Here is a 72,089-nt window from a genome sequence, read left to right on the forward strand (position 1 = left end):
CGGGATGCAACCCGGGTGAAATTACATTCATGACCCTCAACGTTATCTACAGACGACCTGGATTACTAAGGTCCATCTGGTCTTTTCTTCTTCTGCTTGAGTTGAACTGAAGCTGATGATAGCTTCGGCATTCTGCATCGTTGCTTCTACGCAAGGTCTTCGTCTTGAGAACCTTCGGCAGAAGAAGGGTCGACCTCTATTTCATTTTGCGGTAGGTGTTTTTGTCTTGAGGACCTTTGGCGGAGAAGAAGACCCCCAACAGTAGCCCCTTCACGGTGCTAGATCATTTTTTCATAACGAGCTCGGTCCGCGAAAAACACAAAGGCTTCGGAATTCCGAAGGTCCAAAAAACACCTTCCCTAAGCTTGTTATCAAAAAACGATTAAAATATTATGAGCACTGGCCAGTCCACCGTTCAGCTAGTGTGCGCGCTGTGGCGGTTCGCCTTCTTCTCTTGTAGGACTATATAAACAGACAGGTTGGTGACAAGTTACCACAACATTCATTGCCATTGCATTGTTGTGCTGTTGAAAATTTTAACCGAAGTCAAAGCTCTCTGCATTGTGCTTTCAACAAGCGCTTCATCACTTAAGATTAGCTTCGTCTGAAGGAAACTGAAAACTGAAATGGCCAGAGTAAGGTCTACTGCCATGGTGTCCTGTGAGGGAGACGAAACTAAAATGACTGAAACAGCGCCCATATCAAAAATGATGAGGCGCTCAGGTCTAGTTGTGCAAGAGGGACCTACTACCAAAGATACCCCTAATGTCGAAGCTGAACAGACTGAGGCTGAGGTCGGGAGTGACAATGAGAGTGAAGAGGACAACAATATTCTGAGCCCAACCAAACCTAGTCACATTGAATTTGGAAGATCCACCGTAACAGTAGAGGACTTGGTTGTGATGAAGAAGCTAGGGTACTTTGGAGAAAATGAAGATGGATTGATTCACTTTGCTGGGGAAGAAGTAATTTCGGAGCCAAAAGATGATGAGGTTGTTGTGTTCAAGAGCTTCTTCAGGGCGGGGCTTCGGTTCCCCTGTACGATATGATAGGGGAAGTTTTGAAAAGATTTGAGATATATCTCCACCAGCTGACCCCAAATGCTATTGTTAGGCTTAGCATTTACATATGGGCTCTCCAAAGCCAAGGTAAAAGTGCCAATGCCGAAGGGTTCTATCGAGTGCACGAACTTCACTATCAGACAAAGGCCAGAGCCGATGGTCTGCACAAAAAACTTTGGGTGCTATAATTTTGCATATCAAAAATATACGAAGGCCCCTGTGATTGGATACCGCACCAAATGGCCTACTGGCTAGACTAATGAGTGGTTTTATGTGAAAGATGACGAGAAGAAAAGAGAGAAGCTTATGATATGGTGATGAGCTCTTTGAAATTAAGCTTCAGCATGACGAGACCACTATGCAACATGCAACTCGGCTCCCCATGCCAACTAGCCGAAGTAGAATTCAGGGTGGTGGCTGGGCATATTGGCACTAGGGATTTAGTGCAGGAATACTTGGCAAACAGAACTTTCCCAACCTCTAGCGGATGGGGAATGCCAAAGAAGAAGGAAGAAGGGAAAAAGTACGAACTTGTCTGACTCCCTTACCGCTTCAAATTTCAGAAGACATTTAAAGAGCCATGCACTGAATGGCTAGAATTGATAGAAAAAATGTGCAACGAGATTCTTGGGAACTATACGAAGAAGGAAGACCAGTTGATGACTGCTGCCTTCGGCTCCCGGCCAAAACAAAGGTTGAACCGTGTTATGGATGCTCTTAACTTTGAGTATCCTGACTATGAAAGGCTTGACGAAGGGGCCAGAGGGGTCAAAAGAAAAAGGGTTGTCAGTATTCTAGGTAGGCAAGCTACCTGATCTATCAAGGAGGACCAGAAAGCTTCGAAGAAAAAGAAGACTCTCTCGGAGCCGTAGGATTCGACTCCCAAGAAGCGTAAACTCGTCAGGATATCTTCCGCGGATACGAAGGTACAAGATGTGCCAGAGAAGACTATAGGTCCTCCTTCACCCTCTACTACTGAAGTTTCGGAAATTCTGAAGGTAATGAATGAATCCATACCATTTGCACTGCTAAGTCCTCTAAGGTTAGATCTGACTAGCCTCTTGCAATCAAAGGAAACCGCTCCATCTACGGAGGAGAAGGCCGGGGGCAGAAAAAACGGCGGATGATAAATGTGATGCAAGCTATTGAGCAGATGTCGCCCCCAACTTTGGCGGCAAAAACAGCTATGCCTATCGATGCCGAAGATACCACTGGAGCCGAAGCTGACGAACTCGCAACCACAATGTCGGAAATTGATGGACTCATATCAAATGTGGTTGCTGAAGAGAACGTAGCCACAACGCCTTCTGACAAGGGGAAAAGGATTGAAGATGCCTCTTTGGAAGATAAGGATTTCGACCTTCGTCACCTGGGTGGCCAACTACTTTCCGAAGAGGACAGATTAGAATTGAAAGAGTTTGCTATATCCTGCGGTTACCGTCCCGGATCCATACTCTTCGGTGGGGTCGACGAAGAGATATTGGGATGTATTCGCGACTGTGAGAGCACCTAGAGGGGGGTGAATAGGTGATCCTGTGAAACTTGAAAACTTAAGCCACAAAACTTGGTTAATCGTTAGCACAATAATTGCCAAGTGGCTAGAGAGGAATCCTCAACAAAACACAATAACCAACAAGGATCAATCACAGAGATGGCACGGTGGTTATCCCGTGGTTCGGCCAAGACCAACGCTTGCCTACTCCACGTTGTGGCGTCCCAACGGACGAGGGTTGCAATCAACCCCTCTCAAGCGGTCCAAAGACCCACTTGAATACCACAGTGTTTTGCTTGCTTTTTCTCAATCCCGTTTGCGAGGAATCTCCACAACTTGGAGCCTCTCGCCCTTACACTTGAAATTCACAAAGAACACGAAGCAAGGGAGGGATTAGCAACTCACACAAGACACAAAGATCACAGCAAATACGCACACACAATACTCAGACTTGAGCTCAAAAGACTAGCACACTAGAACGGGGCTCAAATCACTAGAATGGCAACCAAGTGCGCAAGAATGATGTGTGAGTGATCAATAGTGCTCAAAGGATGCTTGGTTTTCTCCTCCATGCGCCTAGGGGTCCCTTTTATAGCCCCAAGGCAGCTAGGAGCCGTTGAGAGCAATCTAGGAAGGCTGATCTTGCCTTCTGTCGACTGGCGCACCGGACAGTCCGGTGCACACCGGACACTGTCCGGTGCCCGATTTCTTTCCATAACCAGCGCAGTCGACCGTTGGCAGCCTAAGAGCCGTTGGCGCACCGGACATGTCCGGTGCACACCGGACAGTCCGGTGCCCCCTTCTAGTCGTTGGGACGACCACGTGTCCCGCGCAGATCGCGCGGCCGACCGTTGGCCCACCGGACAGTCCGGTGAATTATAGCCGTACGTCACCGGTGAAATCCCGAGAGCAGCAACTTTTCTCGAGCCAGCCTGGCGCACCGGACACTGTCCGGTGCACCACCGGACAGTCCGGTGCACCCAGACTGAGCAGACTTTGGCTGCTCGAGCCATCTCTTCTCCAACTCGATTTTTTCTGTTTCCAGCACTTAGACACAATACATTAGTCCATAAAACAATGTACTAAGTCTGAGAAACATACCTTTATCCTTGATTTGTACTTTGTCCACCTTTTTACAATTAGGCACTTGTGTTGGACACTAAATCACCAAAATACTTAGAAATGGCCCAAGGGCACATTTCCCTTTCAATCTCCCCCTTTTTGGTGATTTATGCCAACACAACATAAAGCAAGTAGAACAAGTACAAAATCACCTCAAATAAGAACTCAAATTAATTTGATTCAAATTTGACATATATGGATCACTCTATGCCACCACTTGGTTTGTTTTTGCAAATCAAACTCAAATTCCTATCTCTAAGTCAAAACCACTTGTAGAGACATAAAGAGAGGTTTTCCAAAGAAATTTGATTAAGGATTTCAAAAACTCCCCCTTTTTCCCATAATCAACACTTCTCCCCACAAGAGGCCAACTTTTGACATAAGAGACAATAAAAGAGTTTTGACAAACCAAAAGCTCTAATCTACTATTTTCAAAATTTCTCAAGTGGTAGCTGATCCATCTATTGCTTTGGCCTTTATTTTCTCCCCCTTTGGCATCAAGCACCAAAACGGAATCAATCTTGGCCTGTAAACCCCATTGCCTCACCAAAATCTTCAAATAAGAGTGCAAAGGCAATCAGGTCATAAAGATGAACTTGGAATAAGTTACCCTCTTATCGGAGTGCAGTGGAAGTCTTGCATGGTCCAAGTCCACCTTTTCCCTTTCAATCTTCCTTTGAGACTAAATCAAGCAAACTCAAGCACATGGTTAGTCTCAAAGTGTCAAGTTGTAACACATCTCCCCCTAAACGTGTGCATCACTTTGCAATGGACTTGTGAGGTCCTAGGAGTGTTTATACAACTTGAGCACCATTATTGAGCAACAAAATGCATAAGGAACATGATCAAAGGCATAAACACATGTATGCTATGAATCAATCCAAGTTCCGCGAATCTAGGACATTTAGCTCACTACGCAACCTGCAAAAGGTCTTCTCATCTAGAGGCTTGGTAAAGATATCGGCTAGCTGGTTTTCGGTGCTAACATGAAACACTTCGATATCTCCCTTTTGCTGGTGGTCTCTCAAAAAGTGATGCCGGATGTCTATGTGCTTTGTGCGGCTGTGTTCAACAGGATTTTCCGCCATGCGGATAGCACTCTCATTATCACATAGGAGTGGGACTTTGCTCAGATTGTAGCCAAAGTCCCTGAGGGTTTGCCTCATCCAAAGTAGTTGCGTGCAACACTGTCCTGCGGCAACATACTCGGCCTCAGCGGTGGATAGGGCAACGGAAGTTTGTTTCTTAGAGTTCCATGACACCAGGGACCTTCCTAAGAATTGGCACGTCCCCGATGTACTCTTCCTATCGACCTTACATCCAGCATAGTCGGAATCTGAATATCCGATTAAGTCAAAGGTAGACTCCTTTGGATACCAGATCCCGAAGCAAGGCGTAGCAACTAAATATCTAAGAATTCGCTTTACCGCCACTAAGTGACACTCCTTAGGATCGGATTGAAATCTAGCACACATGCATACGCTAAGCATAATATCCGGTCTACTAGCACATAAGTAAAGTAACGATCCTATCATTGACCGGTATGCCTTTTGATCAACGGACTTACCTCCTTTGTTGAGGTCGGTGTGTCCGTCGGTCCCCATCGGAGTCTTTGCGGGCTTGGCGTCCTTCATCCCAAACCGCTTCAGCAAGTCTTGCGTGTACTTCATTTGGGAGATGAAGGTGCCGTCCTTGAGTTGCTTCACTTGGAACCCAAGGAAATAGTTCAACTCGCCCATCATCGACATCTCGAATTTCTGCGTCATCACCCTGCTAAACTCTTCACAAGACTTTTTATTAGTAGAACCAAATATTATGTCATCGACATAAATTTGGCACACAAAAAGATCACCGTCACAAGTCTTAGTGAAAAGAGTTGGATCGGCTTTCCCAACCTTGAAAGCGTTAGCAATTAAGAAATCTCTAAGGCATTCATACCATGCTCTTGGGGCTTGCTTAAGTCCATAGAGCGCCTTAGAGAGCTTACATACGTGGTCGGGGTACCGTTCATCCTCGAAGCCAGGGGGTTGTTCTACGTACACCTCCTCCTTGATTGGCCCGTTGAGGAAAGCGCTCTTCACATCCATTTGGAACAACCTGAAAGAATGGTGAGCGGCATATGCTAGCAAAATACAAATGGACTCTAGCCTAGCCACAGGAGCAAAAGTCTCCTCAAAGTCCAAACCTGCGACTTGGGCATAACCTTTTGCCACAAGTCGAGCCTTGTTTCTTGTCACCACTCCGTGCTCGTCTTGTTTGTTGCGGAACACCCACTTGGTTCCCACAACATTTTGCTTAGGACGAGGCACCAGCGTCCAAACTTCATTTCTCTTGAAGTTGTTGAGCTCCTCTTGCATGGCCAACACCCAGTCCGGATCTAGCAAGGCCTCTTCTACCCTGAAAGGCTCAATAGAAGAGACAAAGGAGTAATGCTCACAAAAATTAACTAATCGAGATCGAGTAGTTACTCCCTTGCTAATATCACCCAGAATTTGATCGACGGGATGATCCCTTTGAATCATCGCTCGAACTTGGGTTGGAGGTGTCGGTTGCGCTTCTTCCTCCATCACATGATCATCTTGTGCTCCCCCTTGATCACACGCCTCCTGTTGATGAACCTGTTCATCGTCTTGAGTTGGGGGATGCACCATAGTTGAGGAAGAAGGTTGATCTTGCTCCTTTTGTTCCTGTGGTCGTACATCACCAATCGCCATGGTTCGTATAGCGGCCGTCAGAACATCTTCTTCATCTACATCATCAAGATCAAAAACTTGCTCTCTTGGAGAGCCATTAGTATCATCAAATACAACGTTGCTAGAGACTTCAACCAAACCCGATGATTTGTTGAAGACCCTATACGATTTTGTATTTGAGTCATAACCTAACAAAAACCCTTCTACAGCTTTGGGAGCAAACTTAGAATTTCTACCCTTCTTCACAAGAATGTAGCATTTGCTCCCAAATACACGAAAGTAAGATACATTGGGTTTGTTACCGGTTAGAAGCTCATATGACGTCTTCTTGAGGAGGCGATGAAGGTAGACCCTGTTGATGGCGTGGCAAGCCGTGTTTACGGCTTCCGACCAAAAGCACTCGGGGGTCTTGAACTCTCCAAGCATCGTCCTCGCCATATCGATGAGCGTCCTGTTCTTCCTCTCTACCACACCATTTTGTTGTGGTGTGTAGGGGCGGAGAACTCGTGCTTGATCCCTTCCTCCTCAAGAAACTCTTCCACTTGAAGGTTCTTTAACTCGGACCCGTTGTCGCTCCTTATCTTCTTCACCTTGAGCTCAAACTCATTTTGAGCTCTCCTTAGGAAGCGCTTGAGGGTCCCTTGGGTTTCAGACTTATCCTGCAAAAAGAACACCCAAGTGAAGCGGGAAAAGTCATCAACAATAACTAGACCATACTTACTTCCTCCTATGCTTAGATAGGCGACGGGTCCGAAGAGGTCCATATGTAGCAGCTCCAGGGGTCTTGATGTGGTCATCACATTCTTGCTGTGATGTGCTCCTCCCACTTGTTTACCTGCTTGACAAGCTGCACAAGGTCTATCTTTTCGAAAGTAGCATTGGTTAGACCTATCACGTGTTCTCCCTTTAGAAGCTTGTGTAAGTTCTTCATCCCCGCATGAGCTAAGCGGCGATGCCACAACCAGCCCATGCAAGTCTTAGCCATTAAGCATGCATCTAGACCGGCCTCTTCTTTTGCAAAATCAACCAAATAAAGTTTGTCGTCTAGTACACCCTTAAAAGCTAGTGAACCATCACATCTTCTAAAGACAGACACATCTACATTTGTAAATAAACAATTATATCCCATATTACATAACTGACTAACAGATAGTAAATTATACCCAAGACTCTCAACTAAAAACACATTAGAGATAGAATGCTCATTTGATATTGCAATCTTGCCTAAACCTTTCACCTTGCCTTGGTTCCCATCACCGAATATGATTGAATCTTGGGAATCCTTATTCTTGACGTAGGAGGTGAACATCTTCTTCTCCCCCGTCATATGGTTTGTGCATCCGCTGTCGATAATCCAGCTTGAACCCCCGGATGCATAAACCTGCAAGGCAAATTTAGGCTTGGGTCTTAGGTACCCAACTCTTGTTGGGTCCTACAAGGTTAGTCACAATTTCCTTAGGGTCCCAAATGCAAGTTTTATCACCCTTGCATTTTGCCCCTAATTTCCTAGCAACTATCTTCCTATCCTTTCTACAAATAGCAAAGGAAGCATCCAAAGCATGATAAATTGTAGAGGGACCATTCATAACTTTCCTAGGAGCATGAACAAAATTCTTTCTAGGCACATGATGCATACTTTTCCTAGGCATATCTCTATCATGCATATAGGAAGAACTAGAAGCATACATGGCATAAGAATCATAGGCATGTGAATCAAAAGCATTACAACTCCTATGAGACTGTCTTCTATCATTGTACATAAAAGCATGGTTCTTTTTAGTACTACTTGCCATAGGGGCCTTCCCTTTCTCCTTGGCGGAGATGGGAGCCTTATGGCTTGTTAAGTTCTTGGCTTCCCTCTTGAAGCCAAGCCCATCCTTAATTGAGGGGTGTCTACCAATCGTGTAGGCATCCCTAGCAAATTTTAGTTTATCAAAATCACTTTTGCTAGCCTTAAGTTGGGCATTAAGACTAGCCAATTCATCGTTTAACTTTGCAATAGAAGCTATGTGTTCACTACAAGCATCAATATCAAAATCTTTACATCTATTGCAAATAACAACATTTTCTACACAAGTTGTTGATTTACTAGCTATTTCTAACTTAGCATTCAAATCATCATTAATGCTCCTTAAGCTAGAAATTGTCTCATGGCACGAAGATAATTCACATGAAAGCATTTCATTTCTTTTAACTTCTAAAGCATGAGATTTTTGTGCTTCTATAAATTTGTCATGTTCTTCATACAACAAATCTTCTTGTTTTTCTAGAAGCCTATTCTTATCATTCAAGGCATCAATTAATTCATTAATTTTATCTACCTTGGTTCTATCTAGGCCCTTAAATAGACATGAATAATCTATTTCATCCTCATCACTAGATTCATCCTCACTTGAAGAAGCATAAGTAGAGTCTCGAGTACATACCTTCTTCTCCCTTGCCATAAGGCATGTGTGACGTTCGTTGGGGAAGAGGGATGACTTGTTGAAGGCGGTGGCGGCGAGTCCTTCATTGTCGGAGTCGGACGAGGAGCAATCTGAATCCCACTCCTTGCCAAGATGAGCCTCGCCCTTTGCCTTCTTATAGTTTTTCTTCTTCTCCCTCTTGTTCCCTTGATCCTGATCACTATCATTGTCGGGACAGTTAGCAATAAAATGACCAAGCTTACCGCATTTGAAGCATGAGCACTTCCCCTTGGCTTTGGTCTTGCTTGGCTGTCCCTTGCGACCTTTAAGCGTCGTCTTGAATCTCTTGATGATGAGGGCCATCTCTTCATCATTAAGTCCAGCCGCCTCGATTTGTGCCACCTTGCTAGGTAGCGCCTCCTTGCTTCTTGTTGCCTTTAGAGCAAGGGGTTGCAGCTCGTTGATCGGACCATTCAAAGCGTCGTCCACGTACCTCGCCTCCTTGATCATCATTCGCCCGCTCACGAATTTTCCAAGGACTTCTTCGGGCGACATTTTGGTGTACCTGGGATTCTCACGAATATTATTCACCAAATGAGGATCAAGAACGGTAAAAGACCTTAGCATCAGTCGGACGACGTCGTGGTCCGTCCATCGCGTGCTTCCGTAGCTCCTTATTTTGTTGATAAGGGTCTTGAGCCGGTTGTATGTTTGAGTTGGCTCCTCGCCCCTTATCATCGCGAACCGTCCAAGCTCGCCCTCCACCAACTCCATTTTGGTGAGCAAGGTGACGTCGTTCCCCTCATGAGAAATCTTGAGGGTGTCCCAGATCTGCTTGGCGTTATCCAAGCCGCTCACTTTGTGATATTCATCCCTGCACAATGAAGCTAGAAGAACAGTAGTAGCTTGTGCATTCTTATGAATTTGCTCATTAATGAACATGGGACTATCCGAACTATCAAAGTGCATTCCACTCTCTACAATCTCCCATATACTAGGATGGAGAGAGAATAGGTGACTACGCATTTTGTGGCTCCAAAATCCGTAGTCCTCTCCATCAAAATGAGGAGGTTTACCAAGTGGAATAGATAATAAATGAGCATTTGCACTTTGAGGAATACGTGAATAATCGAAAGAAAAGTTCGAGTTAACCGTCTTTCGTTTGTCGTAGTCGTTGTCGTCGTTGTCCTTGTGGGAAGAAGTGGACTCATCGCTGTCGTCGTAGTAGATGATCTCCTTGATGCGCCTCGTCTTCTTCTTCTTCCCTTCTTTCTGTCTATGGCCCGAGCCAAAGTCGGTAGGCTTGTCATCCTTCGACTCGTTGACGAAGGATTCCTTCTCTTTATCGTTGATCACGATACCCTTCCCCTTAGGATCCATCTCTTCGGGCGGTTAGTCCCTTTGTGAAGAGAACGGCTCTGATACCAATTGAGAGCACCTAGAGGGGGGTGAATAGGTGATCCTGTGAAACTTGAAAACTTAAGCCACAAAACTTGGTTAATCGTTAGCACAATAATTGCCAAGTGGCTAGAGAGGAATCCTCAACAAAACACAATAACCAACAAGGATCAATCACAGAGATGGCACGGTGGTTATCCCGTGGTTCGGCCAAGACCAACGCTTGCCTACTCCACGTTGTGGCGTCCCAACGGACGAGGGTTGCAATCAACCCCTCTCAAGCGGTCCAAAGACCCACTTGAATACCACGGTGTTTTGCTTGCTTTTTCTCAATCCCGTTTGCGAGGAATCTCCACAACTTGGAGCCTCTCGCCCTTACACTTGAAATTCACAAAGAACACGGAGCAAGGGAGGGATTAGCAACTCACACAAGACACAAAGATCACAGCAAATACGCACACACAATACCCAGACTTGAGCTCAAAAGACTAGCACACTAGAACGGGGCTCAAATCACTAGAATGGCAACCAAGTGCGCAAGAATGATGTGTGAGTGATCAATAGTGCTCAAAGGATGCTTGGTGGTCTCCTCCATGCGCCTAGGGGTCCCTTTTATAGCCCCAAGGCAGCTAGGAGCCGTTGAGAGCAATCTAGGAAGGCTGATCTTGCCTTCTGTCGACTGGCGCACCGGACAGTCTGGTGCACACCGGACACTGTCCGGTGCCCGATTTCTTTCCAAAACCAGCGCAGTCGACCATTGGCAGCCTAAGAGCCGTTGGCGCACCGGACATGTCCGGTGCACACCGGACAGTCCGGTGCCCCCTTCTAGCCGTTGGCTCGGCCACGTGTCCCGCGCAGATCGCGCGGCCGACCGTTGGTCCGGCCGACCGTTGGCTCACCGGACAGTCCAGTGCACACCAGACAGTCCGGTGAATTATAGCCGTACGTCGCCGGTAAAATCCCGAGAGCGACGAGTTCGCCTGTGAACGGCCCACCGGACAGTCTGGTGCACCACCGGACAGTCCGGTGAATTATAGCCGTACACCGCCGTCGAAGTCCAGAGAGCAGCAACTTTTCTCGAGCCAGCCTGGCGCACCGGACACTGTCCGGTGCACCACCGGACAGTCCGGTGCACCCAGACTGAGCAGACTTTGGCTGCTCGAGCCATCTCTTCTCCAACTCGATTTTTTCTGTTTCCAGCACTTAGACACAATACATTAGTCCACAAAACAATGTACTAATTCTGAGAAACATACCTTTATCCTTGATTTGTACTTTGTCCACCTTTTTACAATTAGGCACTTGTGTTGGACACTAAATCACCAAAATACTTAGAAATGGCCCAAGGGCACATTTCCCTTTCAAGGGCGTCTCCCACTATAAAGCATACTATGAGCAAATTTAAATTTTTCATTTTCAATTTCATGCTCGGCAATTTTAGCATCTAGTTTTGCTATATGATCATTTTGTTGTTTAATTAAAGCCATGTGATCATGTATAGCATTAACATCAACATCTCTACATCTAGTACAAATAGAAGTGTGCTCAACGGTAGATGTAGAGAGTTTGCAAGATTTTAATTCTACAACCTTAGCATGCAATATATCATTTTTAGTTCTAAGGTCGGAAATTGTAACATTGCAAACATCTAATTCTTTAGCCTTAGCAAGCAATTTTTCATTTTCAAACCTAAGGCTAGCAAGAGACATATTCAACTCTTCAATCTTAGCAAGCAAATCATCATTATTATTTCTAAGATTGGGAATTGAAACATCACAAACATTTGAATCAACCTTAGCTAATAAATTAGCATTTTCATTTCTAAGGTTGTCGATCGTCTCAAGGCAAGTGCTTAGCTCACTAGATAATTTTTCACATTTTTCAACTTCTAGAGCATAAGCATTTTTAACTTTAACATGCTTTTTGTTTTCCTTGATTAGGAAGTCCTCTTGGGAGTCCAAGAGATCATCCTTCTCATGGATGGCACTAATTAATTCATTTAGTTTCTCCTTTTGTTGCATGTTTAAGTTGGCAAAAAGAGTGCGCAAGTTATCTTCCTCATCACTAGCATTTTCATCACTAGAGGATTCATATCTAGTGGAGGATTTAGATTTAAGTTTCTTCTTTTTGCCGTCCTTTGCCATGAGGCACTTGTGGCCGACGTTGGGGAAGAGAAGTCCCTTGGTGACGGCAATGTTGGCGGCATCCTCGTCGGAGGAGGAGTCGCTAGAGCTTTCGTCGGAGACCCACTCACGACAAACATGGGCATCGCCGCCCTTCTTCTTGTAGTACCTCTTCTTCTCCTTTCTTCTCGCCTTCTTGTCGTCACCCCTGTCACAGTCGCTAGAAATAGGACATTTTGCAATAAAGTGACCGGGCTTACCACACTTGTAGCAAACCTTCTTGGAGCGGGGCTTGTAATCTTTCCCCCTCCTTTGCTTGAGGATTTGGCGAAAGCTTTTGATGACAAGCGCCATTTCCTCATTGTCGAGCTTGGAGGCGTCGATTGGTTGTCTACTTGGCGTAGATTCCTCCTCCTTCTCCTCCGTCGCCTTGAATGCAACCGGTTGAGCTTCGGACGTGGAGGGACCGTCAAGCTCGTTGATCTTCCGTGAGCCCTTGATCATAAATTCAAAGCTCACAAAATTCCCGATTACTTCCTCGGGAGTCATTAGTGTATATCTTGGATTGCCACGAATTAATTGTACTTGAGTAGGGTTAAGGAAAATAAGAGATCTTAGAATAACCTTAACCACTTCGTGGTCATCCCATTTTTTGCTCCCGAGGTTGCGCACTTGATTCACCAAGGTCTTGAGCCGGTTGTACATATCTTGTGGCTTCTCCCCTTGGCGAAGACGGAAGCGACCGAGCTCCCCCTCGATCGTTTCCCTCTTGGTGATCTTGGTGAGTTCATCACCCTCGTGCGCGGTCTTGAGCACGTCCCAAACTTCCTTGGCGCTCTTTAATCCTTGCACCTTGTTGTACTCCTCCCTACTTAGAGAGGCGAGAAGTATGGTTGTGGCTTGGGAGTTGAAGTGCTCGATTTGGGCCACTTCATCAATATCATAATCTTCATCCCCTACGGATGGTACATGTACACCAAACTCAACAACATCCCATATACTTTTGTGGAGTGAGGTTAGATGAAATCGCATTAAATCACTCCACCTAGCATAATCTTCACCATCAAAAGTTGGTGGTTTGCCTAATGGGACGGAAAGTAAAGGTGTATGTTTAGGAATGCGAGGGTAGCGTAGGGGGATCTTACTAAACTTCTTGCGCTCATGGCGCTTAGAAGTTATGGAGGGCGCGTCGGAGCCGGAGGTGGAAGGTGATGAAGTGTCGGTTTCGTAGTAGACCACCTTCCTCATCTTCTTTATCTTGTCGCCACTCCGATGCGACTTGTGGGAAGAAGCTTTCTTCTCCTTCCCCTTTCCCTTCTTGCGGGACTCTTCCGATGAAGCCTTCCCGTGGCTTGTAGTGGGCTTTTCGCCGGTCTCCATCTCCTTCTTGGCGTGTTCTCCCGACATCACTTCGAGCGGTTAGGCTCTAATGAAGCACCGGGCTCTGATACCAATTGAAAGTCGCCTAGAGGGGGGTGAATAGGGCGAAACTAAAATTTACAAAGTTAATCACAACTACAAGTCGGGTTAGCGTTAGAAATATAATCAAGTCCGCGAGAGAGGGTGCAAAACAAATCGCAAGCGAATAAAGAGTGTGACACGCGGATTTGTTTTACCGAGGTTCGGTTCTCACAAACCTACTCCCCGTTGAGGAGGCCACAAAGGCCGGGTCTTTTTCAACCCCTTCCCTCTCTCAAACGGTCCCTCGGACCGAGTGAGCTTTCTCTTCTCAAATCAACCGGGAACAAAACTTCCCCGCAAGGACCACCACACAATTGGTGTTTCTTGCCTCGGTTACAAGTGAGTATTGATCTCAAGAAAGAATGAGAAAGAAGAAAGCGATCCAAGCGCAAGAGCTCAAAAGAACACAACAAATCACTTTCACTTAACACTAAAGCTTTTGTGGAATTGGGAGAGGATTTGATCACTTGGGTGTGTCTTGTATTGAACCAAGATCAATGTTGTTAATTATGTCTCCCCTAGAAGTTGGTTAGCGACCTCCCATTTTGTTCTAGGATTCTTCTTTTTTGTGGGCCATTTGTGGCATGCAGGAAGAGCCCGAGCTGCTGCGCCTAGCTCTTGTAAGTGGTTGTAAGTTGGAAAACTTGGATGACTTGAATGTGGGGTGGTTGGGGGTATTTATAGCCCCAACCACCAAACTAGCCGTTTGGTGGGGCTGTCTGTCGCATGGTGCACCGGATAGTCCGGTGCACACCGGACATGTCCGGTGCGCCAGCCACGTCACCAGGCCATTGGGATTCGACCGTTGGAGCTTCTGACTTCTGGGCCCGCCTGGCTGTCCGGTGTACACCGGACAAGCACTGTAGATTGTCTGGTGCACCGTCTCGCGCGTGCCTGACTTCTGCGCGCTTCTGGCGCGCATTAAATGCGCCTGCAGGTGACCGTTGGCGCGAAGTAGTCGTTGCTCCGCTGGCTCACCGGACAGTCCGGTGTACACCGGACATGTCCGGTGAATTATAGCGGAGCAAATTCCCGAGGCTGGCGAGTTCCAGAGCCGCTCTTCCTTGGAGCACCGGACACTGTCCGGTGTACACCGGACAGTCCGGTGAATTATAGCGGAGCGCCTCTGGACTTTCCCGAAGGTGAGAAGTTCAGCATGAAGTCTCCTGGTGCACCGGACACTGTCCAGTGGCACACCAGACAGTCCGGTGCGCCAGACCAGGGTACACTTCTGTTATCCCTTGCTCTCTTTGTTGAACCCAATACTTGGTCTTTTCATTGGCTAAGTGTGAACCTTTGGCACCTGTATAACTTATACACTAGAGCAAACTAGTTAGTCCAATTATTTGTGTTGGGCAATTCAACCACCAAAATCATTTAGGAAATAGGTGTAAGCCTAATTCCCTTTCAACAAGAAATTAAAACTAAGTTTTCATTGCTTGTTCCTTATTCAAAAAGCGAAATGGCATAGAAGATAAGAGTATTTTAGAAGTAGGATATTGCTCAGTATATGTGCTTTGATTCTGGTACAGTGTTGTTGACTGTACGAGCTTTGGACTCCTCCCTGAAGTCACATTGTTGTTGGGAGTGCTGGCGCCCTTCTGGCTGCTGGCTTCGGGTGTAAGTGGGTTGCAATGGTGGTGGCGGTGGGAGCTGGGGCCAGGAAGCTTGTGAGTGGCTTGCTGAAGCAACAGAAGCTACAGGTTGGTTGCCCATATATTTTGGTATGTAGGGAGAGTGGCACGAAGCAGTATGTAGGACCTGATTCGGCTGATTCTGCCGAGCTTCTACTTCGGCGATCTCTTTTTGCTTTTGAATGGTAATCTGGCATGTTCTTATCATGTGGCCCTTATCTTCACCACAGAACAAGCAATAGATTTTTCTGGGCTGATCCCCATATCTGCCTCCGAAGCTCCTGCCGCCTCTGCCCCTTGGAGCTGGTGGCCTGAAGGAGCTTTGCTGCTGTCTCGAAGACTGTGAGTTGTGTTGTGGCCTCTGAAACTGGCTTCCTTTTTCATCATTCTGACTAGAGTTGTGGATTGATTTGACATGCCTAGGGTGGATTCTTCCTCCGAAGCCCCTAGTCATCTCAGAAAATCTATAAGCTTCCTCCCTTCTTTGTCGGAAGTCATTATCAGCCCAGATGTACTCATCCATTTTTTGAAGCGGCTACTCTAGAGTCTGGGGGGTTTCCTGGCGAAGTATTGGGTCGTAGGCCCTGGCCGAAGACCCTTAATCATGGCCTCAATGACGATTTCATTGGGCACTGTGGGCGCTTGTGCTCTCAGATGCAAGAACCTTCGGACATATGCCTGAAGGTATTCCTCATGGTCTTGTGTGCACTGGAACAAGGCCTGAGCTATGACTGGCTTCGTCTGAAAGCCTTGAAAACTGGTAACCAACATGTCCTTGAGCTTCTGCCATGACATGATTGTCCCTAGCCGGAGAGAAGAGTACCATGTCTGAGCCACACTTCGGACTGCCATGATGAAGGACTTTGCCATGACAGCTGTGTTGCCTCCATATGAGGATATTGTTGCCTCATAGCTCATTAAGAATTTCTTTGGGTCTGAGTGCCCATCGTACATGGGTAACTGAGGTGGCTTGTAGGATTGTGGCCATGGAATAGCCTGCAATTCTGCTGCCAGGGGAGAAGCATCATCAAAAGTAAAGCTACCATGATAAAAATCATCGTACCATTCATCTTCGTTGAATGAGCCTTCTTGGCGAAGCTCCCTGTGTTGGGGCCTTCGGTCATGATCATCTTGAGTAAGATGACGCACTTCCTCAGCAGCTTCGCCTATCTTCTTCTGAAGGTCGGTCAGCCGGGCCATCTTCTCCTTTTTCCTTTGCACCTGCTGGTGAATGACTTCTAGGTCCCTGATCTCCTGGTCCAACTCCTCCTCCTGAAGTGTTGAACTGGTGGCCTTTCTCTTTTGGCTTCTGGCCTCTCGGAGAGAGAGAGAGTCTCCTGGTTTGTGTCCAGTGGCTGCAGTGCAGCCCCTGGCGCTGTTGTCTTCTTCGGCGGCATGACGAAGGTTGATGCTTTGCAAAGATTGTGGAAGTGAGTACACCGGAGGTGGGCGCCAATGTTGGGGACTTGTTCTCAAATGCTATGAGTTAAGAATAAGGCAACACAAAATGTTAATGGTAAAAACTCTTCGTCCTTCGAAGCATTATCTCCCTCAGGATATAATGATCTTTAGACGAAGGTCATGAAGGACGTATCTTCATCATCACAATACATATTAATGAAAGAAGAAGCATATGAAACATGAGAGATAACATGAATAATCATATGACATCCTTAATATATCTTTATTATATCATCATAAATGAACACAGGCAATATTGAATTACATTCGTACCTTCGGCTTGACAGAAGGCAAAAGTCCAAGCGTGACGCACGAATGGATACAAGTCAGCGTGAACAGTACAGGGGTACTGTTCATCTATTTATAGGCACAGGGCACAGCCTGTGTAAAATTACATTCATGCCCTTTATGTTTACTATTGACTTAGGAACAATCCAACGAGGACTAGATAGCCTTTTCCCCTTTAAGTCGGTTCCTTTTTCTGCCGCTGAGCCGAAGCTCCCTTGCGCATAGCTTCGGAGCTGGTTCAACCTTCATATCGACCATGCTTTTCATATTGTGTACAACTTTATTCCGAGTCCAAAGGTTCCTGTACATATATTACACTTGGGAAACATTGTTAATCATGTTTTTGAGGACCTTCGGAAGACGAAGGCCCCCAACACCTTGCTTATTGAAAACTTGAGGTTCTTCCACGGATAGGAATAGATCTTGATTCTTAACTACTAGATCAACCACTGAATATCACACAACAAACAAGAAGAACAAATACCACTCAATAGCATACAACATTCACCATACGTAAAGCTAAAAGAAAGTCTAACGAAAAGAGCGTTCGCTTTTCAAAAACATTACACGCAAGGGTTATAATAAAAGGTATTCTTTTCAAATGTGATCTATACTTTATAAAATAAGACATGAGCTTAAAATATCTTAATTAAAATATACAAATATTAGGTTCACCAAATTAATCTTTTATAAAACGTCATATGTGATATGTCTAAGATTAAGGGTTTATAAGATGATAAAACACGTTATAACAATATTAAACCTTTTTAACCTTTTTAGAAAAGATATATGTTATATATCTAAGGTTAATGGACTATGAAACACGTTATTAATTTAAGAAGCATTATGGAACATCTTATAAATCATTGTTAAACATTCACTTATGATAAACTAAAATATAAGTCTAAATAGGTTTTATGTGGAAAGATCATTATTATTAAACACCTATTTTATGAAATGCTAGATTATAGGCCCTTAAGTGTATTGTCGTGTAAAATAAAGAAACCATTAATTGTCTTACTTTGATTAGGAAAAATGCATAGCCTATTATTAAGAAACTACATTCAAAGTCAATATATACATTAACATTTTAAGTTATAAAAGAACTTAAACTCTTATTACTTTATTTTATCCTTTAGGAAAAGTTAAGTGATTCGTATATAATGTGGACTAAATTCTATGAAATCATTAATCATGCCATAAATCTAGTTAAGAACAAATTGACTATAAGTTTGATTAATAAATTATGATAAAGGATAATTAATCTATTAATTATCTTTAATTCTATTGTAGGAACAAATGATCTAATTAATTAGAAAGGAAATTATGTATAAACTATCATTTTAGTTTATAAAAGCAATGACCCTTGTTATCTTTTAATTAAGTAAATATAAATAATCTATTAATTGGACATATATTTATCTTATATTTTTATTAAGAAATATATAGTCTACATATTCTTTTAAGTTTCTATTTAATATGGCTATACTTAAACATCTATAACGAACCTTGTTAAATATGATATCTATTAAAAGGTCATTCTAAACTAGAAACAAGTTATCTAATTATTTAGTAAGAAACCTATGTTTACCAACATAACTATCAATTTCTTTATTAGAAAAGTATGAGTGCCTAGTTAAGTCATTTTAACATTATTATAAATTCTACTCTTTCGGTTTTCTCCTTTCTTTTCTAAATAGAATTTATACGTATAACTAAAAATTGTTTATTATAATTATTCTGATATTAATATACTAAAAATTAATTATATATTACTAAATAGGAATTTTAATAACATATCCATGGTTATTACTATATACATAAATATTTTACTAATTCTACATAATTTAAGTGCTATACTTATGAATACATTTATTATGAATAGTAAAATCTATATCTTCATCTGACCGGAAATACGTGGCTTAATACCTATTTCAATTTCTCATATCACTAAAATTATACTTATATCAATACTAACCAATTATCGCTCCACACACTAAAGCGAAATCAAATCTGTAAACGTTTTCTAGTATGAAAATCACTAAGGTAGTGAATAGTGATCGTATTCATTAAAATTATAAAATCATACACATACTCAAAGCATTGTCGCGGGGTTCGATTTTGGCTACACGTATACATCGAAATCTCTAAAATCATACACGTGAATCGCCAAATCACATCATCTCAATATTACAACGATAATTCACAAGATTCACAAATTAATTCAAAACATGCTTTAACAAATAAATTAATGTTTTGGGGTTGTCTTCACCCTTGGGATGGACGACGAATGAGTTTGGGCGTGCGTCTAGGCGAAGGCTCGGTACAACGGGTGCGTAGCTCTGGTGACGGTGTGGCGAACTCCAACGACGGCGGCGGTGGCTCTAACAACGAGGAGATTGAGAGAGAGTAGAGGGCGAGCTCGGGTAGGGAGAAGGGAGAGAGGAGCTGGGGGGGAAGAGAGGAAGGGAGTCCCAGATTTTATAGGGAGAGGGCGTCGGGGGAGGGAAGAGAAATGGCGGCTGTCCATTGATGGCTTTCATGGAGCTTCAATGAGGGAGGTAAATGGGGGAGAGAAGAAACGGTAGAGTTGATGCTCCAATAACTCGCGAGACGAACGGACGGTGGCATTTAGGCTTCGGGGTCGCGCGTCGGGGTGGCTCGGGGAAGGGGCGCGACGCTTGGGCTGCACGGTCGCGATGCGTCGGGCGGTGGCGGCGTGCCTGGGCTTGGCGCGGGGTAGCAGCTCGGTCGGGCATCGGGGTCTTCGGTCGGGTCCTAGGCGCGTGGCGAGGTTGGCGTCCTAGCGCGGGCGTCGGGCGGCTCTGCTGGCGCGACTTGGCGCTGCGGCTTGGTGCGGCGCGGTTAGGAGACCAGGGAGGCGGCGGCGGCCTGATTAGGTCAGGGGGAGGAGGGCACGATTGGCTCTTCTTGGGCCCCTATTGGGCTTTAGGGTTAGGGTTTAGGTTACGTTTTTTCTTTTTTTCTATTTCCTTTTCTAAATTCAAAATATGTTTTTAAATAACCCTAAAATTCATAATAATTATACTAAAATTATTTATAAATAAAATATTTATTTTTGGACTAATAATTATATTATTTATTTGGATTTCCATTTAAGAAGAAATGTTATTCAACATCCAAAATCAATTATGAGCAATCAAAAAGCATTCCAAATGTAAATAAATAACAAACAATTAAAAGAAAAATTATTACCATTAATAACTAAATGTATTATTTTTATTTGATGGTTTTTATAGTGTTACAGTGTCGTGCTTGGAGCAGAGCCGGGGGGACATCTTCCCTGCCGCGAGAATAGCAGGGCTCGGGCGGATAGCATCGCGGGAAGGCGGGGGCATGGTGTGGACGCCCTCCTTAGGGTCTTACGAGGAGGTCGTCGAGTGTGGCCTGGTCCAGCATCAGCCCCATGAGCCGCTCTAGCTTGTGCTGCCACTCCCTGCTCAGGCACACCGCCGACCCGATCCGGAGCACCCAGAAGAGGCCCCGGCACGAGAACGTCGTGCCCCCGACGAGCGCCACGCCGTGGACGGCCGTGTCTGCGAGGCCGGCGAGCGCGTGGCGGCGCGGAGGTAGTGCAGCAGGAACCGCGTGAGGATCCGTGACCCCCTTCCAACGGGCACGGGGAATCGCGAGCGGAGGATGGAGCCATGGAGGCGGGGGCGAGCTCACGGTATCCACTGTGGACGTGGGGAGGAGTACGGACGAGGATGGAAGGGATGCGAGGAGAAGTATGGAAGGGGCGGGCTAGGATGAAAGGGAGGCGGGGGAGGAGGATGGCTGTCGGATTTGAGGGGCACAACTGTGTGTTGTGTGGACGCCTACACTGCTGTCTTAAGTAGTAGTATAGATAAATTTTAAATTTGCATAAAAGAGTTAATTTAGGGTGTGTTTGGTTGTAATGACAAAACAAGATGAGAAAAGACGATCCTTTAAATAAGGTTGTTTGATTCAGCATAAGAGATTGGAACATAATTATCCCAGTGTTGTCCCCAGTTGTCCCTCAAAATCAGAGGGGTGAGAGAGGACGTCAGGGAATGTCCCTGTCCTGCCTATCCATAGCTGTCCCACAATCAAACGTATCCTAAATTAACTCAAAACGTGTTTTCTTAGAGTTGGTTTAAGAGATTTCTTGGAGATGATACGAAAGAGCTGAAATCTTCTTGCTAAAAATATGACGTAAGTTGTTATAGTGGGTAAAATTCTTCTTTATTTAGTATTGTCTATATTTTAAACCGTCACGCGCATGATAAAAATTATTACATACGAGATATTTATATATATATCAATATCTCGAATTTGCAAGTTGCTGATCCTTCCCCAATCGCACTGATTACACGAACGAAGCAGGGACGAGGCAGCGCCAGCCTGCCCAATACTCAATGCATGACTCCATGGCGGTCGCATCTTGTCCATATCCACGTGATAATAGGCTACGTACGATGGAGACGGCGGGTTGTTCTATGCCTTTTCACTTTTGTGTAATAAATGTGTGTTTTGTTTGTTGCTCTATTGCTGGTCTTCTACTGCATGTAGTTTACATGCTTGACTAAATGACTACTAGGCTAAAGCTGTGATACTAGTTTACATGTTTGCACGGAAGTCCAACAACCGACCAATTAGCATTTGCCATGGGCTACGTTACTTGTTTCAAAAATAATGGATATGCGCCCGTGCGTTACCACGAAAACTAAAAATTAGTATGAAAAATAAAATTTATTAAGATCCACAATGACAATAGACAAAGGTAAACTATGAAAAACAAGTTTACTCGCTAGGGACAATGCAAGCAATTTATCTACAAGTCATGTAACATATTTGTTGTATTTCAAAGTCTAGTTTTGTATCCAATATCCATACATAAATCACATGATTACAAATTTTACAGTTGACATGACGTGGCGACAATGCAAGCAAATTGCACAGGATTGAACATCATAGCTGCAGTGTTCAATAGGTTACTCCTAATAAACACACTACTTAAGAAATTTAAGAATAATAATAGTCGTTGACACAATGGACCATGCCAAAACAAAAATTCTCAACGCAAACACAAATGCAAAAATAATGTGACTAGTCAAGAATGCTCAAGTGAACACGACATTAGACTGCAAAACCAAACTGATTTTACGATATTGCTAACCTTAAATTTGGATACTTCCACAATCGTGTCAAAGTCTTCCTGGCTTAAAGAGTATGTATCCATAAACTCTATCACCTTTTGAACAGCTTCATCTTGGATGAATGAAAATATCATATTTCCCGCAGATTGCTCAACTAAAATGTTTCGGCAAGGGAAATTGTATTTCAGATTGCTGTATTACAAAACAAGAGCTACAAATACTAGTTACCAACTAAGCAATTCAGTAACTCCATGTTATGGTAAGTTACTTAGTAATTCAGCCACAAAACTACATGGTATTACACATATTTTTGGGGAAAACAATAACTTCTAAGCTATGAATTTCAAAGCTTAGATGATATGTGGTAAGGTGCTTGGATGACTGTAGAAGTTGGTATAGAATATTACTTCTACTATCTTAATTTCAAGTCTGCAATTATGTATATGGGAATTTTTTAAGCAAAACTTAATTTCATCATTCATCAGTTGTGTGGCATCTCTATTTTCAAGACTACTAGAATATCATCATGAGACCAACATCCATGGGAAGTTGTTGCTTTAAGTTGAATTGGCTAACCTTTTGATTTAATTTTTGTAACAGGTGCCATTATTTCCTAAGTGTGCATCCATATCAGTTCAAAAGAGTATGAAAAGTCATGCCCAGGTTGTATTCCATTAAATTTCATTTTGAAAAGCACCAAGTTATATAGTATGACTTATGTTATGATAGCAATGACACTAAGTTGTTGTGACTGACACAATTTCTATGGCATGACTTTGTCTGTTAGAAGCATATAAAACATCAATCGGGTACCAACTGGACCCATAAGACTGCCAATTTAAAATCAAAGTTAGCTTCATGAACTATGATAGCACGAAGAAACAACACGCAGGTGCAGAACTTGACCACCCAAGAAATTGCAAAATTAAATAGGTATTATTAGCACAACAACACACAAGAAGCAAATCCACAAGGAACTGGATGGAGGAAGGCAGCAAACGCAGGAGAAACATTTTGATTTCAGGGCTCACAATAGAGAAAATATTACACATAACATAGCAAGACGATGCATTTGCCGAAGCAATCTAGACTTCCTAACCAAGCAAAATAGGAGCAAGCAAACCAAGCCGTGGCTCAAGAACGGGGCACTAAAAAACCAAAGCACCAGGTGGATCGAGATGGACGTACCAGTGGATGTGCCACCCCCTCTCATAGCTGCTGTCGCTGAGGCCCACATCCACCTGTGCGCAGCTGCACGACACCTTCATAGCGCGAGGGATCGAAGCTGGAGGGAGTAAGTTGGATGCCTAGATGGAGCATCTGAATGTGTAGCCCGCCGCACACCATTGTTGTCGTGTTTGCTGCAGTGCGAGTGGAGGGGCCGCGTGGGCCACGAGGAGAAGGACGTGGGTTGTGAGGTCGGCGGTGTGGGTTGTGAGGTCGGCGATGCGATGGTTGAGGAGGCGGCGGTACTCCAATAGGCACGTGGCGGTGAGCATGGTGGAGAGAATATGGGACTTGGCTGTTTGGATCTCCTTCTCGGTCTGCGCATCAAGGCAAGGGGAGGAAAGGGGCACTGCAGTGAGGGTGCGTGTATCGCGGAGGCGAATGGCGGCACACGTCAATCTCAGGACGAGTGAGAGCTATACGGTCCTGTAGGGGAGGATCCGCCTGCAGGTCCGTGACACCGTGACAGTGTCGCACCAGCACCTCGCGCAACGCGAACGCCTCATCGGCGGGGGACACCGCCAGCGCGAGGGCATCGAAGGGCAAGGGCTGCCTGCCGAGGGCGATGAGAGAGGGGGGCGACAATCTTACCGCAGAGCGGGCACGTGTCGTCGGTGGGAGACGTATCGGTGCGGGCACACGCGCATCCAATGGGAGAAGCGCGCGCATGGGGTGGGCTTGTGGGAGGCGGCGACGCCGAGGCGAAGAAGACGGGAGAGCGGGGCGTCGGGGCGGCTCCCGGATGAGGACGGTGGCGTGCGTGTGCGCGTCGGGTAAGGGGGCGAGGGCATGGTTGTGCCTTGATCTACACTATCGTCTTAATAGATAGTAGAGATTAGGGATCATTTTATTAGGAGTCTGTTGTAGGTTTAGCTTTTTTAAAGAATTTTTAACAACTCCAATAAAACGTTTTGGGAACACATCTTTAGTGTCCTTTTGGAGTTGCTCCTCTTGCTCCTAAATAAACGGGACAATTGTGGCAGTGTCCCATTTTAGAGTATAACCGTAGATTTATCTTTGATTTTTAGACTTTGCGTATTTACCTTTGTTTTTTTTTTCAAAACAAATTATTGTATACTCCTATTCCATTAGTTATACTTAACACTATTAATAAAAAGACAAGAAATATTGGACCAGTACCTCTATTTTAGAGTGTAATTGTAGTTTTGTCCTATTTTTATACTTCACATGTTTTTATGACAATTCAAATTAATTTCCAACATTTTAAATTATTTTGACAACAATTTAAAATATTTTACAATAATTTAAATTAGCTCCAAGATAAAAAGATTTTGATCAACAATTTAAAATATTTTTGACAAAATAATTTGAGTTCAAATTATTGGAAAATAATTTGAATTGTTGTCTAAAATATTTTTAAAATTATGAAAATATTTCAAATTACTGTAAAATAATTTGAATTATTGCAAAAATAATTTGGATTGTCATAAAACCATGAAAATCTAAAAATAGGGGGTAAAACTATAATTATATTTCAAATTAGAGGCAATGACGCAATTTTTTCTTGTCTATTTTATTAAGACATAACATTATTAAGTACAACTAATGGAGTAGGGACATACAATAGTTTTGTTTTGAAAAACAGGAGCAAATATGTAAAGTCTAAAAAATATGAGTAATTCTGCAGTTACATGTTAAAATAAGAGCACCAGGCGTAATTATCCCTAAATAAACCGCCATCATGGTTAATTTCTGATCGGCACATGTAGGGATGGCAACGGGGAATTATCCGTCGGGGAATAGCTCCTCATCCCCGTCTCCGCGATGAAAAAACTTCCCCGCGGGGGTCCCTCAAACATTTGCGGGTAACATTTTTTCCCCATCCCCATTCCCGCGGGGATAAATCCCCAACTGGAATCCCCATCCCTGTTTAAATTATAATCAAGACATACGTTCTTTGCTATTAATGTTAAACATTGTCACTTATACACATTGTCAGATATAAGAAATCATTATGCATACATCAAAATGAACACATTTGTACAATTAGTGGTCTCTTGACAAGGTAATTATTTATTTTTGTCGTTAACTAGTACACAAAATCATAGTCACATGCAAGTTTAACGGGTCCCCGCGGAGATCGGAGATGGGGATTGCTTCCTCGTCCCTATCCCTATTTACCCATTGGAGGATACATTTTTCCTGTTTATATCATCGCGAAGAAAGTTTTTTCTCTATTCACATCCTCTAATGGAGGAATTCCCCACGGGGATCGGACCCATTGCCATCGCGCATGATTGCATATCAGCCCCCACGTCGCCGTCCGACGCGTCCGTCGTCTCCGCCAGCTCGCCGGCGTTGCATTGCAGGGCTTGCTGGAGCGTGGAACAAATAGCCCATTTATTTAGTCCTTCATGGTTGGCCCAATTCGGCCCACAACCACACGCTCCCATTCCATGCCATCCGGTCCCTTGTGGCCTTCTCCTCGCCCGCTCGTTCCCACCACTCTGCTCTGCTCTCCTCACTAGTCTGCTCTCCCCAAACCCCACAGAACCCTACCGTCCCCGCCGCGCCGCCATGGCCGCCGCCGGCCGGCCGTGGCGCGTGATACCGCGTCCTCTACTGGAGACCGTACTTCACAACTATGCGCTCCACCCGCGCGTGCCACAGCCGCTCCTTTTCCACGGGCCACGCGGCGTCGGCAAGTCCACGCTACTCCTCCACCGTCTCCTCCCGCGGTGGTCCGACCAGCCCCACGCCGTCGCATTCATCAACTTCCTCCACCCCTCGCCGAGTTCTCCCGCCGCAGCCCCGTGGTCCCTTCTCCCCGCCGACCCAGCGTCTCCCCACTCGCTGCACGACCTCCGCCTTCGCCTCGAGTCCGCGCTTGAGGGCCTCGCCCGCGCCGCCGTCCTCTGCGGTGCTGTGGGCTCTAAGGACGTGCTCGCCGCGCTCTCCCGCAACCACGGCGTCAGTACCGCGCTCTCCCGCCTCTTGATCCCCCCGGCCACACGCTCCTCGGCCACCTCTGTGCCAGCCCGCCGCTCTTCGTCGACCTCCGTTCCGGCGCTCTGGTCGAGGGCCGTGCTCGCCGCGGTGCACAGGGACGACACCGCGTTCTGCATTGGCGAGGGGGAGGCGACTAGCTGCTCCATGGAGGAGAAGGCATACATGCAGGAGGCAATGGCAGCCTTGCGAGTGGCTAAGGAGGTGCTTGGGATGCAGGAGGGGTGGAGGAAGGAGGCAATTAGGGAGATGAACAGAACTGGGCGATTCTCGCGCTCATTGGCCAATTCGGCTACTGACTGGCCGTGCCTGTTGCTGGATGTTCTGTCACGTGCGGCAGAGGAGGAATTCTTCCAGGTAGATCTGATGTTATTTCAGTTGGGTTTGTGGTGGCTTTGTGGCAGGGTTAGTGTAACTTGACATTATTGTCTTGATGCTGCTGTCGTTTTTGTACAGCCAAAGCTGATCCTGAACAATGTGGATGTGTTGAGGAAGGCAATTTGTGAGGATGAGACGATGGTGCCTGCAGCGATGTACCATGATAGCTTCATTTGGAGGGTGATTGCACTTGGCGCCAATGAAAAGTGCTTGCCAGTTATTATGTCGACTTCAGATGGGTGAGTTCTCGTACTCCTTTTCTTGCATTGTGCATGTTCTGTTGGTCATTTCTAGTGTTTCTAAGAGCCTATAGGCAATAGAACTTGAGTTTAGAGCATAATCATGTTCACATGTGAGGTACAAGCAGAAAGCATGACTGTTTGAGAAAAGTAATCTGGTGGAAACATAGAGATTGGAAGGGCAAAAGATTTGCAACAGGATTATTGTTTAGTTAACTTTGAATTTTTGACCTTCTGTGGTTTTCTTTGGGAACATAAACTTGCTGTAGAGATGCCTTGTTTTCTTATTAAAGTGCGAGTAAATCTATTATAGGTTTGACTAAATGAGTTTATGAAAATCATGCCTACACATCTTGTGTAGTGTTAGGATCTTGCCAATTTATCATACACAATTAGGAAAGGTTCAAAAAAGTGCTTAAGCACAATTAACCGTGATTAAGCGTTTTTTTTGCATATAATGTAAAAAATCCAATTATATATCTAAAAGATGGGTTGGTCTTACAACAATAATTCCTTGCCTCTTGTCCTCTTCCTTTCTCCACAACAGTTGAACCTGCACCAAAAACAGCAAAGCAATGAGTTTCTTATTTGAGTCTTAATAAAATAGATAAAAAAGTATTAAGCAAGTAAATCTTACATCCACTTGGAAGCCTCCTCCATCAATGTTTGTTGCAGCCTTGCAGGTCCATCTCTAGCTCCACCAGAATCTTCATCCTCCATTTCTTCAGCTGTATTTGTTCCACATACACCCTGGCCCAAGGATGGCACTGCAAGTTGGGCTGGCCAACTAATCGCCCATACAGCCTAATCAATCGATTAACCGGATACTAATCGCGATTAATCGATTAACCGGAAAAATAATCGAGCTAATTGTAATGAGAGTCCTAATTGAGGTCAACTGTCCGATATAGTCGATTAATCGCCTGATCAGATAACATTGGCCCATGGATGGCTTGACATCACCATCAACCAAATGAAGTAGCCTCACCAAAGGTTCAAAAACAGACAAAGTGCTACATTTTTTGTTCAAAATGGCCGACTCAACATGGTGGCTGTTGCATCCTCCTTTTTTTTTGACTTCACATCTGGAATTTCATCCCACTTTTGACCAACCACCATCTTCCTTAGCACATCTCTTTTATCCATCAAGCTTAGCAAAATAAAGTAACATGGAGCAAATCTAGTCACTCAGTCTTACAACATCCTTCTTCAAAGTGAAGTACCGCATGTATGCCAAGGTTTTGTGGTGCCCATACACAAATATAGTGAATGCCTTTGCTTGGTCAATCGTTTTCTTGAACCTTGGTAGGTTGCCAATGCCTTGCAGCATCAAGTTAACTGTATGTGTTGCACAATAGCACCAAAAAAATGTTTGGCTGCCTCTAACAGCAATGCCTTTGCTGCCATGTTATTAGAAGCGTTGTCTGTCACTACTTGCACCACGTTTTATGCTCCTAACTCATCAATTTCTTTGTCCACTACAAATATGACCTCACTTGTGTGAAACATCTGACATCTCCTTAGATTTCACAAAACTTGCCTCATCAGAAGTATGTGTGCACACATTCGTGATGCTCTTTCTCTTCATGTATGTCCAAGCATCAGTTATCACTAAACAGCCACTTTTGTTGATCTCTTCACGGTCCTGCAGCAAGGTCTTCATTCTTGCATGTTCCTCTTTCAGCAACTTCTCTCGAAGATCATGTTAGGTAGGGGGTTTAAAACTAGGATCCAAACAGCCAATGACCTCTACCATTTCAATGAACTGATCATTGCCAACTGCATTTAATGATATACCATGAGTGTATACCCATCTAGCAACATATTGTTCCACTTGATGTGTCCTCTCTTTCCAAAATGCTTCATTTAAACTCTGTTGCCTCTTTGCTTCTAGTTTGCTTTCCAAAATGTTGGGTCAGAGATTACACGCTTGATTAAGCGGCCTGAGCGCTTAATTCAATGCTTAGGGCTTAAGCGATGCACAAACCCCACATTTAGCGCCTAATTGAGTGCTCACAGCCTCACGCTTATTTGAACACTGCAGTTTGGTGGGTATATATGGTGGAATAACAAAAACAAATCAAAGTTACTGTTACAAAAGGATTTTATATGCAATGCATGGGATTGTGGTCTTTCTTCTTTTATCGCGGTGTTTTTTTTGTCTAAGGATGAATTCCTGTTCCTATGGAACTACCCTGTGTTTGCCTTGTGTTGTAACAATGTTTGTGTTTTTATCAAATTCTAGCACAGCTGAGATATCAAAATATGCTCATCAATCAATTGACCTACACATGTTAGGGATTTGAACGACATGAGGCACATTAAAGCCCATCAATCAATTGATCTACATGTGTTAGGGATTTGAATGGCTCGTGGCACACTAAAGCCTAACACCTCCTTTGGATCCTTGGAATTGAATTCCATTCTAATAATCGTTATTTTGGCATAGATCAGTTAGGCTAATATGATTTTACATATAACATATTTGTATACTACTGTTAGCCATATGAGAGAGATATTTATATGCTACATTTCTATTATAGGGGAGCGAGACAAAGAGCGTGTTATAAATTGCAGATTAGAAACATAGACTAATGATACATAAAATCAATTTCCATCCTCTCATCCTATGAATTTGAGATAGCCTTATATCTAAACTTTGGAAAGTGATGGAATGTCAAATTCCAAACCAAATAGCCTACTCTATTAAGTGGATTTCAATTCCTTCAAAATAAAGCAGTGTTTTTAAAGCGTAAGGCGAGGCAAGGCGTTGAACCGCCGCCTAGATGCCTAGGCGGCGCCTAGGCGAGCAAGGCGCCTAGGATTTTTGGGCGTTGGCCCATCACTTGGACTCTAGGGGTCTATTTGTTTCGGCTTTTTTCTGATGAGCTTTTCTGAGAATGTAGCTGTGGGGAGAATATGGTTGTGGAGAGAATCTTAGTATAGTGAAGATTACGTGTGGAGGACAATGAATGAGTCTATAGGGTTTAGGATCTAGGAAGTGACAGATTCCTCCTATCCTGACGACTCGGTAGATTTTGTGTTCATGTTGATTTTGGACGATTTTCACCAAAGTAATTCTAATAGAAGCGGGCTGAAAAGCTAGGTGTTTGGCAGTCTGCAACAACTTCTGGTGGCCAGAATCAGCAAAAAACCTGAAACAAACAGGACGCCTTAAAAACACTGAAATAAAGGGATCCAAACGCCCCCTAAAAGTAGTTAGACATTTGGAAAGACATATAATGTAAATGATGTCAGATCAAATTGTTCTGAATTTCAATGCAAAACTTTGTTCAATCCATATCTTGACCATTTTCAGCACAATGTTCACATCTTTTTCAACACCTCTGCACTCGATTGTACTCTCTCCGGTCACAAAAAACATGTCGTAGGGCAAGATTTAGTCGAACCTTAAAAACCACAAACATCAATAACTAATACATTATTTTGTTTGGGAACATGTAAGTTATATATCTGTAGATTTTATTCAAATCTTTCAAATTTGAACTACTCTAAGAATATATTCTAGAAGAAATGTGTTACTGCTTTCTCCATGTTTGTTCTTTTGTGAAGTTTTGTGATACCGGCAAATTGCATTTGTACAGTGGTGTGGGATGCTTTTGTGTGAGAACTTTTTAAAGCGATAAAACGCTGAAGCGCTCCTGAGAACTTTTTAACTTTAAAACGTTTAAGCGAGCTTTAAAACGTCTTTTTAAACAACATGGACAAAATATGAATATAACATAATTTCACATAATAATGTAACATGCCCATAACCACACTACCACAAATCCACAATAACACAAGTTCAAGTGTTCAACTAATAGCAACTAGCAAGTAGACAACCACAAACAAAGTGGAATGAAATGTGGAATAGTTCACAATCACAAGCATAGCACAAAAGCAACTAAAGTGGAATGCAATGTCCACAACTGCAAGCACACAAGCGTTACTCAATCTCCCTCTATCATATCTCAATAACCATCATCCAAATCATCTATACCACCATCATTCTTGTCTGTCTTGCTCATCACCATAGCTAGCACTATTGTTTGTTGCTTCATCATCATCCATATCAAGGTTGTCAAACACAAAATTTTCATCATCTTCATTCTCTTCACCCACATCAAGCCAATCTTCATTGTCCTCAACTGCTGACACTTGAAAACCATGGGCTCTCCTAGGAAAGTAGCGGCCTTGAAGGTGTGTAGATGCACCGGTGGCATGATCAACATGCTCCCATGTGAGAAGAGGGTCATCTCCAACAAGAGATGAATTAGCTAATGGATCAACCCATTCATTGTCCCAATCAAAATCTTCAAGAACCAAAGGATCAAGGTTCTTTCCTTTTTCATGAATTTTTTGGAACCTAGTGGCCATCTTTCCATTGTATGAAACATACACCAAATCATTCAATCTTTTGTGCTCTAGCCTGTTCCTTTTCTTGGTATGCATCTACAAGGTAGAAGTAACAATAAATAAAGGGGTAACAACTGCAAATTGAATTGTGTAATATGATCATGTTAGTTAACTTACCATTTCAAACTTGCTCCAATTCCGCTCGCAACCAGATGATGAAGCACAAAGGCTAACAATCCGCCTGCAAACTTATATAACTCAATGGTACGACCACCATATGCAAGCCACCAATCAACTTAAATTGCAAAACAGGTTGTATTTACATGCTGGAAATGAAGTTATTCTTGCTGAAAATAACTAATAAAGTGACATTTTCAGAATACTCACGTGGATTTCTTGTTGTAGCATTTTTAATAGCCATCGGGTTTGCAAATGCTTCTCTTTGGTTCTCATAAAGGACAGCCTGAGCATCAATTTTGTCCCTAAGGTCCTCATCTAGCACCTTTTTTACAAGTACATCATTGAAGCAACCCCTTAGCTCTCCAACATAGCCTTCATCATCACTTTGCTTCATGCTATAGAATTTTCCAGGGTTCAAGTAGAGTGCTGCTCCATACAATGGAGTATCCATTTGTTTCACCCAAATGATTCTCAACAATTTTCATGATGCGACTAAGGCAAGATTTCTTGTTTTGAGTAGAGAATGATGAAGTAATCTTTTGCTTCGCTATCTTCATAGCTGCTGCAACCTCAGACATGGCTGGCTTCTCATCACCATCAACCAATCGAAGCACAACAAGTAGTGGTAAAGAAGCTCTAAGACAGTCCTCAACTGAATTCCAAAATGTAGTTGAGAAAACAATTTCATATACTTTTTTCCCTGCCTCTGTTTTAGCTACTTTGGAGCGTGTAAAAACATCACCATAAAATAAAGCTTTCAACTTGAATAACCATTTTTATATGAGGTTACAAGGATATGGGATTACCCTTTCGCAAATATAACACATAATATTCCAGTTAGAGAATCTATTTCCTTTGGACTCCGTTGCATCTTCATGTTTTTTTGTTGTGATGAAAGCTTGTCCTGTAAAGAAAATAAGCTTGTTACAGACCCTTGTAGATTTGTTTTTGTTCTATGTTTATTTTCTTGTAACTTCGATAGATCGTCCTGGCATGTTATGACTTACAGTTTACCTAACTCTAATAGTTTTCTCTTGCCATAGTTTTACGGGTTATGGAATTTCTAACTGTAAAACAAGTACTCTGCTGCATTGCTGCTACCTGGAAAGTATCAACTTTACACATTTTGTGAATCATTGCAGGTACTATTCTTCTCAAGCATTCGTTGATTTTGGTTTTCCGAACATATTTATTTCTCGTGAGGTATGTTCATTTTACTTTACTAGTTTGGTACCCGTGCGTTGCTACGTGTTAGCAGTCTTGACTGCGCCATGCAGGCAGTCCCTACAGGCTGGCGCCATCTCTGTCCCTATCAGCCACATAAGGACAGCCATCTGCTGATTGGTTCTGATTAGGACAGCTAGAGATATGTAGAGATATGAGGGGATCCTGATTGGTTATGTTTCTATAGCTAGAGACCCTGATTGGTTATGTTTCTATAGCTAGAGATGTGAGGAGATCATGATTGGTTCTGTTTCCATAAACCACACAGATCTCCTCCCTATATATATGTAACCTTTAACCCTCATATCATCAATCAATATTCAGCAGTTCATCTGCTTTCATGGTATCACGAGTCTAGGTTCATTTCTACTCACCTTCCGCTGTCTAGCGCGCTCACCCGACGCTGCTACGGCTGCTGCTCCTGCGCGCCGTCCATGGCTAGCCACCAGCCCCCTTCTCCCAGAGTCGACGACGCTGCTGCGGCAGAGGCTGCTCTGCGCGCGCAGCAGGAGAGGGCTGCTCGTCTTCAAACTCGCGAGCTCGCCCTTGCGCGTGCCCGCGATGCTGAACGCGAGGCGGCTGAGGCCACCAAGGAGCGCGACGCGGCCGCCGCCCGCATCCGCGACGCTCTCGCCCGGGCCGCCCAGGCCCGCGCCGCTGCTGATCCTTTGGACGAGGAGGTCAACAACGACGACGCCTCCACCATTCGTGACGACGCTCCTGACGCTCGCACGCGTGAAGCTCTTCTCCTTCATGAAGCCGCTGCGCTCATCAATCTGCACGCTCAGGCGGTTGCAGTTCAGAACATCAGGGCTATCATTCCCGTCCTCCTCGACGTGTCGTCCACCCTCTACACCCGGTGGCGCGACGCCTTCCTGCTCGCCGTCGGCAAGTACTCCCTGGAAGGCCACGTCCTCACCGACGACTACGCACCCTTCTCTCCAGATTGGGTGCGGATGGATTGCGTCGTCAAGTCTTGGATCGTCGGCACCATCACCACCGAGCTAGCCGACGCCGTTCTCATTCGCGACGTCTCCGCCCGCGCCGCGTGGCTCGCCATAGAATCCCAGTTCCTCGGGAACCGGGAGACTCGAGCTCTCTTCCTCGACGCGGAGTTTCGCAACTTCCGCCAAGGCGATCTCTCCATCACCGACTACTGTCGCAAGTTCAAAGGGATGGCCGATGCCCTCGGTGATCTTGGTGAGCCCGTTCCCGACCGCACTCTCGTCCTCAACGTCATCCGCGGCCTCAACGAACGTTTCAGCAGCATCGGTCTTCATCTTCGACGCGGGCGGCCTCTTCCTACCTTCTTGGAGGTACGAAACGATCTTCTCCTCGAGGAACTTACCTTGGCACATCACTCCTCGACATCGGCCACCGCTCTGCTCGCCTCCGGACCACCTAAGGCGTCGCCGAACAACTCCAAGCCGAAGCAGCAGCCGCACCAGCAGTCACGGGGCAAACGTGCTGGGAAGAAGGGCGGGCGTTCGCAGCCAAACGACGCAGCTCCCGGTGGCTTCTTCTCTGGCCCCTCTGTTGGTGGACAGTGGCCGTCCCCTGTCCGTGGACAGTGGCCGTCCCCCCACAATCCGTGGTCCGGGTCCATCCACATGTGGCCCGGCCCGCGGGCTCCAGGCGCTCCTTCGACTCCTCGCCACGATGCTCAGCAGCAGCCACCCCCGCTGCCCTAGTCCCTACTCGCCGGTGCCCAGGGGCAGTGGTCTGGGATCCAGCAGCCACTTCCACCATGGCCTGGGAGCCAGCAACCGCCGCCATTGACTACCCAACAGCAGTGGCAAGCTCCACCGCCTGGCTTCTACAGCTCGGGCGCTCCTCTCCCTTCCTGGGATCAGCAGGCGCTCCTCTCCGACTTCAGCACCATGACACTGCAGCCCCCTCAGCAGCGTGAGTGGTACTTCGACTCGGGCGCCACCACTCACATGTCCTCTGATGCTGGTACTCTCTCCCAGTCCACTCCTACGCAGCTTCCTTGCTCTATTATTGTCGGCAATGGTCATTCCATTCCTGTTATTTCTGCTGGTCATGCTGCTCTTTCCAATTCCCTTCGTCTTAACAATGTTCTTGTTGCACCTAATCTCATTAAGAATCTTATTTCTGTGCGCCAGTTCACTTCTGACAATAATTGCTCAGTTGAATTTGACCCTTTTGGCTGCTCTGTGAAGGATCTTCTCTCTCGGAAAGAGATCGTCCGCTGTGACAGCTCCGGTCCTCTCTACCCGCTGCGGCTTTCAGCATCCACCTTTCATGCTGCTGTTTCACCATCGCTCTGGCATCAACGTCTTGGGCATCCAGGTCGCGAAGTCATGTCCAAACTAGCACACATTTCGGGGATTTCTTGTAATAAGAATGCTACTACTGATACTTTGTGTCATGCATGTCAGTTAGGTCGTCATACTTGTCTTCCTTTTAGTGTGTCATCATCCCGTGCCACTAAAATTTTTCAGTTAATTCACTGTGACCTATGGACTTCTCCTGTGTTGAGTATTTCTGGTTTCAAATATTATCTGGTTATACTTGATGATTACTCACATTACCTATGGACTTTCCCCCTACGCCTTAAGTCTGACACATTTGCCACTCTTACTCATTTCTTCTCCTATGTGCATACTCAGTTTGGCGTCCCCATTCAAGGTGTTCAGTGCGATAACGGTCGTGAGTTTGACAACTCTAGTACCCGCGCTTTCTTCCTCACCAATGGTGTCCATCTCCGGATGTCATGCCCCTATACTTCGCCTCAGAACGGCAAAGCCGAACGCATCATTCGCACCATTAATGACGTTGTTCGCTCCCTTCTTTTTCAGGCCAGCATTCCCCCGTCTTACTGGGCTGAGGCACTCAACACCACTACTCGTCTTCTCAACATTTTGCCAACCAAGACACTTCGTTTTTCCACCCCTCACCAAGCCCTCTTCGGTACAACTCCAGTCTATGATCATCTTCGTGTCTTTGGTTGCAAATGCTATCCTAACTTGTTAGCCACTTCCCCCCACAAACTTGCTCCTCGTTCTGTTTTGTGTGTCTTCCTTGGTTATTCTGATCATCACAAAGGATATCGATGCCTCGATATTCACTCCAACAAGATCATCATATCTCGGCACGTAGTCTTTGATGAGACTTCTTTTCCCTTTGCCGAACAGTCATCCACACCCACTGCCGAGGATTTCGAGTTTCTCTTAGATTCTCACCCTGCCGTGCCTGCTCCTATTGGATCAGCACGTTTCTGTCTCCTTCCTGCAGGTATAACAGACGCTCCCGCACAGCCACGTGCGGCCCCTGTAGCAGCAGTCAGCAGTCCGTGCTCCAACGACCAGCTGCTGCCCCTGCCTACCGCCGCACCTACACCTGATCCTGGCTCCGCCCGGACAAACGACGCTGCACCTGCAGTCGTTGCTGACCGCGCCCCGGATACCCAGCCGGGTCCCGGCCCTCGACGCTTCGACGGATTCGTCTACACTCGTCGTTCTGCGCCAGCTCCGACTGCTGATGCTACTCCTTCACCGCAGGCGCCCGCTGCAACAACGCCCGTTGCTGCACCCGCTGCACCGACGCCTGTTGCTGCTTCTTCGCCTTCAGCAGCCGCATCTCAGCTCCCACCCGGCGCTGTTCCTGTTCCCCCGGTCGTCAACCATCACCGCATGACTACTCGAGCAAAACTGGGGTTTCGACAGCCAGCTCTATTTCACGCAGCACAACTCTCACCTGTGCCACGGACCTATCGAGCTGCTCTTGCTGATCCTCATTGGCGCCAGGCCATGGAAGAGGAGTTCTCGGCTCTCTTGGGGAACAACACTTGGGATCTTGTTCCTTGTCCTCCGGCTGCCAATATTGTCTCCGGCAAGTGGGTTTTCAAGCACAAGTTCCATGCTGATGGTTCTCTTGAGAGGTACAAGGCTCGTTGGGTTCTTCGAGGTTTCTCACAGCGTCTTGGCATTGATTTTGACGAGACCTTCAGTCCGGTTGTGAAGCCTGCTACAGTGCGCACTGTGTTGACTCTTGCACTGTCTCGCAACTGGCCTGTTCATCAGCTCGACGTCAAGAATGCATTTCTTCATGGCACTCTGTCAGAAACAATATATTGCTCCCAGCCTTCTGGTTTTACAGATTCAGCTCACCCCGACTTCGTCTGCCGGTTGAATCGTTCTTTATATGGTCTCAAACAGGCGCCCCGCGCCTGGTACAGCCGGTTTGCCTCGTTTCTGCTCTCACTTGGTTTTGTGGAGGCTAAATCTGACACATCTCTGTTTGTCTACTGTCGCGGCACTGACTTGGTGTATCTCCTGCTCTATGTTGATGACATTGTGCTCACAGCCTCATCCACAGCCCTCCTACGGCGCATCATTGGAACTCTTCAGCAGGAGTTTTCCATGAAGGATCTCGGCGAGCTTCATCACTTTTTGGGGATGCAGGTTCAGCGCACTCCGAGTGGCCTGTTCCTCTCTCAGCGGCAGTACATGGTTGACATTCTGACTCGCGCTGGCATGGCCGAATGCAAGCCTTGCTCCACTCCTGTCGATGTAAATCCCAAGCTCTCAGACACAGATGGTACTCCAGTCACTGATCCTACGGATTTTCGCAGTTTGGCAGGGGCTCTCCAGTACCTGACTTTCACTCGACCAGATATTGCTTATGCTGTTCAGCAGGTCTGCCTTCATATGCATGATCCCCGCGAGCCCCACCTCGCTGCTCTGAAACGGATTCTTCGTTATGTTCGTGGCACTCTCCACCTCGGATTGTTACTTCGCCCCTCTGCGCAAACTGAGTTGGTGGTCTACTCTGATGCTGATTGGGCTGGTTGTCCAGATACACGCAGGTCTACCTCGGGCTACGCTGTGTTCCTAGGAGACAGTCTTATCTCCTGGTCTTCCAAGCGACAGAACACTGTCTCCCGCTCCAGTGCCGAGGCTGAATATCGTGCTGTCGCTAACGCTGTTGCCGAAGCTACCTGGTTGCGCCAGCTTCTTCTAGAGCTGCATGCTCCTCTGCAGCGCGCTGCATTGGTTTACTGTGACAACATCAGCACTGTCTACATGTCCTCTAATCCGGTTCAGCATCAGCGCACGAAGCACATTGAGATTGATCTTCACTTTGTCCGCGAGCGGGTTGCTCTTGGTACTATTCGTGTTCTTCACGTCCCTACCACTTCCCATTACGCCGACATCTTCACCAAAGGCCTGCCATCTTCATTGTTCACTGAGTTCCGGTCCAGTCTGAACGTCCAGGCTTTCGACGCTCCGACTGCGGGGGGGTGTTAGCAGTCTTGACTGCGCCATGCAGGCAGTCCCTACAGGCTGGCGCCATCTCTGTCCCTATCAGCCACATAAGGACAGCCATCTGCTGATTGGTTCTGATTAGGACAGCTAGAGATATGTAGAGATATGAGGGGATCCTGATTGGTTATGTTTCTATAGCTAGAGACCCTGATTGGTTATGTTTCTATAGCTAGAGATGTGAGGAGATCATGATTGGTTCTGTTTCCATAAACCACACAGATCTCCTCCCTATATATATGTAACCTTTAACCCTCATATCATCAATCAATATTCAGCAGTTCATCTGCTTTCACTACGGTTTTTATATATCACATAGTTAAGTGCACATATATCGCTATGGCTTGTATAAATAGGTTTAGCCATGCAGGTCTTCAACTCAATTAGACCATTAGGTCTCCTCTCAGTAGCCTTATATATATCTAGAGAGAAGGATATTGAAGAATATCTATGGTCTTTAAACTGCTGACGATGATCTAGATTTTATAGCATCGAGGAAGCAACGATTATTGTTTTTTAAACGGCGATCTATTAATAAAAAAGTTAATGGCAAACCACGTGACAGATGGGAAGCACAAACACTTTATCAAAGCAGATTAAGGGGGACAAACACAGTAGAACAATGCCCATAATCCTTAGACTGATTACAATAATACACATAAGCATCTAACAGTTTAGGCCAAAAAGATTAAAAATGGAAATGCTCCTTTCCATTTTGTTATCATTCAGCCCAAGAACCCACAGACGGTGATCCGAATCATTAGAGGTCGAACTCTGCACCAACAGATTATGAAAATGATCCCCCAAACAGCTGAACACAACACTCTATCTAAATACATCATGACACCAGTGGTAACAGGCTAGCTACTTCACCCTAGTAAACCATTAGAAAGGTGGTCTGGTGTAACGTTTGTCCTGTCCGAAGCGTCAGGGGTTCCAGTTACTTGACACCTACATGTTTCTCCATTACATTATCGGATAATCATATCCCTCCACTTACCCTTAACGTCCACCTACAATACATCATACATACAACCCATCAGTACCTTGATTGGCAACCACAGCAAGTTCACTATAATAACCAAATACAAACCGGTGTTCTGCCGATAAAAAACGTCAGGATTGTTATCTAAAATATCCTTTCAATTGCCACTACCATACCTACACATGAAACAAGCACAATATAATGATGAAGATCATACAACAACAACAATCTTCTAAACACAATTGTTTTAGAACAAGAAAGCTGAGATGTCAAATAATAATAAAATAAATCACATCAAGACAAAACATACTGTTCAACACCCTTTCTTAGTGTTTCTTCCTCTAACGAGCACCAATTCCTTGCCTTTGTACGCTTACTCTTGTTTTCTCGTGGTGCCACGGCAAGGGCGGACAGAAAGCACATATTGTTCAATAAAAAAATAAAAAAAAGATTAGAAGATTGACTTCTACGAATTAAAATCTTGTGAATAACGGAGAGAAATTGGAGGTGAGCTCACAGTCGTGTGGTGTAGCTGTGGTCGGGAGCGGAGAGCGCCGAGCAGCGAGCGGCGTGTGGCTCCAAGCGTGTGGCCAACTGCTGCCGGAAATTAAACATAACATCCTACATGCTTGCACTAAATTGTGCCTTCCAATGACAGTAGGCGTGCAAGAGGGAAAAAGGTTTATCGTTGGCATTTCTGCTTTGTCTCTTTAGGTGATGCTAGCTGCTGCTAATAGCTAATATATTGGAGGGAAGAGGAAATTAGGGTCGACAGCTAGCTGCGCTTCAGAACGAAGAAACATCAATATTATGACGCAGAGGCGGCAGCAGAGCTAGTTGCATGAGCTTATGATGTTAAAATTATCCAGGAATAATGTTGAAACAGCTCGCAAGTACTTTTCTCATCTCTTCCGGTATCTGCAAAACAAAAAGGAGAAAATTTCAAGAGGTTTGGCTACTGAAGACCCTCGCCTTATCAAGAATCGCACCGACAATGTGAAAACCAACACAAAACTTCACGATAGGTCTTCTACTCTCAGAGATTCCTTTTCAATATCATGAACCACATATATCTTCTCGAACATGACAAATATTCGATATAATGGCAACATCATTCAAATCATTGTTGGGGCGAAGGCGAACACGCTACCCTTCGCTCTATGACTTCGCCTGCTACACATCCACAACACGTCCGAATATGCCGAAGGCGCCAACCAGACGGAGACCTGCGCGGTCCCCTTCGTGGACGGGTTGCAAGACGAAGGCTTTGTCGAAGTCTACAGGTCTCCCACGTCGTCACCGCCACGAGAGGCCCATGTGGGATTCGGCCCATTGTAATGGGCCCCGCGAGGATAAGCGCGTTAAGGGCCGTATCTGTAATAGCCTTACCGTAATGACTGCCTGTAACCTCCCCTCGTGGGAATATTCTGGGGATAAACCAGGTATTCGAGGGCATAAACGTCTTTGTCAAGGGACAAGCAGCCGCTCGAGTGCCTATAAATACCCCTGTACAGTACCCGCTACAAAAAAGAAGAAAGCTTTTGGCATTCCATACTGAACCCTACAAACACACTTTCCGTTTCCCCGTTGGATTAACCTGCCCGGACGGAAAGGTTCCCAACAATCATCATAGCATAGAGGTATTGAGGGAGAAAATAAAAGGAGGACAATGTCACGTTATCTAAAGTTCTTAGTATTCGAGTTGCTTATGCTAGTTTAAATGCAATAGAAGGATTCAGAACATAAAACAGAAAATTGGGTGGCAATTAGCACCAACATATCATGATTGTTGTACAGAAAAGAAATATTACCAAATATTATGTAAATAGCACACCTTTCCACTCTTTTGGGATGTGAAAGACTATCCTGTTATAACCCGTGGGATTATCAGCCGGCACAAATGGTGGGTTCAGTGGGAAAGGATATGTGATATTTGTGTAGATTGGTCCTGGGAAAAAAACATGGAAATGCCATCTCATCAGAACAGACGAACTGTATGTAGCATGGCACTTGAGAATGCTCTAACGTGAAGTTATGTTGACCGGTTAATTGATCTTAGGTATATATACCAGAATTGAAGTTGATGCGGCTGCGCTAACAGGTAGCCCAAGAAAATACACTTTCAGGATGGTCTGCACAATGTCTTTTTCTCTAATAATTTTCCATGTGGAGTACTCCTACTCACTCTGTATGGCTGTATCTGCAGCTAGGAAGGGAAATGATGAGTCGCGGTGAGCTCATCTGGACTCCTGAACATCGCTCATCCCAATTTCGTTTCCACCTCCGCTGCTCCGAGCACCTGACTTCAAACTTCCAAGCAACCAACTCCCCATTAAACGAAGTGGCCCACAGTCTACCTTCCCTATAATAACGAAGAAAGAATATTAGAAAAAGGACATTTAGTGACAGATAGCCGGCCAACTTCGGTCGCAGCTCGTCCAGCCTCACCACGAGCCTGGCGTTGTACCCATGGATCAGCTCGTTCGCCTTCTCCACGCAGCAGTACGACACGTGGCGCGCACCCCACCAGTGGCACCCCAATCACTGCCACCCTCAGTCCTCACGCCGGCCTCGTTCGGCTCCTGCAAGCGCACCTCGCGTCGCGTCAAAACGGCGGGAGGAGGCGGGCGAGGTCGCGGCGACCATGTTTGGGCCTAGCGGTGGTGGCCTCGGTGGGCCCACGCGCAGTCGGTGAGGAGGCGGATGAGCCCATGGCGGCCGTTCTTGGGCGAGGCGGCGGAGACCTTGGTGGGCCCGCGCACGTAGGCATTGACGCCGAAGGACCGGAGGAACACTACGGCGTCGGCGGCGCCCGGGGCGGACGATGACGGTGGCTCTCCAGCGCCGCGCCCTCGACCAAGGGACTCACCTGTCGTATGTTGTATCGGATTGCCAGATCACACACACGCAGTAGATGCAAAACGCCTCGCTACTCAGATCAAGGAATCAGCATGGCAGCTGCGAGTTTAGGGGAGGAGGTTTCGCAAAGGTGAAGAGGGTGACGTGGAGGCGGAGGTTGTGCGAGGTGGGTGGGCGGGCGGGCGGGGGAGGGGGCTGACGCTGAGGCAGATATTTCGCGAGGGGCGGGGTGTTCCTGTTTGTTAGATGAGGACAACAGGTTTGAGTAGAAAGAGGTGTAGGGATTTTTATGCAGCGGCGAGGCGTGGATTGCGGCGAGGGGATGCATTTCCTTCCATGGCCGAGACGTGGATCGGCGAGGGGATTGCGGCGAGGGCCATGGTGCAGGCCACAAGGGCAGAGGGTGTGGAAGGGGAGAGCAAAGCGCTGCACGCACGGGGAAGAAGGGAGAGATAGGGGTAGACACTGACATGTGGGTCGTACGCGCCGTGGGGAGGCAGAACCACGGTGCACGAATGGTCTACATTAGAGTCTTATAGAGTAGTAGAGATTCGGTGTCTTTCTAATTTTCCCCTGGTTCCTGCTTTTTTACTTGAAATGTAATAATTGGATGACAGACATTTGGTTGGACGCCACAAGAAGCTAAGCTGCATATGGTTTCTGAATTCTTCAGTGAACAGGAGGTAGCTACTATTTTTAGACCTGCTAATGTTACCCTTTTGTGTGACATATATGTATTCTTCCTACAATTTTCCCGTTGTGCAATCTCTGTACGTAATTTGTTTTTGATTTTTATTGAAGTTGTAGTGGAAAGTTGTCGATGAGGTTCTTGGGCCAAACCCACGGCAGTTATCTGAGATATATATGCTGAAGCAAAAGGCGAATAGCCCAGAGTAAGTAACTTGCATCCGTAGTTTGTCATTGAACTTCATTTGCCTTACCCCATGTTGACAGTATTTATCCCAAAATATGATTCACTTTTGTTTCTGATCTTATTTGGGTAAGATGACTTCTTCTGGCCTCCTGTTATTAATAAATAGAAGGGAAAAAACCCTCTATGCTTATTGCTTTTGTAGACCACACATATTTTCTTGAAAATCACTAGATGGATGAGTTGATCAATTCCAGGTCTTTTTCCCCTCTGAACAAATTCTATAAGTTCATCAGTTTCACTTCGTTTCCCTGTTAAGTTTGAACTAATTTTTAATATGTATTAGGGTTTGTCCACTATGCCTTCTTAGTAAATCCTTCTCGTTTAGTTATGCTTTATATACAGGGTTCAAAGTGTTCGTTTCTGAAACATTTGCTATTTTTTCTATATTCAATTATGTGGTTTGCAGTAAAGTCTCAGTAAGCAGCACAATTTTATTATATTTACAAGTTTTAAAATATACATGATAGCAGCGCCCGCCTTAGTTTTATTAACTGCACACGCTGCATATTGCTGTGTTGCCTGTGTTTAATATCTGTTGCATTACAGAGTTCTTCATGACAGAAATATTGAGGAAATTATTGATACATACCTGGCACACTTGCAAGTAAGTAAAGTTTCAATCGCTGCCAGCAAGTTGATTAGACATAACTGCTATTTAAGATGACATCTTCTAATTTGAAAACTTTACTCATTCCCTATTTCAAATATGCTCTTTTATCATTGTTGTGTTGCTGTTTCATATTGCAGACTTAAAAGAATGTGTACAAATTAAGGGGGAAAACCATGATTGCTGTTTTTATTTCTGTTCACCAGGTCTCTGTCGTTAATCCAGCCATGGAGAAGGCATTAAAAATGCTGCAGGAGTTTGCCTCAGATGTCCGTGAGGGTAAAGTACCAAAGATCAGATCGTCCTTTGGTGCACCCTGGAGACATCCACCTCGTGATGACAATCCTGACTTGTCCTATAAATGGGCGAAGATTCAGCTAATGGATTTTATCCAATCTTTTGTAAACACTGAGTTTGGGGTATAATCTCTTCGCAAGCAAGCATTCAGTATTTGATGCATGTGCACTTTCCAGTATTAGAGAAGTGACATCCTTACCTTGTTCCCACTGATCCACTCATTACAATCATGCAACTAAAAGGCAACCCTATTGCACATCTCGCATCATCTATTTATGGAGAGCAGAGTTTTATTTTGTGTATTTAACAGGTGAACTACCTAGCAGATGACAGCTTGGAAATATTGGATGATCCTGCTGCTGTTGCCATGATGGAGGTGAATTCATTGAACTCAGCTTTATATTTGGTGTAATGCTATTTATGTGATTATTACATGGTTGCTGCTTGCTAGGTTGGTTTACTGTATCAACAAAGAGAACCATCCTTTATGCGACCAATCACTCGAGGGATTCAGCGTTGTCTTGCCAGATGGTTTGTTCTTCTACTCAAGTATTGTGACAAATGGTTGTGTGCCTTGATATTGATCAGCATTTCATCTAGGCTTGCTGAACAGAGATTACAATTGAACATTCAAGAAACACTAGCATTCTTTTGGCAACGTTTGATACGGGGTCGAAGCTACCGCCACTTGATGAAAGAAGTTGGCTACAAATAAAGAGGTATATGAAATAAAGAGATATGAGAAGTTTCAGTTTAATCATTCCATAAGGGGAATCTTATACTAGGTACACTTCATTTATTGCATCAATAACTGATCCTATTGTATTGTCAACCTTTTTCCTTTTTTTTATGTGACCTGACAGGTGATTTCCATGGACTAACATTTTGACATGATATCTGCATAAGAATGTTTCAAGGGTACAATAATTTTCTGGCCACTCATTTTCTCATGTAAGTTGATTTGCTTGACATAAGCATTCGTTTATGTTCCATTTATTTTGTGAGTATGAATAAGTCTGTATTTATATGAACACTCATATTCCAATGAAGTGCACGAAGTATAGTTGTTAGTTATTACATATAAACCTTAAATGTACTGCTAAACTAGAATCTCCAATTGTGCGTTTGCTCCCTTAAGATAATGAGAACTCTGTTACTCAACATAGTTTAGTGTCAAATTCTGCATGGGCCATGCTGTAATCCGTCATTGACTTTATCTTACTGCAGCTGTTTAATACAGCCAGCGTGGTCTGGAAGTTTGGAATCAAATCAATCTCAGATAGAGGTGGATGACCAGTTTTACATGTTCTGTTGCTGACGAAAAGAATCAATCATTTTCTTAATTAATAAGCGAGGAATGCAAATGTTTATTGTTTGGACTAGAGTGAAGTTGCATCAGAAGTTGATGCTGAAGCCTGAAGGCACTCGAAAAATGTTGCAGATGCATTTCTACCTGTATGGCAATATTTAGGGAGTCGAATATCTGCTGTATGTCAATGAGAAAATGGGTTTTCACGTATTGCAACTGCATGAGTTAATCTTCTGGGTTTCCATGTCTCTGGTAACCAACCCGTACATTGGATAGTGGCCCGGCACCGCGTCTCATACTTGCTCTTCCGATCAACTGTACATTTGTACTGGACCTTGCTCTGTGATTCAACAGCACGGGTCATGCACGGTCGATTCGAGCTGAATTATTTAAGGATCCAAACGGGGCCTTACTTTTTTTTTGGAGAGTAATAATTCAATTGAATCAGCCAATCAAAAGCGCTTATTCAGATTCCAGTATTTAACAATCTACTCAAATAACTGTTATCAGGTTGTTGGACTGCATCCAAGCAACCACAATCCAAATTGGCAAAGAGCAACAAACTTTTGGACCCTAGGCTGTTCACAATCTATCATCAATAAGTTGAATTTTGTAATCTTAACTGCCAAAGTTGTCATATAACCTAGTAATCACATCACCATGGTTTTTCAATTGATAAGGGCTAGTTTGGCAACTCAATTTTCCTAATGCCCCGTTTGGATCATTGGAATTGAATTCCATTTTAATAATAGTAATTTAGTCATATATCAATTAAGCTAATTCGCTTTTATAAAAAATATATTTATATATTATTATTAGCAAGATGTCAGAGATATTTATGTGCTACATTTTTACTATAGAGGAGTGGAACAAAGAGTGTCATGTAAGTTACATAGTAGAAACAAATTCTAGTAATGCATAAAATCATTTCCTATCATCCACTCTATGAATTTGAGAGTCTTATATCTAAACTTTGGAAAGTGGTAGAATGCCAAATTCAAAACTAAATAAGTTATTTTATTGAGTGAATTCCAATTCCATTAAAATGAAGGGATCCAAACGTTCCGTAAGGAATTTTTTTCTTGAGAAAATGTAAATTCCTTTAAAAAATGAGGTTTGCCAAACTAGTCCTAAAAAGAACAAAGTCACCGCGTTTTCTCGATTAATTAAAAGAAGAAAGCACATTAGTGAAAAAGGCCAACATTTTTCGCAATTCTCTAGTAGAGGCATACATACTTTTTTTTTTCTTCAAAAATCCTTACAAACTTGGTTAATTTCTAGTAGTGTATCTTCGAATTAACCCCATACACGCGTGGATCATCACATGAAGTTCCCTAGACAACCGTTCCAACTAGCGATCAATATATAACAATAGCAATAACGATAAGAAGCCTATCCTAGTCTAGTAAACTAATGAAACCAGTTCCCCATAGTCATTCCAACTAGCAAACCACATAGAGCAATACCAACAAGTCTATCATATATGTACCAAATGAGTATTAAACTAAAGAAACCATTCGGGCACAACCATTTCAAGTAGCAAACCACAAATATAGCAAATACAGACAACAAGTACCTATCTCCAATGTACCAAATGAGTAGTAAACTAAGAATCATGTTACTTTGCGAAAAACGGAAAAACCTCTTATGCTATCTTCAGCAGTCTCACTCATTCCACCTTCTATTTCAAACTCGACTCTATAATTACTGTAGTCTATAGTGGAAACAATGTTTTACATGGCCATATACACAGTCTGTTGGCTTAGCCTTAGCGACAGCCAAACCAGAAAACCTCTTAGTCTGGATGCAGCAATGGAGCAACCATAGCACATTTTACGTACTTTGCGGTCATTGTTATGTCCTCACAAAGATATCTTCTGAATGCCAAGACATGGGAGCATGTATAGAAAATGGTATCCAATGCAAAAAGATAGGAAAACAAGCAACATATAGAGAAGAGGTAAGCGAATGATCATGTTGTGCCACACACAAAGAGGGGGCCATACATTTGCCACTACAACATTTTGACCACCAAAGAGGGAAACCCTAGACGCTGTAGACTCAGCATCTGGTTCATCTAAAAACATAAGATAGAAAGTAGTTTCAACCAAAAACATGAAAAAGGAAGAGCAAAGGCAATAATCAGGTCTATTCAGTGATGTTTTAAATAGTGGGCTAAGATATTTGGTGACAACCTCCTCAAAAGCTATAAAGAGTTATAGCGAGCTATGGTGAAAGCAATAAAGATCTAAATTAGGTATACACATAAACATTTAACTACAGAAATATTATGAACACAAATACTCAAATATATGCACATGATCTAAGAGAATAAGTTTCTGAGTTCATTACTTAACATTCAATATATCAATCAAGTGATCAACATGCTCACTGCTATGAGCAAAATTTAACTCAACAGTCAATTAATATTCAATGGTTTATTGCATCATTTATTAAGTAAAGAATCTAAAGTAAATGTATAAATTATATTCCTCTACACTAAAGAATGATATCTATCTCGACGTTAAGATCTCCTCCCTCTTGGGTCAATTACTTAACTAAATAGTTTTCCATTGACTATGATTAGTTAATAATTAACTCAATCAATCATCCTGGCACATTATCCATATAGCGCATTGTATATCTGACCTTAATCTAGAATTACCAGGTCAAAAATGGACATTATAACTTACATCTAGTTGACACCAACATTAAAACGTAGTTTATGTTTACAAGACATTGCTCCAAACAGTTATCACACATACACTAAGAGTATAAGGGGAAGCCTTTTAAACAAATAACAACATCAAAGATACATGTAAGGTAACCACATGCGGGGACCTGTGGCATAAAAAAAAGAACCTTGATGTTTGTGTATCCCAAACACTTCACAAGAACTTGCTTGTTTGACCTAGTCAATTGGTGTTCGAACTTCAACATTTTGAAGGTACCGACACTGCTTCAATATCAATAGTGTCTGGAGTAGATTCTATGTAACACCCCTGGTGTTACTGAGACTAAAACTTGAGCATAACATCATGTGCATTGACATATCATGTGTTTGTTACACCTAGAGTGCATTCAATAGGTAAAATTTTCAAACAAGTTCTGATGATAGGACTTGATGTGTACCTAACCCTAGGGTAGGGTACTTAACCTTGAATTAGGGCTATTGAGTGAAAGTGAAGCTCAAATAAGTGATAATCTCCTAAGATATGAGAATTGCTCACAAGGTATCACACTTGATGTACTTTAGTGGCACAAAAACCATAAAGTCCTCAAAACCCTAAAAAGAAACCCTAGAAAACCCAAATTGAAACCCTAGGGGGCTAAATGTAAATTCTAGGCACTTTTGGACCAAAGTGCAAATAGTAAAGTGATAGAGTACCATAAACCTAGTAATTTTCACATGGAAGGATTTGCCTGAAATATGGAGGGATTTGGACCTATTTGTAAATAGACCCATGAACACCATATGACTAAGTCTGAATTTGAGTGAGTTGGGACTATCTTTGGAGCTTTATATCTCTTAATTCATGAGGATTCTGTCCTGGATCAGTACATCAAGATGGTAGAGCCATGATAAGAGAATAAGTTTGACTGAAAGACTCAACCCTAAAACCTAGAGGAGTTTAACGAAAAACCCCCTCAAACTTGAGCTATTAGACTAAGGCCCTTTAACATTCAGAAGATCAGTTGTATGGGGCCGACTTTGGGACCGTGTGGAGCTCAATTTGATGGGTGTTTGACTAAAACCTTTGTAATAAGGTTAAAGCTGGTTTGTAGGGGAATAACTTTGGTACAGTAGTCTTACTAGCTTGTGGTACAAAAATCAAAGAACCAGTGGTATGAAGTTGCTCTGTCAGAAGCAAGTCACGCAAATTGGGCGATACTGAAAACCGGATTCACAGCAGTATGGTCTCAGTGAGATGCAGCCAAATTGAGAGCACCAGATCTGAGAATTTATGCAGTTTTGATCCATGAATCCTATAGTAAACTTGAAGACCATTGTCTTGTGAACACTTCTTATTAATAAAGATAAACCTGTTCTTAACAAGAATCAAGAGAAAGGGGGGTGAAAGGAGGTCGGTTCAGTGGAACAACGAAGATCAGTGACTCAGGAAATATCTGAAGAAAAGATCCGTGGTACTATGGATTCGGATGTGTTCAAGTGAATTGGAGATAGAGACGGCCGCGGCAAGATAACTTTGAGCCGATTCACGGTCTCGCGGATTAGGCCGAGGTCCGGCCGGAGATATTTCACTGGTGCTCACCGTGGCGCGGTACTTTCATCGCCGTGTCACTCGCGCCTCAACTCTACCTCACTGTGCTCTTTCATTACATGGTGGCCATGTGCTATCGATGCGTTCCGTGGCCAGGCGAACCTGGTATGGTTCCATGCATTTGAATTGTTGTTTTAGCAGCCCTGTATGCCCTTAAAGCTCACTATGGCAGTCGTTTGGCCATTATGGGCACAGTTTTGTGGGAACGCGGGATCGACGTTGTGTACCCTACCGTGTACAACGCTTACGTCGACCAACTAGGATTCTATTGAACCAACACTGGTTTTTGTGAGCACCGTGACCTACGTGACCCCCCTGATGCTCTCTGTTCCCTTAATTTGGGATTTCCATGACAAATACTGCAAGAACATGCACTGCGGAACCGAGACCCCGCCGTGCGCATGGTTAGGACATTCTCTGGACGTGTGAGCCAAATTAATACCCATGGCGGCTCAGTTTAGGGTAGAATTAGGTCGGACGAGTATTAATGAGTGCTCGGTTCCTCCGCCGCTGGCGCGGTAAGGAGGTTTGTCCTCGCCGCCGTTCGGAGTCAGGGACCCAATTTTAAAAGACACAAAACTTTGAAGGGGCTAAAAGAAAAGTGTCAGTGACACATTGAAATCAGCCGAGGACTTCCCTTCTAATATTTGAACCGGTAAGGGCCTGTGCGCAAAATTTACCGTGTGGTCGAGGGCGCGCCCAAATTCCACGTAGACCTGGGCTAATCGAGCTGGTTTCGGCCCAATACTGTAGATAGTTTTTCTTTTTCTGAATAGGTTTGGAAATCCATCAGAAATTCTAGAAAAGTAGTAAAAATATGGAACCAATTTTACTAAACTCCTAAAATTCCCTAATATTTAATAAAAATAGTTCCAAGATTTTTCGTCCAAACCAAGAATTATTTAGTATTTAAGGAAGCCTAAACCTAGACTTTTGGAATTTTAGAAATTATTTGATATATCCAAAAATAATAAAACTTTTTGTATAAGTTTCATTTGGTAATTAGAGCCTTTGAATAAAGTTTGGTATGCTTGGGACATTGTTTGATCCTAAAACCCCAAAACCCTAGCCTCTTAGAATAAAACTGCCTAACCCTAGTATTAGCCCAGAAAACCCTATGTTGGGGACTTGTTCTCAAATGTTATGAGTTAAGAACAAGGCAACACAAAAATGTTAAACATTAAAGTCCTTCGTCCTTCGAAGCATTATTTCCCTTGAGATATAATGATTTCCGGACGAAGGTTATGAAGGGCATACCTTCATCAGCACAACATATAATAATGGAGAGGGAACCATATTAAATATAAAAAATAATATAAACAATCATGTATTATCATCAACTCATTTCTATTTTATTATTGTGGAAAAGTGGAAATGATATCAAATTACAAATGTACCTTCGGCTCGAAAGAAGGTAAGAGTACAAGCGTGACGTAAAAGCAAATGTCAAGTCAGTGTAAACAGTACGGGGACACTGTTCATCTATTTATAGGCACGGGACGCAGCCCATGTAAAATTACACTTATGCCCTTTACATTTGCTAATGACTCTATAGTAATCCATCGAGGTCTGAATAACCTTTTCCCTTTTAAGTCGGTTCCCTTTTCTGCTATCATGCCGAAGCTTCCCTGCGCATAACTTCGGCTCTGCGCCAGCCTTCGTATTCTTTGTGCTTTTTCACGTTGTGGTTATGATCCGGGTCCGAAGGTACCTGTTTGTGTATCATACTCCAGAAACATTGTTAAATCATGTTTTTGAGGACCTTCGGAAGCCGAAGGCCCCCAACAATAGCCCCTCGCAATATTAATTTGTTAGAATGATAAATTCAGATTGCGATACGAACGAAGGCCCTAAGCCGAAGGTCCAAAAAAACACCTTCCCTTTGCTAGAATAGCAACAATCAATGACAAGCGGGGCCCTCCGGCTTGCAACGCATTAGGTGTATAAATAAGAGCGCACCCCAAGCTCATTTTGGCACTTTTTGTCGTCTGCTCTGCTTGCTTAATTTTTAGCTCTTGCATACCAATGCTTGCTTTATTTCTTAAGTTTTCTGAGCTCCTGAGCTTCGGATTTGAAGTTTTCGTCAATTCCAAAGATAAAATGTCTCAAGACAAGAAGACAGTTGCTGAAGCGAAGCTAACCAAAGAAGAGAAGCTTCTTAAGGAAAAAACTGCTGGATTCATCGAGTCAATTGCAAAGACCAACACAGAAAAGATTACAAAAGAAATTCTAGAAGGCTTATCTGAAGAAACGGATGACAACGATAGTTATGATGTGGAAAGTGGGAGCGAAGACTCCGAAGATCGGCCCTGGTGACCAAGTCACGCAGTCTTCGGAAAGTCGACTATCAGGCAAAGTCATCTTGATAACATGAGAGGAAGGTATTTTCAAGACATATCTATTGTGAGGGCTGACAACGGAGACAGGACTTCTCCTGTCCCCGAAGAGAATGAAGTCGTGATCTACCAAAGCTTTTTCAAAGCTGGGCTTCGGCTCCCCTTAAGCAGATTTGTGGTTGAAGTTTTAAAGATATACCAGATTTTTCTTCACCAAGTGCAAAAAGAATGGGAATCTTCGTTTGGGCCGTGAGGAGTCAAGGTTTGGAACCAAGTGCAAAAAGTTTTTGCAGCATGCACGAACTTTTATACGAGATGAAGCCCTGGGGTAAAGAACAATATCATAACGATTTTGGCTGCTATAGCTTCGTCGCTCGTTCTGGCTCAAGCTGCCCCGTGCCGACCTTTCGGAAGAGATGGCCTGGAGACTGGATGAAAGAATGGTTCTATGTGGAAAATGATTTAAAGGCACGAGAAGACATTAAAGATATCATCATGCGTCCTATCTGTCAGTGCTTCGGCCTTCGGAAACCGAAGGTAGAGATTGATGAGGCAGCCGAAGGATGCCGAAGGGCCTTCGGCACGGTTTGCTCTTTCATCGGGACAAGGGACCTAATCCAGGAGCACATAGCCTTCAGAATATGGCCACTTTTAGAGAAGTGGGAAATGCCGAAGGAGACTGTCACTAAATCCGGCGAAGGAGAGCTGGTTCGACTGAAATACAGCTTCAAATATGGAGATAAATTTGATAAGCCAAACGATGACTGGCTGAAATGTATCGAAGGTACAAGTGATGAACTGCTTGGGCCGTACTCCAAAGCGGAAGATAATGCGTTATCTGCGGCCTTCGGGAGCCGGAAAAAGAAGAGGCTAAATAGAGTTTTTGATGCTATTGGATTTATGTATCCTGACTACCATTACCCGCCAAGGGGGCAGAAGAGAAAGAGTGCAACTTCTAGGAAGGATGTTACTTCAGCTGCTCCGAGTGAGCCCGCGCCGAAGACGAGAAAGATGAAGGTTCTTACTCACCGACCGCGCTATATTGAACCGGCCACAGTGCTCGAATTTGGCGGTGAGACCTCTTTGGCTACTGAAGCCAAAGAAACTGTGCTTACGCAGAAGATTGAAGAGCCGGCTGTAATGCCGAAGGCATCAACGACCAAATTAACTGAGCCGAAGGCTAACAACATTGAAGAGATAAAGGTCGAAAGAACAAAGATATTAGAAGTTATAAGCCCTTCGGCAGAAATGTCAGTGCCGAAGGCACAAAAAGATCTTACAACGACCCCCAAGAGGAAAAGGATGGTCAACGTACTGGATGTGCTAGAGACGATAAAAACTTCAAGCTCTACTCCAGGGAAAACTGCCGAAGCTTTAAAAACGCAGACTGAGACAAAACTAACGAAAGCCGAAGCTGCAAAGAGCCAGGCCGAGACCGAAGCTGGACCTTCAGAGCCCGCCAAGGAAAAATCCTTAGAAATCAGAGAAAAGGAGGCGGAAAAAGAAGCTACAAAACAAATTCTGCCTGAAAAAACTGCCACTCCTACTCTCGAAGCATCTTCCGAAGTTCTCGATTATATTGTACGACATGCTTCGGGAAAAAGGTTATCTGAAGAAGAAAAGCGAGAAGCTCAATATTATGCCCAGAAACTGAAATATCCAAAGGGGGCATTGATATTCAACGGCAGCGGAGAAGAAGATTTCTTGTATTGTCTCCCAGACAGTAAGGAGATTTCTGTCTGCCGGGAGATGAGCAGAAGCTTCGGATTTTCGACACTAGAAGACGGGCTTTCGGTGCTATCAAAAGATGACTTGGCCGACAGCTTAGCATATAATAGTTTAAAGGTACGAGAATGAGCTTTTTGTACTTAAAAACAAAAGATTTTTTATTTGCTTATACTTAATACCGCACTCCTTTCGTAGGGCCTCATTCTCAGCAACGTACTCCGGGCGCAGAAAAGTGCCGAAGACGAAGGATGCACTATAGCTTTGAACATCCTTCGTTCCGAAGTAATTGAACTAAGGAACGAAGGTCTTGAAAAAGATTAAATATTAAACTCATTGGTGAACAAAATAAAAGAAGACGAAGCTACTTCCAAAGCACAAGCTGAAGCCCAGAAATGCGAAATTGAGGATCTTCGGAAACAGCTGGCTGAAGCAAAATTAACATGTGCTATTGCCGAAGCTGACCGAGACGCCAGTGATTACTGGAAAAATTATTGGGATAAAACAGTTGTAGAACTTCGCTCTTCAAAAGAAAGATGTTATGAAAAATCCATAGAATGTGTGGGAAAAATAAAAACTAGCTTCGCCAATGTTGGCGCATATTCAAGTGAAGACAACTTCGTACGGGGCGATCTCAAGGGGCCAATTGAGTGGATTAGCAACGAGGCCGAAGCCTTTGAGGAGATTTTAAATGACCGTGGAGACGTCTGCGCCTTCTCAGGTGCGAGGGGAATTGCAGCTATTTTGGAGAAGTCAGGTTGCGATCATGTGAAAGCTTTGGCCCAAGCCGAAGCTACTTTATCTATTGATGATACGAAGGATCCCTCAGCCGAGGCAAGCTTAATAGGCGGGAAATTTTTCACTGACATTTGGGAGAATGGCGACCGAGGGATGGCTCACGAAATAATAAAGAAAAGCGAAAAAGATACTCACGATACTAGGGAAGCAACGAAGGCAGCTGAAGCAGCTGCAGAACTCGAAAGGCGGATAGGTATTGCTTAATAACTTTTAACTTTATTTTTTATTTTTGTGACTTCGAACTTATTTACGTCTTCTGCCGCAGCTGAACTATCTCCTCCCCTAGAGCCCTTCGAGCCACTGGCCGAAGCAGAGGCAAAAGAATCATCAGAAATTATTAGCATGGCTGAAGCCATTATGGACGAAGCTGTTACTCAACTGCTGACCGAAGCTGCAGACAAGGTTTTGAGAGAAGAAGAATAGATATTGTAAAAATATTGCCAGAATATTAATGTAACATTTGATGGGCTATGCTTGTAATATTTGGTACTCATGAGCTCTTAATGTAATGTGTAAATGACTTTGTAATCTATTTCTTTGCGATGCATGAAATTTTTATTGTACATACCGTTTTTGAGCCTTCGGCGAAAAAACACCTTCCCTTCTTTTCATGCTTCGTAAAGAAGAGTTTTTATGCTTCGTGAAAAATCCTCCAATCGTCGTAGAAACATTAATGCTTCGTTAGTAATAGGCTTTCTTCCTTGATATCAGAGTGCTTTTTAAAATGCACCAAGCGTCGCCATAACACTGATACTTCGTCAATAATAGACCTTTTCCTCCACTTCAGAGCTGATAAATCTGTATCTCTTCAAAACTTATTTTGTGCCTTAGCACAATTTCACTTTTTTGAAGCATTCTCCGAAAGTCAACATTATGTCCCCTTCTTGTGCCATTGATGCAATATGATGTATGATGTTATGTTATGCGAAATGATGTGATGATGTTATGCTATGCGAAAATGATACTTTGTACCGAAGACACACACTCACATCCCCATATTGGAATACACAATCTCTTTGCCGTTTATTTTTCGGCTTCACCGTTTATTTTTCGGTGTATCAGCGCAGACTTTTCGCTGTAAGTTCTGCATTCCCTTAGGAACGTCTTTTGAACTTCTTCGCCTTCTATTTCGGCGGTATTCGCGTTGACTTTTCGCGCTTCGCCTTATATTTCGGCGGTATTTGGCTCTGCATTCCCTTTGGAATGACTTTTGAGCAGAAAACTTACGCTGCGCTCCCTTAGGAACGACTTTTTGTAGCTTTGACAAACTTACGATGCGTTCCGTAGAACGACTTTGGCAAATATACGCTGCGATTCGTAAAACAACTTTTTGTAGCTTCGGAGGTATTTGTGACTTAAGAATGACTTTCGTGCTTCGACGACTTTTTTTGGACTCCGTAAGTCTATGAAGAAGATATATTTTCACTATGGCAAAAACGAAGTTATTACAAAGAATTGAAAACAACAAGAAAACTAGATCTTCCATAATTGTTCCTTAGTAAGAAAAAAATGATAACGAATGTAAAAACTGATTTAGGGGTAGGATATCTCTTAGTAGATATGCTTCGACTCTGGCACAGTACTGTTGACTGTGCGAGCTTCGGACTCCTCCCTGAAGTCTCTCTGCTGATGAGTCTGTTGACTCCCTTCTGGCTGTTGGCTGCGTGAATATGCAGGTTGTAGTGGTGGCGGAGGTGGAGGCTGTGGCCAGGATGCCTGTGGCTGACTAGCCGAAGCAACAGACGCTGCAGGATGGTTACCCACATACTCTGGTATATAGGGTGAGTAATATGAAGCAGTATGCATGACCTGCTTCGGCTGGTTCTGCTGAGCTGCAGCTTCTGCTATTTCTTTCTGTTTCTGAATGGTGACATGGCACATCCTTGTAGTATGGCCCTTGTCTTCACCACAGAATAAGCAATAAATTTTTCTGGGCTGATCCCCAAACCTTCCTCCGAAGCCCCTGGCGCCTCTGCCCATTGGAGCTGGCGGCCGAAGATAGCTTTGTTGTTGCCCCGAAGCTTGTGAGGAATATTGTGGCCTCTGTTGACTTCCTCTGTCGTCATTCTAGGTGGAGTGGATTGATCTAACATGCCTTGGGTGGATTCTCCCTCCGAAGCCCCTGGTCATCTCAGAGAACCTGTAGTCTTCCTCCCTTCTTTGACGAAAGTCATTATCAGCGCGGATGTATTCATCCATCTTTTGAAGCAATTTCTCCAGGGTCTGAGGGGGTTTCCTGGCAAAGTATTGGGCCGTAGGTCCTGGCTGAAGCCCCTTGATCATGGCCTCAATGACAATTTCATTGGGCACTGTTGGCGCTTGTGCCCTCAGACGCAAGAACCTTCGGACATACGCCTGGAGGTATTCTTCGTGGTCTTGCGTGCACTGGAACAAAGCTTGAGAGGTAACCGGCTTCGTCTGAAACCCTTGGAAACTAGTGATCAGCATGTCCTTCAGCTTCTGCCATGATGTGATTGTTCCTGGCCGAAGAGAGGAGTACCAGGTTGCGCAACATTCTTGACTACCATGACGAAAGATTTCGCCATGACTGCGGTATTGCCTCCATATGAAGATATGGTTGCTTCGTAGCTCATCAGAAATTGCTTCGGATCTGAGTGTCCGTCATACATGGGGAGCTGGGGTGGCTTGTAAGATGGGGGCCAAGGTGTAGCCTGCAGTTCTGCTGACAGAGGAGAAGCATCATCAAAAGCAAAATTTCCATGATGGAAATCATCATACCATCCATCATCATCGAACAATCCTTCTTGATGAAGCTCCCTGTGCTGGGGCCTTCGTTCTTGCTCATCTTGAGCAAGATGGCGTACTTCTTCAGTGGCTTCGTCAATCTGCCTCTGAAGGTCGGCTAGTCGGGCCATCTTCTCCTTCTTCCTTTGTACTTGTTGATGAAGCATCTCCATGTTCCTGATTTCTTGGTCCAACTCGTCCTCCTGGGGTGTTGGACTAGTGGCCTTCCTCTTCTAGCTTCGGGCCTCTCGAAGAGAAAGGGTCTCCTGGTTTGGGTCTAGCGGCTGCAGAGCGGCAGCCCCTATCGCCGAAGCTTTCTTCGGTGGCATGACGAAGGTCAGTGCTTGCCGAAGGTGGTCAAAAAGAGTTCACCGTAGGTGGGCGCCAATGTTGGGGACTTGTTCTCAAATGCTATGAGTTAAGAACAAGGCAACACAAAAATGTTAAACGTTAAAGTCCTTCGTCCTTCGAAGCATTATTTCCCTTGGGATATAATGATTTTTGGATAAAGGTTATGAAGGGCATACCTTCATCAGCACAACATATAATAATGGAGAGGGAACCATATGAAATATAAAAAATAATATAAACAATCATGTATTATCATCAACTCATTTCTATTTTATTATTGTGGAAAAGTGGAAATTATATCAAATTACAAATGTACCTTCGGCTCAAAAGAAGGTAAGAGTACTAGCGTGACGCAAAAGCAAATGTCAAGTCAGCGTGAATAGTACGGGGACACTGTTCATCTATTTATAGGCACGGGACGCAGCCCATGTAAAATTACACTTATGCCCTTTACATTTGCTAATGACTCTATAGTAATCCATCGAGGTCTGAATAGCCTTCCCTTTTAAGTCGGTTCCCTTTTCTGCTATCATGCGGAAGCTCCCCTGTGCATAACTTCGGCTCTGCGCCAGCCTTCGTATTCTTTGTGCTTTTTCACGTTGTGGTTCTGATCTGGGTCCGAAGGTACCTGTTTGTGTATCATACTCCAGAAACATTGTTAAATCATGTTTTTGAGGACCTTCGGAAGCCGAAGGCCCCCAACACCCTAGTTACCTAGGGGTACCGTGAAGGAAAGTTGTATTCAAGAGCACAACTTGATGTATCTCTACTCTAATTGCATATTCATCGCATCACATGGGCATTCATGTATATGTATGGTTATGTATAGAAAACGAAGAAGAAATAAGTGTTGAAGAAGAAAAAACTGCACCACCAACTGAAGCTCCACCTATTGGGAATTGTTTTTACTTTGATATCTGTGGAATAGATCCTGAATCCCCTACAACCCAAGGCAAGACCCGGTGCATTTACCTTTTCCTTGTGATTTTTAAACTCTTTATCACTTGAATGATGCATTAGGTGATAGGAATTGGGTGTTAAGCCAATTGCTGCATTTCCTTCCTTGGAACTGTTTACCATTCCTTGATTACCTGTTTTATTAAAAGGCTTTTTGATGCTTAGTCCTGCTTTAGAAAACAAAAAGGTTTTGTTTTAAACCAAAGATTATGCTTCAGATGGGATGTTTTCAAAAATAAAACTTGATGATGGATCCATTATGGCCGTGATGGGTTCAACATCGGAAAAGATGTACCTCTGATAGGTACCAAACTTTGGGTTTTAAATGATAAAGCTGAGACCGGGCTGGTGACTTGCACGAGAAGGAAGTGTTGATGTAGTGTCTCCGTGTGAGTCGATTAAGGACCGTACCGATGTAGGCTTGCTGATTGAGGACCTTTTAATTGGCCACATGCCTCGTCATAGGTAAGTTTTGCCTCGGGCAGACTAATACCAGAAAGGCCAACACACAATGGGAGTGGAGAGATGGTGAGAGTAGCGTGTACCCTCCGTAGCAAGAGGCTGGACGGTGGTGTATCTGTGCTCTCGGTTGGCGTGAACCCGGTCTGGTCCTAAGAAACCCGGTGGCGAGTTGACATATGCAAGGGTTAAGTGCTACATATGTCGTGTGGTTGGAGATCCCCAGCTGGGTATTAATCGATTCGAATCGCCGTTACTTCTCGGACATGAAGTCTCGGTCACTGCCCTACACGTAGCATTCCAGCTAAGTAAAAGGGTGATAAAAGACGGCTAGTGCAGGTCAAGTGCTTGAATTAGGGTAGAAAGAACTCTAGCTGTAGGTAGTGACTTAACTTGATAATAAAACTGGATTTTTAAGGATCCACTGTTAGTAAGCATTTCTGCAAACAAAGTCTTTGATTCTTGAATAGCCTTACCTTGATTCCCCCAAGCCAGCATATCCTTGAGATTCTTTTCTTTTGTCGGGTAAGACTTGCGAAAGTATGCTCCGTACTAAGGGTTTTCGAACCCATGTTGTTGTAGGTGAGGAAACAACAGACTTTTGCTATTTTTGTTCAAAGGTGGTACCCAAGGATGAGCTCCAGCAGTGAAGTCAGTCACAGGAGGATGTTGGCCTCCCACTTTAAAAACAATAATCTTTTGTGCGGGAGGGTGTTTTGCCTCCCTGGTCTATAATAATAATATTACTTATGCACTCTTAGTACCCTGGAGTTGTAATAATAATAATACTCTCTCTCTATATTGAATGAATGAAAATTAAGTTATTGTAATTTGCTTCTGCTTATTCTTTCCTCCGATGTGATGTAATATATACGAAACGGGTGAAGCACTCTTGGGCGAAATGATGAGGATACAGTTACCGAACTTGTCGAGTGATTAAGTGCATCTACAGGGTTGTCCAAGGTCCTTAGGACAAGGACAACTGTAGGTGGGCCTAATACCTTGAGAGGTTCCGTCACAGCTAGTATCGGAGCGAAACCCATCTCTTCGGATATTACTTAGTACTTCAAAAGAATTTTTAAACCCTTATCTAGAAATATTCTTTCATTCTTACCCTATCACTTTCTGGTAGTCTCTTACCTTGTAAAGTCAGGGTAATAGAGTGCAGTATATATGAAGTTGGGGGTCAACGAAGGTTGATTCCATATACTTGGTTATGCATGCATCATGTTTAAAATTATACTAATAAATCTTCCCCTCTTATGGAGACATGGCGCGTACAAGGAAAACTGCATGCAAATCTACTGGACCTCTTGGCATGCCTCGTCATCAGCTAGCCCCAGACATGAAGAGAGTAGTAGCGGCAGCAATGACCCAATCGGAGACTTGGAGGCCAAGGTGGAACAACTTCGGATAGAGCTACGTCACCGGAATAGGATATGGGTGCAGGATAGCCAACGTATAGCTGAATTGTCAGCTGACGTCAGCCGCTTGCAGTACAAGATATCTGAACGGGATTCGACCATTGATTGGGCCATCAACTCGCGTTCGATCGCTTGGGACCGCGAAGCAAAAGCTCGAGCCCGTGTGGCAGAGCTTAGTGTGGCCCTCAACAGCCTGCAAGTGTACTGTAATACTCTACATGAAGAAGTACATGTACTGTATGCTCGACTGCACCCGGATGTGCCTTCCGATGCTGCTGCATTGGGAGCCGGACCATCACGAACAGCAAATGATGGGCCTGATGAGGAGTTGGACCTTTTTAGGGCCCCTCCTTCCATGAACCTTGCTGACGAACGATCTCCTATAGCATGAAATGAAGAAACCAAGGATGGCGAAGACTAGAATAGTATAGTTTAGATATTATACTTATGTAAAATAAGTAATAAAGTCAAGTTGTACGTTGGAGTCTGTAAAATTATTACATTTTGGTAATGTAATATGATGGTGTGTGCTGGCATGTTATATTTTTCCAAATGTTTCTTTGCCTCAGATGCCATCACGGACTCACGCACATGATGGTGCGGGGACTTCCCGCGGTCGGGAAGATACTCCTAACCTGCCACCGGTACCACCGATGTTGGCTGAGGCTATTGCTGCCCTAGTCAATGCCACTGTGGATAATACACGCTTCTTGCGTGAGATGGCAGGCAATCAGTTCCAGCAGCATGGAGGCAGAGCTCCTCCGCAAGGACCTCGTGATACTACATATTCAGAATTTTCTGAGACTCGACCCTCGCTCTTTGTTAAAGCAGAAGAACCTCTAGAAGCTGATGAGTGCGTAAGAGTTATGGAACAAAAGTTTGGGCTGATTCGCTGCACGGAGATACAAAAGCCACTATTTGCTGCACAATAATTGAGGGGGCCTGCCAGTACTTGGTGGGCACATTTTGTAGCAATTCAACCAGCTGGGCATCAGATCACTTGGGAGGAATTCAAGCTAGCATTCCGGGAGCATTATGTTCCAGAGGGATTGCTCTATATGAAGCAACAAGAGTTTATCCGGTTAAAGCAAGGGGAGATACTGTAATGCAGTATCTCAATAAGTTCAATCATTTGTCCCACTATGCCATCGATCAAGTAAATACAGATCTGAAGAAAAAGAATTGTTTTATGAGGGGACTCAATGACAGGCTTCTACGGAAAATGACAACATGCTTGGATCTCACCTACAGTAGGGCTGTCAGTACAACACTGGCAGTGGAAGCCAAAAATATCAGGCATGGAAAATCAAAGGGGTTTGGAGGTGAAAGGTCAAACCAAGGACCTGAGAAGAGAACCAGGTTGGTGATCCGACCTTTTAATCAAAATCGTTCCTCACCTCGGCCACCTTCCTATCCCTTCAAGCAGCCTGTTTTCATTCGTCCCAATACTGCCCCCGCTCCTACCAATCAGCCGAGTGCCCCTGGTACTCGTTTCCATGCTCTCCCTAGTTCTTCTACTAGTTGCTTCAACTGTGGAAAGTCCGACACTTTATCAAGGAATGCCCATACCCGAAGCAAAATAAAACCAATTTCCAATAGAACTCTGGGAACTCTAACCAAGGAAAGGGAAATATGGCTAATACTTCAGCACGCAAGAACTTCAAGAAAACTGGACGAATTTATTATACTCAAGTGGCTACAACACCGGAGGGCGAGCCGATAATGATGGGTACGTTCCTTGTTGCCAATTACCCAGCAGTTATTCTCTTTGATTCTGGTGCATCACACACCTTCATAAGCAAGAATTTTGTGAAAAAGCATCGCATTCCTTGCATTGAATCAAGGGAAGGATTTATTATCCATTCATCTGGGGGACGGATATTTACTAAGGAAGTAGTCTTCCACATACCAGTAACGTTGGTCAGACGGGAATTTCCTACCAACATGATTGTTTTAAAGGGCCAAGACATAGATGTAATTCTGGGCATGAACTGGTTAGCCCAGCATAAGGCCATCATCAATACAGACTTAAGGACCATCAAATTGAGCCATGGCCATGAAGAGATTCGACTGTCCATTCCTATAGCTACCCCAGTCAAACCATCTGGGCAAGTTTATGAAGCTATCATACCAGAAATCCAGAACATTCCGGTGGTGTGTGAATTCCTGGATGTCTTTCCTGAAGACTTGCCTAGGTTGCCTCCAGAAAGGATGTAGAGTTCATGATTGAACTAAAGCCCGGTACGGCTCCTATTTCTAGAAGGTCATACCGAATGCCACCTAATGAATTGGCAGAACTCAAGACTCAACTCCAAGATTTGCTTGAGAAGGGGTTCATTAGGCCTAGTTCATCACCATGGGGATGTCCAACAATTTTTATCAAAAAAGGATCAAACACTTCGAATGTGCGTGGACTACAGACCCCTTAATGAGGTCACTATCAAGAACAAGTACCCTCTTCCCTGGATTGATATTCTATTCGATCAACTTACTGGAGCTCGGGTATTCTCCAAGATTGACCTCAGGACAGGTTATCATCGGATCCGTATCCGACCCGAAGATATACCCAAGACCGCATTTACTACGCGGTATGGATTATTTGAATATTTGGTCATGTCTTTTGGATTGACAAATGCTCCAGCCCATTTCACATACTTAATGAACTCGGTATTTATGCCCAAGTTAGATAAATTTGTGGTGGTCTTCATTGATGATATCCTGATCTATTCCAAAAATGAAGAGGAGCATGCTAAGCACTTGCGGATTGTGCTAACGCGCTTAAGGGAACACCAGTTGTATGCTAAATTTAGCAAATGCGCGTTTTGGTTGGAGGAAATCCAATTTCTAGGACATGTATTATCTGCAAAAGGAATTGCGTTCGATCCCAGCAAAGTTAAGGATATTCTAGAATGGAAACCACCAACAACAATACATCAAGTTCGAAGCTTTCTTGGACTAGCTGGATATTACCGTAGGTTTATTCCAAATCTCTACAAGATTGTTAAACCTATCACAAGTTTATTGAAAAAGGATACCAAGTTTGACTGGTCCTCAAAATGCCATGAATCCTTCGAGCACCTGAAAGTATTATTAACCACTCTCCGGTATTGGCTCAATCAGATATAGAAAAGCCTTTTGATGTGTATTGTGACTCATCAAGCAGTGGACTCGGATGTGTCCTAATGCAAGAGGGCCGAGTCATAGCTTATGCTTCAAGACAATTGCGCCGACATGAGGAGCATTATCCAACTCATGACTTGGAGTTAGCTGCAGTTGTTCATGCCCTTAAAATATGGCGTCATTATCTGCTGGGAAATACTTGCCATTTATATATAGATCATAAAAGTCTGAAATATATTTTTACCCAGTCAGAACTGAACATGAGGCAAATAAGATGGCTTGAGCTGATTAAAGATTATGATTTAGAAATCCACTATCACCCAGGAAAAGCCAATGTGGTGGCAGATGCACTAAGTTGTAAGGTTTTTTGTCATTGTCTTACAGTGAGGACCTCTGACACCACACTATGTCAAGAAATGGAAAAGTTGAACCTGGGTATGATACAACATGGAACTTTGACCCAATTAAAGCTTGAGTCAGTTCTTCTACAAAGAATTATTGATGCCCAAAGAACCGACAAAGGTTTGAAACACATTCATGAGAAAATAGAAGCCAACAAAGCTAATTGTTTCAGAAAATACGACCAAGGAATATTGTGGTTCAATAATCGCATAGTTGTGCCTAAAGATGCTGAGGCCCGCCACCAAATTTTGGATGAAGCTCATCTTAGTCGATATTCCATTCATCCCGGAAGTACTAAGATGTACCAACACTTAAAGCAACATTATTGGTGGACAAAAATGAAGCTTGAGATTGCACGCTATGTGGCAAGATGTGACGCCTGTAGACGTGTCAAGGCAGTGCACATGAAGACCGCTGGACCACTGCAATCTTTACCCATCCCAACTTGGAAATGGGAGGACATTAGCATGGATTTTATTGTGGGATTTCCCAAAATAGTTAAAGGTTTTGATTCTGTATGGGTTATAATTGATCGGCTTACAAAGATCGCCCACTTTCTTCCCGTCAAAGTAAAGTATACAGTGGCCACATACGCGGAACTTTATATTGTTCGTATTCTCAGTTTGCACAAGGTTCCAAAAACAATAGTGTCGGACCGCGGACCACAATTTGTATCCAAATTTTGGGGAGAGCTCCACAAATCCTTAGGTACTAAGCTGCTCCATAGTTCGGCCTATCATCCTCAAACAAGTGGACAAACTGAGAGAGTAAATCAAATACTTGAAGACATGTTGCGGCATGTGTCCTGGAGTTTCCGCAAAAATGGGATGAATGTCTGCCAATGGCAGAATTTTCTTATAATAATAGCTATCAAGAAAGCATTAAGATGGCACCATTCGAAGCACTGTATGGACGACGGTGCCAGACACCCTTAAATTGGTCTGAACCCAGAGAAAGATGGTTTTTCAGGCCAGACATGGTTAAAGAAACGGAAGAAAAAGTCCAACGGATCATACACAACTTGACAGAGGCACAAGCTCGGCAAAAGAATTATGTGGATAAGCGACGTCAACCTTTGGTCTTTCAAGTTAGTGATCATGTATACTTGAAGGTGTCACCAATGAAGGGTGTGAACCATTTCGGGGTAAAAGGGAAACTGGCACCCCGGTATATTGGCCCGTTTCTTATTCTTGAACGATACAGACCATCGGCCTACCGACTCCAACTGCCAGAAACATTATCTGCAGTGCATAATGTGTTCCATGTATCTCAATTAAAGAAGTGCCTTCGGGTTCCTGATCGAGCCATCGATGTGGTAGATGTTGTCTTGGAACCAGTTTAACTTATTCAGAATATCCCATTTGAGTTTTGGATCAGAAAGACAGGGTCACCCGAAAAAGGACTCTTAAATTCTATAAGGTACAATGGAACCAACATACTAAAGATGAAGCTACCTGGGAGACTCAAGACATTTGGGAAAAGAATTTTCCTAGGTTCTTAGCTTCATGTAATCTTTGAGAAGTGTACATTTGTTGTAAAGTTGGAATAAACCCCTTCCCACCCTACTCTGTAAGACAAATAAGGAAATAAAGATGTGACGTGTTTCCTTTTCCATTACTCATCCTAGGACTTTAAATCTCAGGACAAGATTCTATTATGGGGGGAAGGATGTAACACCACTGGTGTTATTGACACCAAAACTTGAGCATAACATCATGTGCATTTACATATCATGTGTTTGTTACACCTAGAGTGCATTCACTAGGTAAAATTTTCAAACAAGTTGTGATGATAGGACTTGATGTGTACTTAACCCTAGGGTAGGGTACTTAACCTTGAATTAGGGCTATTGAGTGAAAGTGAAGCTCAAATAAGTGATAATCTCCTAAGATATGAGAATTGCTCACAAGGTATCACACTTGATGCACTTTAGTGGCACAAAAACCCTAAAGTCCTCAAAACCCTAAAAAGAAACCCTAGAAAACCCAAATTGAAACCTTAGGGGGCTAAATGTAAATTCTAGGAACTTTTTGACCAAAGTGCAAATAGTAAAGTGATAGAGTACCATAAACCTAGTAATTTTCACATGGAAGGATTTGCATGAAATATGGAGGGATTTGGACCTATTTGTAAATAGACCCATGAACACCATATTACTTAGTCTGAATTTGAGTGAGTTGGGACCATCTTTGGAGCATTATATCTCTTATTTCATGAGGATTCTGTCCTGGATCAGTACATCAAGATGGTAGAACCATGATAAGAGAATAAGTTTGATTGAAAGACTCAACCCTAAAACCTAGAGGAGTTTAATGAAAAACCCCCTCAAACTTGAGCAATCAGACTAAGGCCCTGTAACATTCAGAAGATCAGTTGTATGGGGCCGACTTTGGGACCGTGTGGAGCTCAATTTGATGGGTGTTTGACTAAAACCTTTGTAATAAGGTTAAAGCTGGTTTGTAGGGGAATAACTTTGGTACAGTAGTCTTACTAGGTTGTGGTACAAAAATCAAAGAACCGGTGGTATGAAGTTGCTCTGTCAGAAGCAAGTCACGTAAATTGGGCGATACTGAAAACCGGATTCAGAGCAGTATGGTCTCAGTGATATGTAGCCGAATTGAGAGCACCAGATCTAAGAATCTATGCAGTTTTGATCCATGAATCCTATAGTAAATTTGAAGACCATTGTCTGGTGAACACTTCTTATTAATAGAGATTAACCTGTTCTTAACAAGAATCAACATAAAGGGGGGGGTGAAAGGAGGTCGGTTCAGTGGAACAACGAAGATCAGTGACTCAGGAAATATCTGAAGAAAAGATCCGCGGTACTCTAGATTTGGATGTGTTCAAGTGAATTGGAGATAGAGACGACCGCAACAAGATAACTTTGAGTCAATTCACTCTCTCGCGGATTAGGCCGAGGTCTGGCCGGAGATATTTCACTAGTGCTCACCGTGGCACGGTACTTTCATCGCCGTGTCACTCACGCCTCAACTCTACCTCACTATGCTCTTTCATTACATGGTGGCCATGCGCTATCGATGTGTTTCGTGGCCGCAGATCGTTAGCCTGGTCGTCGTTCCTTTAAATAGCGCTATGAACCATGGCGAAGTATTCACCGTCTTCCAATGAGCTCGGTCGAAGCCAAAATTCGCAGTGTCTCCTCCTCTCCCCAAATTGGTAGTGCACCGTGAATTGGTAGTCCTTTGCGGCCGTATAGCCCCAACGTGACCCCCTGTTTCCACCAGAAACCACCGCGACACCATTTCCCCTCATCGGACCCCGCAGAGCACGTTCTTCTCCACGCTCCGTGGCCAGGCGAACCTGGTATGGTTCCATGCATTTGAATTGTTGTTTTAGCAGCCTTGTATGCCCGTAAAGCTCACCGTGGCGGTCGTTTGGCCATTACGGGCATGGTTTTGTGGGAACGCGGGCTCGACGTCGTATACCCTACCGTGTACAACGCTTACGTCGACCAACTAGGATTCTGTTGAACCAACGCTGGTTTTTGTGAGCACCATGACCTACGTGACCCCTGATGCTCTCCGTTCCCTCAATTTGGGATTTCCATGACAAATGCAAGAACATGCACTGCGGAACCGAGACCCCGCTGTGCGCATGGTTAGGACATTCTCTGGACGTGCGAGCCAAATTAATACCCATGGCGGCTCGGTTTAGGGTAGAATTAGGTCGGGCAAGTATCAATGAGTGCTAGGGTCCTTCGCCGCCATGGCGTGGCAGGGAGGTTTGTCCTCGCCGCCGTTCGGAGTCAGGGACCCAATTTTAAAAGACACAAAACTTTGAAGGGGCTGAAAGAAAAGTGTCAGTGACACATTGAAATCAGCTGAGGACTTCCCTTCTGATATTTGAACCAGTAAGGGCCTATGCGCAAAATTTACCGCGTGGTCGCGGGCGCGCCCAAATTCCGCGTAGACCTAGGCTAATCGAGATGGTTTGGAAATCCATAAGAAATTCTAGAAAAATAGTAAAAATATGGGACCAATTTTACTAAACTCCTAAAATTCCCTAGTATTTAATAAAAATAGTTCCAAGATTTTTAGTCCAAACCAAGGATTATTTAGTATTTAAGGAATCCTAAACCTAGACTTTTGGAATTTTAGAAGTTATTTGATAAATCCAAAAATCATAAAACTTTTTGTATAAGCTTAATTTGGTAATTAGAGCCTTTGAATAAAGTTTGGTATGCTTGGGACATTGTTTGACCCTAAAACCCCAAAACCCTAGCCTCTTAGAATAAAACTGCCTAACCCTAGTATTAGCTCAGAAAACCCTAGTTACCCAGGGGTACCGTGAAGGAAAGTTGTATTCAAGAGCACAACTTGATGTATCTCTACTCTAATTGCATATTCATAGCATCACATGAGCATTCATGTATATGTATGGTTATGTATAGAAAACGAAGAAGAAATAAGTGTTGAAGAAGAAGAAACTGCACCACCAACTGAAGCTCCACCTCCTGGAAATTGTTTTTACTTTGATATCTGTGGAACAGATCCTAAATCCTCTACAACCCAAGGCAAGCCCCGGTGCATTTACCTTTTCCTTGTGATTTTTAAACTCTTTATCACTTGAATGATGCATTAGGTGATAGGAATTGGGTGTTGAGCCAATTGCTGCATTTCCTTCATTGGAACTGTTTACCATTCCTTGATTACCTGTTTTATTAAAAGGTTTTCTGATGCTTAGTCCTGCTTTAGAAAACAAAAAGGTTTTGTTTTAAACCAAAGATGATGCTTCAGATGGAATGGGATGTTTTCAAAAATAAAACTTGATGATGGATCCATCATGGCAGTGATGGGTTCAACATCGAAAAACATGTACCTCTGACAGGTACCAAACTTTGGGTTTTAAATGATAAATCTGAGACCGGGTGGGTGACTTGCACGAGAAGGAAGTCTCGGTGTAGTGTATCCGTCTGAGTCGATTAAGGACCGTACCGATATAGGCTTGCTGATTGAGGACCTTTTAACTGACCACATGCCTCGTCAAGGGTAAGCTTTGCCTCGAGCAGACTAATACCAGAAAGACCAACGTGCAATGGGAGTGGAGAGATGGCGAGAGTAGCGTGTATCCTCCGTAGCAAGAGGCTGGACGGTGGTGTATCTGTGCTCTCGGTTGGCGTGAACTCGGTCTGGTCTTAAGAAACCCAGTTGCGAGTTGACATATGCAAGGGTTAAGTGCTACATATGTCGTGTGGTTGGAGATCCCCAGCTGGGTATTAATAGATTCGGATCACCGTTACTTCTCGGACATGAAGACTCGGTCACTGCCCTACACGTAGCATTCCAGCTAAGTAAAAGGGTGATAAAAGACGGCTAGTGCAGGTCAAGTGCTTAAACTATGGTAGAAAGAACTCTAGCTGCAGGTAATGACTTAACTTGATAATAAAACTGGATTTTTAAGGATCCACTGTTAGTAAGCATTTCTGCAAATAGAGTCTTTGATTCTTGAATAGCCTTACCTTGACTCCCCAAGCCAGCATATCCTTGAGAGTCTTTTCTTTTGTCGGGTAAGACTTGCGAAAGTACACTCCGTACTCAGGATTTTCGAACCCATGTTGTTGTAGGTGAGGAAACATCAGACTTTTGCTCTTTTTGTTCCAAGGTGGTACCTAAGGATGAGCCCCAACAGTGAAGTCAGTCGCGGGAGGATGTTGGCCTCCCACTTTAAAAACAATAATATTTTGTGCGGGAGGGTGGTCTGTAATAATAATATTACTTATGCACTCTTAGTACCCTCGTATTGTAATAATAATAATACTCTCTCTCTATATTGAATGAATGTAAATTAAGTTATTGTAATTTGTTTCCGCTTATTCTCTTCTCCGATGTGATGTAATATCTGCGAAATGGGTGAAGCGCTCTTGGGCGAAATGATGAGGATATAGTTACCGAACTTGTCGAGTGATTAAGTGCATCTACAGGGTTGTCAAAGGTCCATAGGACAAGGACAACTGTAGGTGGGACTAATAACTTGAGAGGTTTCGTCACATTCTAATGTCGTCTCCTTCCGACCCCTAAACACCATGGAGCCCATGCGATAACCCATGCTCTTTGCGTAATTCCAAAGCTCCATTGCTTCTTCAACAACCAATTTCTCATTAAAAACATGGCAGTGTGAATGTAGCTTCCTTCAACCTCTTATCTATTTCGGACAATAGAGACATTTCAGTGTACTGCATCTTTCTCTTTCTTTTCTCTCGTTCTTTTTCATTAGCATTTGATGTCTCATCTTCTTTATCTTTGTCCCTCTTTTCTTCACCATCACTCAAAGTGCTTTCCTTCGGCAACTCGACGGCTGACCTGTCAGATGTCGTTCTAGTTTCTTCAGCGCTTACCTTCTTGTCGTCCTTCGATCAAGTCCCAAGAACCTCCACACTCTTCTCTCCAAACAACTCACTGAAGATAGTGTCCATGCGTCACCATGCGAGGAAGTCCTTTTGGTGCTTCATCCGAGTCGCTATCACCTGGGTCGTCAGACGTAACCTTTGTGTCAGCCTACTTCGATGGAGGAGCAAAATTAACTCAATTAACCCCTAATGGACTCAAAAGCATTATGGGGTTTGTTTTGTCATTACCTCCATAATACAAGACAATCCTGGAGAAGAGGTTGGAACACTGATTTGACCATTGTTTCTATATCAGGTTCCTTGCTTACTTTGGTCAAATCCTTTCGAATATCTATGGGTTTTGCCACTATCTGTGAAGCATCTAGGACCCTAAGTAGTGTTTTGGTAATTAATGACAATTATATGTGGACTAATGGATTCTTGGAGAAAATAAGAATGCAAGTTGGCCCACTGAAAATTGATCTACGATTTACTTTTGCTGGTCAAAAGGTGATTAGAGAAGTAATTGATCGATTAGTAGGCTAGATAGTCGTACTATCAAAACGGGTCAATGATGTTTTCTTGATGAGAAACTTAGTGCCTCATAGAGCATATAGATGTTGCATGTGCATGAGGACTAACAACACTTATGAATTACGAAATAAAATCTTTTCAAAAGCATATTTGAAAAGGGGCAAAATGTTTTGATCCACGGATTGTCTAGGCTAGGAGGCTGGACCGTTCGCTTGCTAGCAGAGAGGTCTGCAGAAATAGTGAGTTTTGGTGTGGTCCGAAGTTTTTGTAATATGCATTGTCCAGGACAAGTGGTCGGACCATCCGACAGTATCAACCAGTGAGGGTCTTATTTTGGCACAGTCCCTGAGTGGTTGTGCAGACCGTCTGGCTGAAAGGCACGAACCATCCACATATGTTCAAAATTCTTTGTTCAGGGACTTTGTGTTCTTGTGGAGTTGGCTTGTGGACTATCAGTGCCTAGGCCACAGACTGTACTGACTCCCAGGTCACGGACTGTCCGACCATGCTTGACGGTCCGTTCGCTCGTGTTAAAGTCAGGTGGGCAGAGCTTGGGTATTAATGTTCCTAGGCCGCGAATAGTCCAGCCTAGGTCGGCAGACGGCCCGCGCCTCGCTTTTCTGACAGTTCTGACACACTTTTCAAACAGAAAGTAGCCGTTAAAGTGAAGGGTAGTGTTGGGGACTTCTTCTCAACTGCTATGAATTAAGAACAAGGCAACACAAATGTTAATGGTTAAAGACCTTCGTCCTTTGAAGCATTATTTCCCTTAGGATACATTGATCTTCAGACGAAGGTCATGAAGGACATACCTTCATCATCTCAATATACAATGGAAAGCAGAATCATATGATTCATATAAAACACATGAATAATAATATGATATCATTAAAACATTTTTATTATATAATCATGAATAAACATGGACAATATTGAATTACATTTATACCTTCGGCTTGATAGAAGGTGAGAATCCGAGCGTGATGAGCGAGTGAATACCAGCCAGCGTGAACAGTGCTGGGGTACTGTTCATCTATTTATAGGCACAGGACGCAGCCCGGACAAAATTACATTTGTGTCCCTGATAACTAATCATAACCAAAACACAACTTATCATGGACTAAACGGTCTTTTACTCTTTAAGTCGGTGCTGCCCTTCGTCTCAAGGTGTTGTCATGCCGAAGCTCCCTGGATTGTAGCTTCGGCTTGTACCCTCGTGTTGTGTCAGTTCGCATATCACACTACCGAAGGTGTTTTTGCTTGGAGGACCTTCGGTGAAGAAGAAGACCCCCAACAGTAGCCCCTTCGCGGTGCTAGATCATTTTTCGTAACGAGCTCGATCCACGAAAAAAATCTCAAAGGCTTTGGAATGCCGAAGGTCCAAAAAACACCTTCCCTGAGCTCGTTGCCGAGAAACGATTAAAATATTCCAAGCGTCGGGTGGTACACCGCTCAGCGGATACGAGCGATCTAG

General features: G+C 43.9%; 2 protein-coding genes across 5 annotated transcripts; both read left to right on the forward strand.

Moving 5' to 3' along the window:
* Nucleotides 1–25,903: 25,903 nt before the first annotated feature.
* On the forward strand, nt 25,904–45,388 carry LOC100381764 (uncharacterized). Of its 4 annotated transcripts, none has more exons than XM_035960644.1 (12): nt 25,904–26,830; nt 26,930–27,090; nt 32,772–32,832; nt 42,603–42,668; nt 42,793–42,878; nt 43,466–43,523; nt 43,733–43,945; nt 44,134–44,199; nt 44,275–44,354; nt 44,437–44,542; nt 44,687–44,774; nt 45,051–45,388. In XM_035960644.1, coding segments are annotated over exons 1-10 (1,578 nt in total). In that variant the 5' UTR covers nt 25,904–26,044; the 3' UTR covers nt 44,438–44,542; nt 44,687–44,774; nt 45,051–45,388. The 4 variants fall into 4 exon arrangements, with proteins under 4 accessions (XP_035816537.1, XP_035816535.1, XP_035816536.1 ...); XM_035960642.1 differs by having other exon boundaries at nt 25,916–26,830; nt 32,673–32,832; nt 44,424–44,542; XM_035960643.1 differs by having other exon boundaries at nt 25,916–26,830; nt 32,673–32,832.
* LOC103632525 (uncharacterized) lies at nt 32,839–38,439 on the forward strand. The gene has a single exon (XM_020540875.1). The coding sequence runs from the start codon at nt 33,288–33,290 to the stop codon at nt 34,542–34,544; it is 1,257 nt and encodes a 418-aa protein (XP_020396464.1). The 5' UTR covers nt 32,839–33,287; the 3' UTR covers nt 34,545–38,439.
* Nucleotides 45,389–72,089: the final 26,701 nt, after the last annotated feature.

The sequence above is a fragment of the Zea mays genome, chromosome 7 (assembly GCF_902167145.1).
Source record: "Zea mays cultivar B73 chromosome 7, Zm-B73-REFERENCE-NAM-5.0, whole genome shotgun sequence".
NCBI lineage: Eukaryota > Viridiplantae > Streptophyta > Magnoliopsida > Poales > Poaceae > Zea > Zea mays.

What these genes read in the sequence shown, in the direction of transcription:
- LOC100381764 (XM_035960642.1), top strand. Translation starts at nt 26,045, where the DNA reads ATGGCCGCCGCCGGCCGGCCGTGGCGCGTGATACCGCGTCCTCTACTG. An exon ending in TTGTAAACACTGAGTTTGGG is followed by an intron (nt 43,946 to 44,133) that starts GTATAATCTCTT and finishes TGTATTTAACAG; the next exon opens with GTGAACTACCTAGCAGATGA. An exon ending in CAGCGTTGTCTTGCCAGATG is followed by an intron (nt 44,355 to 44,423) that starts GTTTGTTCTTCT and finishes CATTTCATCTAG; the next exon opens with GCTTGCTGAACAGAGATTAC.
- LOC103632525 (XM_020540875.1), top strand. Translation starts at nt 33,288, where the DNA reads ATGGCTAGCCACCAGCCCCCTTCTCCCAGAGTCGACGACGCTGCTGCG.